Raw genomic sequence first — 63,158 nt, forward strand, 5'->3', positions numbered from 1 at the left:
TTATATGATAAATTTTGACTGATAAAGATATTGTTTTCATAATTTGAGAGGACATCATTGGTGATTACAGAAATATTGTAAAACTACATTATACTGCTCACTATTGTCATTCATTACTTTCAGTTTGTTGTATACCTGAAAGTAGAACAAATGTATGAAGAGCAATAGGGTGTCACATATCATACCTGTATTATCACCTTCACTAATTGCAATATTTTGATGCGTGCTTAATTGTGTATTTGCTATTTTGAGAAAGCCAGTTATTAAGGATATGAAGGTGTATATTGTTTCATAAAGAGCTCCAGTATAATCTAAAATTTGAAATATTTTTTTCTTTTTCCCAAATCTTTTTATTGGCCTGTTGATGTATATCATATCACCATATTAAATCTGTATAAGCATTCTATTTTCTGTTTTGTAAGGTTTTAAATCATTAGTAACATTTACTTGCATTCTCTTCTCATTCTCATGCTCCAGACAGTTTCATGTTCTTGCTAATGATTGTTTCAAATAAGGTGTCTGTGAAGGTGATACGGTATGTATCTGGTAAGATACCAATCATTTTATATAACAGCTTATAGGATATATTTTTAGCCTTGTGTTGACTCCTTTTCAGACATTTTTTACTTATTTTTGGAAAAGATTTGCAGCAGTAGAGATGTAACTATTGATTGTTGCAGGAAACTTTTTTTCACATTGTACCTTAGGCACCATTTAGTTTTAAATTCTGTATTATAGAATGAGGTACAGATACAGTTTTACGCAAATACAAGTTACTTACAGCTTATTCTTTCCTTTTTCCATATGTCTCGTCTCTTTCAAAATGGCTCCACTAAAACTGGACACACTGATTTGAAGTTGTGTGTAGAAGCCATGAAGTGTGTCCTTTGTAGAATCCTTGATGTCTTTTAAAGATATTGAATCAGTATCAGAACATACGAATATGTTTTTTAGAATGGAGATAATGATTTTCATTGGAAACATTTAGAGATTTATTCCATCAATATTTTCACCATCTCTACCGCTACAGTTTAGAGAGAACTATTGTGTATTTCATCTTGGATATTCCCGATATTAATACTAGGTGTAGGGCGGAGCAGTATGTGTCCCCTGTAGACTTATACTCACAGATTGGCACTTTAATGTCTTAGATACTTGTCATTAAAAAGTGGGAAAAAAAAATATCAAATTTATATCATCATCTTCATTCCTTTTCTCAATAGCTGTGTCAACTGCTTCTCAAATCTAGGTAAGAGAAGTGTAGAATGTGTGAGAAATATGGTAATGATAAAGAGTGAGCTGCATTTTGTGAAAATTGGCTTATAACTCAAATTAAAGAGACCTTTTGAAGTTATTTTGAGCAGAAGTAAGATAAATAACAGAGATAAGAATTTTGTAATATTAACATTTGGGTCTTAATTTTAATATTACTTATACATTTTTTAATTTGTAAGTTTAAGTGATTTTCTTCAAGAAAATTTTTATGGTATATTTTATATCTTCTATAAACTTACCTCCCATTCAACTTGCATATGTAGCAATTGTCTTGTGGACCAACACTCAAATTAAGAAATTAGATGTTGACTTACACATCAAAAAAATCTTGCATCAAAAACTTAATATAGATTCAGCAAAGTTATGAAAGCTATATTTGACCTGGAATTCACATATACATATGCCCATAAACACATGTACAATTTTGTGAATCTCTCTCCCTCTCTCTCGAGCAGTAGTCATTTTTTTACCCAGTATCATTCAGAAAGCTCTAGTATATTCATTGATGGATAAGTTCACTAAAAATTTTCTTGTTATGGCTACTTCAGAAAATGTGTGTCACATAAAACAAAATTAAAAGAAATTTGATTCAAGGCTTATGCTTTCATTGTTTACATAATATTAAGTAAACAAGTATTTTTATGTTTATTAATCACTTCATCATCCAGTTTCTCACAGATATTTTTTACATTATTAATGTAAATTGCAGGATTATAAGCACCATGCATTTCATATCATCATTCAGAGTTCATCCTAGTTGAAGACTGGTAGGTTCTTGCAAGTCTGTGTACTATGGTTTAGATGTACCACCTTCTGAGGAGATATGGATAAACATAGAATAGAAAAAAGTTCTTACAGCCCCATTGCTTTTCGTACCATAAACATTGAATGTCTGTCAAATCAGCATAACTGTATCTTAGATAAACCAGTTTTGTGGTGTAATGTACAGAACAAAGCTTATCCCATATCTAACATATAACATTTTTTCTTAGTAATGAAGTGAGACTTCCATGTAGTTTGCCTTGTTGGGAATTGGATATCATGTGCTTTGTATGTTTCTAAAATAATTGATATAAGTAATGAAGTAAAATGCATTAAGAGATATCTGGCAACAAGGAAGAGGCTGTACCCTGGAAATGTTCTCTTCACATATAAATGAACTTCATATTAAAACTTTTTTTATGGATGACATTATTGTTTTTAACCTTATACTTTCAGTTCCCCTTCTATTTGCTAATATTCCCAAATTATTAAATATGGATGTGGAGAGATCTGAAATAGTGACAATATTCTGGTTCGGAATCCATAACTTTAATGTAGTGTCAGTGATTTACGACATGATATGGTAATACAGTTTGCCACTCTCTTGTAAAGTCTTGGTTTTAGATTTTAATGCTGTATGTAGTTAAGATTACAAAATGCATAAGAGAGAATGAGAGTAAATGAAATGACTAGGCAAATAATTCACCCTGAAAAATATATTCATGGTATTCTTGTCAATAATTCAGTTTTCTATCCCTGGGGATAGGGGAGAAAGAATACTTCCCACATATTCCCTGCATGTCGTAGAAGGCGACTAAAAGGGGAGGGAGCGGGGGGCTGGAAATCCTCCCCTCATTATTTTTTTTTTTTTTTCAATTTTCCAAAAGAAGGAACGGAGAAGGGGGCCGGGTGAGGATATTCCCTCAAGGGCCCAGTTCTCTGTTCTTAACGCTACCTCGCTAACACGGGAAATGGCGAATAGTTTGAAAGAAAGAAAATTCAGTTTTCATTTCTTTCAAGCTTCTTGTAGAAGTAGTCAGTAGGAACATTAGGTAGGAGTCTCTGCATACACTGCGCTTGATTGCCCTATGCCTGTTTTAGGTAGGAGTCTCTGCATACACTGCGCTTGAATGCCCTATGCCAGTGGCATGTTAAGGATGAGGGATTAAATGCTTAGAAGTAACACTGGAGTTCACTAGTTATGGAAACTCTGTTGCTGTGGCCATCCTCCTAAGGAAGTTTCAAAATGGAATAGGCATCAGAAATATAGAGAGATCAAGCTTTGATGCAGCAGTTTATCATAAACTGGGATGTAATGACACACATACTTGCATAGCATAACATATTAACCTTTAAATCTAGGGACATGATTCTTAATTAAAGTAAATTGTCATTTTTATTCTTTTATTATACTTTGTCGCTGTCTCCCACGTTAGCGAGGTAGCGCAAGGAAACAGATGAAAGAATGGCCCAACCCACCCATACACGCCCACACATGCACATATACATACCTATACATTTTACCGTATACATAGATATACAGACACATGTACATATTCATACTTGCTGCCTTCATCCATTCCCGTCACTACTCCACCACACATGAAATGGCACCCCCCCTCCCCCTGCATGCGCACGAGGTAGCACTAGTAAAAGACAACAAAGGCCACATTCATTCATACTCAGTCTCTAGCTGTCATGTGTAATTCACCGAAACCACAGCTCCCTTCCACATCTAGGCCCTACAAAACTTTGCATGGTTTACCCCAGATGCTTCTCATGCCCTAGTTCAATCCATTGACAATACGTTGGCCCCGGTATACCACATCAGTCCAATTCACTCTATTCCTTGCATGCCTTTCACCCTCCTGCATGTTCAGGCCCCGATCGCTCAAAATCTTTCTCACTCCATCCTTCCACCTCCAATTTGGTCTTCCACTTCTCGTTCCCTCCACCTCTGACACATATATCTTTGTCAATCTTTCCTTACTCATTCTCCCCATGTGACCAAACCAGTTCAATACACCCTCTTCTGCTCTCTCAACCACACTCATTATACTACCACACATCTCTCTTACCCTTTAATTACTTAATTACCTAACATCACATATTTTCCTCAAACGTCTCATTTCCAACACATCCACCCTCCTCCGCACAACCTTATATAGCCCATGCCTCGCAATTATATAACCTTGTTGGAACCACTATTCCTTCAAACATACCCATTTTTGCTCTCTGAGATAACGTTCTGGCCTTCCACACATTCTTCAATGCTCCCAGAACCTTCACCCCCTCCCCCACCCTGTGACTCACTTCCGCTTCTATGGTTCCATCCGCTGCTAAATTCACTCCCAGATATCTAAAACACTTCACTTCCTCCAGTTTTTCTCCATTCAAACTTACCTCCCAGTTGACTTGTCCCTCCACCCTACTGAACCTAATAACCTTGCTCTTATTTACATTTACTCTCAGCTTTCTTCTTTCACATACTTTACCAAACTCAGTCACCAGCTTCTGCAGTTTCTCACCCGAATCAGCCACCAGCACTGTATCATCAGCGAATAACAAATGACTGACTTCCCAAGCCCTCTCATCCACAACAGACTGCATACTTGCCGCTCTCTCCAAAACTCTTCCATTCACCTCCCTAACAACCCCATCCATAAACAAATTAAACAACCATGGAGACACCACGCACCCCTGCCACAAACCAACATTCACTGGGAACCAATCACTTTTGTCTCTTCCTACTCATACACATGCCTTACATCCTCGATTAAAACTTTTCACTGCTTCTAGCAACTTACCTCCCACGCCATATATTCTTAATAATACCTTACAGAGAGCATCTCTATCAACTCTATCAAATGCCTTCTCCAGATCCATAAATGCTACATACAAATCCATTTGTTTTTCTAAGTATTTCTCACATACATTCTTCAAAGCAAATGCCTGATCCATACATCCTTCTGAAACTACACTGCTCTTCCCCAATCTGATGCTCTGTATATGCCTTCACCCTCTCAATCAATACCCTCCCATATAATTTCCCAGGAATACTTAGCAAACTTATACCTCTGTAATTTGAACACTCACCTTTATCCCCTATGCCTTTGTACAATGGCACTATGCAGGCATTCCGCCAATCCTTGGGCATTTCACCATGAGCCATACATACATTGAATATCCTCACCAACCAGTCAACAACACTGTCATCCCCTTTTTAATGAATTCCTTTGCAATACCATCCAAACTTGCCACCTTGCTGGCTTTCATCTTGTGCAAAGCTTTCACTACCTCTTCTCTCTTTATCAAACCATTCTCACTTCACACACCACCTCAACCAAAACACACTATATCTGCCACTCTATCATCAAACACATTCAACAAACCTTCAAAATACTCACTCCATCTCCCTCTCACATCACCACCACTGTTATTACCTCCCCATTAGCCCCCTTCACTGATGTTCCCATACATATCATAATTATTCAGTGAAAATATATTTTGACTCCATATTTAAGGAAATGAAGTCTTTTCTACATTTGTTCACACAACCTTTAATGCAGGAGACAACAAAAATGTATGAAAAAAACATCTTTTAGCTGAAGCAAAACTTTAGATTTAGAACAACCATTAAACCTAATTTACTGTTAACAGTGAGATTTCATAAATGTTAGAAAATCATTGCAGTGACTGAAATATGTGACTTATTCTTTTTTTCAAAAGTGAGCATTGATTTCATCAGTATTTTAGCCTAGAGAGACATGAATCCAGGTCTTACCTCCAGTCACCTTCGAATTGAATGGACAATCACTCCCACTGACCAAAACACCTAGCATTCTAGGCATCACATATGACACAAATGACATTCTATCCCCACACCAGTAACATCAACACACAGCTAAACTCCATCAGAACACTAACTGGCACCAGGTTTGGACAAGAAAAGGAACCCCCTAAATTCCTTTGCAAACAAATCATCTGCTCCATTTTAAACTAAACCTCATTCCCTAGTATTCCACCCTCTTGAAAGCTGCAAATTACTGGCTGCCTAGTCACCACAAACACTCAACACCTACACATATACAAATTCTCTCAATGCATTCCTACCTCAATATGCTTGGCATTCAATTCTATTGAACAGTTCAGAACCCCTCCCACCCAAACCATTCTATAATAACCACCAAAAAGCTTACCCCCTGCTTCACAGTTCAAGCGCTTTCCAACAAATCTAACATTGACAAATCATAGTAAAATAACCCCAAAAGTGCAAAACAAGCACCCTCCCAATTCAATGTTAAATCTTACCTCACCAGACATACACCCATAGAAGCCACACTCCCAAGACTAACATGAATCATACTTTTCCAACTATTCTCTGGACATCACGCTTCCCTACAACACTGCAAATGCCTTTTCAATATGTCCCAAGACCCTTCATGCCCACAAAGCAACTGCCTCAACAAAGACACTGCTACGTTGCCCCACACTTTCTGCTCATAGATGCACACACATTACTACACCTAATGACCTATACTATACCTCTGACCAGTGGTCGTGACCAGCATCCTGAGTGCTGCAGGAGCCTCACAAACATTAAAGGAACTTGTGGGGCTGGAGGTAAGTAAATGCATGAAAAAAGGTGATCAAGTATAAAAAAAATATAAATATATATATATATATATAGGAAGAATATGGATTGTTTTAGAGCAGTTGACCCTAGTCTGGTTTTACCTTCGAGGACATTGATAAACCTTGTCAGAGACATGCACTGAGCAATTAAAGAAATATTTAAAAGAAAACTTGTGGTTGGATTTGCCTCTCTGATGAACCAAGAATGAAAAATTACGTGATGAAGGTGGCAGCTGAGGATATTCTTTTTTATCAAAAAAGACTGAGTGAGCCCTGCCATAATGGCAAAATTTTGTCAATGGTTGTTAAAGCTTGATGTCTGGGTTGTGCCAGAGCGGACCCACCATTTTCACACAAGTGTCTTCCTCTAATGAATTTGATTGTGAAAGAGATACACATATTTGTTACCTCTCAGTAACTTAGTGAACTAGTAACTCGCTCGCTCAGTCTCTCTCAAGAGGCTTGCATTGGAACTGCTGTTTCCTCTATTAAGCAGGCCACGTCTCTCTGACTGGAGTTGTAACCCAGTTGACTATAGCAACGCAGTTTCCTTAAGGGTTAGAGGGGCGATCATGTGACTGATGTCTGTCAACACAATTCCCTTATACCAGCTATTGCTCAAACAAATACAAGAATTGTCCTATATCTACAACTGTGACTGTCATAAACAGTCCATGAACAAATTTACAGCAAAGCAAGCAAATAGTTTTCCCATAGTAATGTGAATATCAACTACCATATATTACTGTAACATAACCAGTGTGAAATTGGAGAAAAATGTAGCTTAGACATTGAAGCTTATTGATACAGTGGTTAAATTGATGAGAACTGCTACTGACGTTTGTGTAAATAAATTATACATTTCCTTTTTCCATAGCCAGAGGTTGAACCATTATGTGACTTTCATTTTTTCATTCATTTCAAGCTAGAAGTTTCAGTTTTCTAAATTGTTTCTTACATTTTTCATATGTATATATATGTATGTGTGTGTGTGTGTGTATATGTGCGTATGTATGTGTATGTGTGTGTATGTGTATATGTATATATATATGTATATTATCCCTGGGGATAGGGGTGAAAGAATACTTCCCACGTATTCCTCGCGTGTCGTAGAAAGCGACTAGAGGGGACGGGAGCGGGGGGCCAGAAATCCTCCCCTCCTTGTATTAACTTTCTAAAATGGGAAACAGAAGAAGGAGTCACGCGGGGAGTGCTCATCCTCCTCGAAGGCTCAGAGTGGGGTGCCTAAATGTGTGTGGATGTAACCAAGATGTGAAAAAAGGAGAGATAGGTAGTATGTTTGAGGAAAGGAACCTGGATGTTTTGGCTCTGAGTGAAACGAAGCTCAAGGGTAAAGGGGAAAAAGGGGAAGAGTGGTTTGGGAATGTCTGGGGAGTAAAGTCAGGGGTTAGTGAGAGGACAAGAGCAAGGGAAGGAGTAGCAATACTCCTGAAACAGGAGTTGTGGGAGTATGTGATAGAATGTAAGAAAGTAAATTCTCGATTAATATGGGTAAAACTGAAAGTTGATGGAGAGAGGTGGGTGATTATTGGTGCATATGCACCCGGGCATGAGAAGAAAGATCATGAGAGGCAAGTGTTTTGGGAGCAGCTGAATGAGTGTGTTAGTGGTTTTGATGCACGAGACCAGGTTATAGTGATGGGTGATTTGAATGCAAAGGTGAGTAATGTGGCAGTTGAGGGAATAATTGGTATACATGGGGTGTTCAGTGTTGTAAATGGAAATGGTGAAGAGCTTGTAGATTTATGTGCTGAAAAAGGACTGATGATTGGGAATACCTGGTTTAAAAAGCGAGATATACATAAGTATACTTATGTAAGTAGGAGAGATGGCCAGAGAGCGTTATTGGATTACGTGTTAATTGACAGGCGTGCGAAAGAGAGACTTTTGGATGTTAACGTGCTGAGAGGTGCAACTGGAGGGATGTCTGATCATTATCTTGTGGAGGCTAAGGTGAAGATTTGTATGGGTTTTCAGAAAAGAAGAGTGAATGTTGGGGTGAAGAGAGTGGTGAGAGTAAGTGAGCTTGGGAAGGAGACCTGTGTGAGGAAGTACCAGGAGAGACTGAGTACAGAATGGAAAAAGGTGAGAACAATGGAAGTAAGGGGAGTGGGGGAGGAATGGGATGTATTTAGGGAATCAGTGATGGATTGCACAAAAGATGCTTGTAGCATGAGAAGAGTGGGAGGTGGGTTGATTAGAAAGGGTAGTGAGTGGTGGGATGAAGAAGTAAGAGTATTAGTGAAAGAGAAGAGAGAGGCATTTGGACAATTTTTGCAGGGAAAAAATGCAATTGAGTGGGAGATGTATAAAAGAGACAGGAGGTCAAGATAAAGGTGCAAGAGGTGAAAAAAAGGGCAAATGAGAGTTGGGGTGAGAGAGTATCATTAAATTTTAGGGAGAATAAAAAGATGTTCTGGAAGGAGGTATATAAAGTGCGTAAGACAAGGGAGCAAATGGGAACTTCAGTGAAGGGCGCAAATGGGGAGGTGATAACAAGTAGTGGTGATGTGAGAAGGAGATGGAGTGAGTATTTTGAAGGTTTGTTGAATGTGTTTGATGATAGAGTGGCAGATATAGGGTGTTTTGGTCGAGGTGGTGTGCAAAGTGAGAGGGTTAGGGAAAATGATTTGGTAAACAGAGAAGAGGTAGTGAAAGCTTTGCAGAAGATGAAAGCCGGCAAGGCAGCAGGTTTGGATGGTATTGCAGTGGAATTTATTAAAAAAGGGGGTGACTGTATTGTTGACTGGTTGGTAAGGTTATTTAATGTATGTATGACTCATGGTGAGGTGCCTGAGGATTGGTGGAATGCGTGCATAGTGCCATTGTACAAAGGCAAAGGGGATAAGAGTGAGTGCTCAAATTACAGAGGTATAAGTTTGTTGAGTATTCCTGGTAAATTATATGGGAGGGTATTGATTGAGAGGGTGAAGGCATGTACAGAGCATCAGATTGGGGAAGAGCAGTGTGGTTTCAGAAGTGGTAGAGGATGTGTGGATCAGGTGTTTGCTTTGAAGAATGTATGTGAGAAATACTTAGAAAAGCAAATGGATTTGTATGTAGCATTTATGGATCTGGAGAAGGCATATGATAGAGTTGATAGAGATGCTCTGTGGAAGGTATTAAGAATATATGGTGTGGGAGGCAAGTTGTTAGAAGCAGTGAAAAGTTTTTATCGAGGATGTAAGGCATGTGTACGTGTAGGAAGAGAGGAAAGTGATTGGTTCTCAGTGAATGTAGGTTTGCAGCAGGGGTGTGTGATGTCTCCATGGTTGTTTAATTTGTTTATGGATGGGGTTGTTAGGGAGGTAAATGCAAGAGTTTTGGAAAGAGGGGCAAGTATGAAGTCTGTTGGGGATGAGAGAGCTTGGTAAGTGAGTCAGTTGTTGTTCGCTGATGATACAGTGATTGTGGCTTATTCATGTGAGAAACTGCAGAAGCTGGTGACTGAGTTTGGTAAAGTGTGTGGAAGAAGAAAGTTAAGAGTAAATGTGAATAAGAGCAAGGTTATTAGGTACAGTAGGGTTGAGGGTCAAGTCAATTGGGAGGTGAGTTTGAATGGAGAAAAACTGGAGGAAGTGAAGTGTTTTAGATATCTGGGAGTGGATCTGGCAGCGGATGGAACCATGGAAGCGGAAGTGGATCATAGGGTGGGGGAGGGGGCGAAAATTCTGGGGGCCTTGAAGAATGTGTGGAAGTCGAGAACATTATCTCGGAAAGCAAAAATGGGTATGTTTGAAGGAATAGTGGTTCCAACAATGTTGTATGGTTGCGAGGCGTGGGCTATGGATAGAGTTGTGCGCAGGAGGATAGATGTGCTGGAAATGAGATGTTTGAGGACAATGTGTGGTGTGAGGTGGTTTGATCGAGTGAGTAACGTAAGGGTAAGAGAGATGTGTGGAAATAAAAAGAGCGTGGTTGAGAGAGCAGAAGAGGGTGTTTTGAAGTGGTTTGGGCACATGGAGAGAATGAGTGAGGAAAGATTGACCAAGAGGATATATGTGTCGGAGGTGGAGGGAACGAGGAGAAGAGGGAGACCAAATTGGAGGTGGAAAGATGGAGTGAAAAAGATTTTGTGTGATCGGGGCCTGAACATGCAGGAGGGTGAAAGGAGGGCAAGGAATAGAGTGAATTGGAGCGATGTGGTATACCGGGGTTGACGTGCTGTCAGTGGATTGAATCAAGGCATGTGAAGCGTCTGGGGTAAACCATGGAAAGCTGTGTAGGTATGTATATTTGCGTGTGTGGACGTATGTATATACAAGTGTATGGGGGGGGGGGTTGGGCCATTTCTTTCGTCTGTTTCCTTGCGCTACCTCGCAAACGCGGGAGACAGCGACAAAGTATAATAAATATAAATAAATAAATATATTAATTGTATACTTGATCACTCACCCCAACTTTCTTTTGCCCCTTTATTATACCCATGCCCCTTCGGAACTCTTGACCTACTACCAATTTCTCTTAAATATCTCCCAATCATTTGCACTTCTTTCCTGTAAATACCACCCAAACACCTCTCTTTTCTTTTTCACTGGCAACTTCTTCATCCCACCACTCACTACCCTTTCTAAACTGCCTACCTCCCACCTTTAGCATGCCACATGCATCTTTTGTTTATGCCATCACTGCTTCCTTAAACGCCTCCCATTCCTTATCCACACCCATCACTTCATTTACTCTCACCTTTTGCCATTCTACACTCAATCTCACCTGGAATTTCTTCATACAAGTATCTTTTCCAAATTCACATATGCTCACCACTCTTTTCTGTCCAACATTGTTTCCTCTTCTTTGAAAACCTCTACAAATCTTCACCCTTGCCTCCACATCTCACCAGGTGCCCATCTCAGCACATTTACATCCAGAAGTTCTCTTTTACATGCCTATCAATTAATATGTATTCTTATATGCCCTTTGACCATCTCTCCTACTCTCATATGTATATATGTGTATATCCATCTTTTTACACCAGGTATTCCAAATAACCAGTCTGTTTTCAGTACACAACTACACAAGATGTTCATCATTTTCATTCATAACAATGAATAATCCATGCACCCCAATTATACCCTCAACTGCCACATTACTTACCTTCTCATTTAAATCATCCATCACTAATACCTGGTCTCTTCCATCAAAACTGCTGATACATTCACTCAACTACTCCCAAAACACTTGCCTCTCATCATGATCTCATGGCCTGAGCATAAGCACTAACAATTAACCATCTCTTACTATCCACTTTGTTCCCCTCACCAATCCCTGACTTTACTCCTAAGACATTTCCAAACCTTTCTTCCCCTTTACCCTTGCGCTCTGTTTCACTTAGATCCAGAACATCCAGGTTTCCTTCCTCAAAATTACCACTTCACCCTCCTCTCTTGGTTACATCCACGCACAGACACTCAAGCCTGAGTCTTTAAGGAGGATGATCTCTCCATGCCTTGCTCCTTCTTCTGTTCCCTCTTTTAGATATTGAAATACAAGAATGGGGGGGTTCCTCTTTTAGATACTGAAATACAAGAAGGGGGGGTCCCTCTTTTAGATACTGAAATACAAAAAAAAGGGGGGGGGGGGGTCAACACCCTGTTCTCACCTTTAATCGCCATCTACAACATGCAGGGAATGTGGAGGCAGAATTCTTTCTCACAACCCCAGGGATTAATGATAATACTAAAGTAATAGAAATGATTATACTAATCTTTTCAAAACTTACCCAGAGACTGGGTATTGCTGCTTGAATTTGTTTCACAGGGTAATTACTGGGAGGGAAAAATAGAGAGATGTAGATCATGGGTTGTCTGCCTATTCTTCTAAATCATCTTTTGTGCTGCTGGCACTTTCACCGGTGGAGGAGTTATTTTGATTATGGAGGTAATTCTCCCCCCCCCCACACACACACACACTAAAGAAAAATAAATGTGGTAGCTTTGAACTCTCCTTTTTCTTTTTATACATATCTTTGCATGAGTGGATCATATCACCTGTTCTTCAAGATATTTCTAGATTATGTTCACAGTTTGGAACATTACCAGTCAGAATTAGCAAATCTGCTTCAAAATGTGAAAAGCTTCAGGCATCTGATTTTATAGTCAATTGTATTGTTATAAAGAATACAATGAAGGAACAATCATGATGGTATAGGGTGCAGTAAAACATTCACTTTTAGAGATGGTAAATGGATTTCAATTATAGAGAGAGAGACTGGGAAATTCAGACTTATGGTAACAGGGAACCACAGAAAAAGTCCATATATACAAGGAAATTTGCTATATGAACATATTAATGAACACAATAAGATGAGGAGTATCATGAACAGGCTAGGTGAGAGGGATTGATACAGTATCATTGTTGGACCATATCTTTACACATAGTGGCATGGAGATTGCTTAGGATGATCCCATCATCACGTATGTATTTATGCTTAAGATAAACAAAGAAGAAAAGACTAGAAATATATAAAATAATACTGTAAACCACTCTTAAGTGTTGGAAATGTGCATCTGCACACCAAGCAACAAAAACAATCTCTCATTTTCTAAGGTGAAATTTACTGTATAAATTTTTATCGAATATCTTTTGCATCATGATACTCTAGTTGGAAAAAGTGTTCATCTAAAAATCAAGTTTGACTGTGTGATAAGTGAGGAAAATAAAAGAACAGAGGTGAGATATGACCTAAGACCACACAAACCTCAACAATTTCTATGGTAGCATAGACTGTGAAATAGAGGTCATTAGTCAGCAACCAGGGCACTGTTGATATAAGTTCTGTGAAATTTACAAAGTAAGAACTAGGGTACCTCTAGCCTCAAACGTTGAAACATTGTTAAGAAAGAAGGAATATTAGATTACCAGAAATGTTGAAAAGCAAAGGAGCTTCAAGATGATTATGTAGAAGCAAAGATGTAGGCAACACTCCAGGTAAGAGAGAATATAGTAGGATTAGGAGTAACAAAGAAACTCCGAGAATAATATTGTGGACAATATTCATCTGGAACAGATATTCAGTTAATGAGCAGTTAATATGAAGATTCAGATGGATGGACTGTCTGAGGATGATGCAAAAATATGGGAGGAACTAAATAACAAGTTCAAAAGCATTTTCACAGAGAAAGACACTGTAGCCCAATACCAGGGAGATGGAGTGAAAAGGGGTCTTCAGAAAACATTAAGATATCTAGAAAAGATACAGAATACTAAAAGGTTTTGGCCCTTACAAGAAGACTCATGGTCCAAATTATATTTAACCATATGGGCCAAAGATATGTGCAAATATGCTAAACAAACCTATTGAAATATTACTCAAGATACCACTGGAAGAGGCAAAGTACGAAGTGGAAAAGTGCAAATGTCATGCCTGTTAAAAAGGAGACAAGGAAAAGGCACTGAACTACAATACCTGTCTCTGACGAGTGCGATTTGTAAAGTTTGGGAAAAGATAATAATTAAGCAATTAAATGATTACAAAAAGAAATTACCTAAGTGAGAGACAATGCAGTGTTAGGGAAAGGTCATGTGTAAGAAACTTCTTGGTTATCTAAAAAAGAGTGAGCTATGCTTTTGATGTAAGGGAAGGCTGGGTGGATTGTTTGTATCTGGGATGCTAGAAAGCATTTGACACTGTACAGCATGAGAGGCTGATTAAGGAGCCGATCACCAGGCAGATATAAGAGGGAGACTACATTGGCGGATAGAAGATTGTTAAAGTGGAAGGGAGCAAAGGACGCATGTCAGACGAGAGCTTTTTTCAAATGGGTTGAAGCCATCAATGGAATGCCACAGGGTTCAGTTCTGGAAACATCACTCTTCTTGACCTATGTAAGGGACTTACCAGAAGGTATAGACTCCTACCTGAATGTATTTACAAAGGTCATCAGGGAAATGAAAAGCATGTCGGAATGCATCAACTCACAGGCTCTCTGACGCAACTTTTCTCTCTTACGGTGTAATGACGGCCAGTTGCGGTCTGATAACACCAACATATAGTTATACATATCTCATAATGCCCTCCAACAGTAACGTGGACCTTTAGTGTGGTGGCTAGGAACGCTAACTGCTAGGGTATGATTGCCCCTAAGAGGAACTTAACCATTCCATTACGAGTGACTGAATAGCATTCGTCTCATCCATGAGCAATGTGGTCTAGACCCGTCAAATCAGAACTGACTGTCAAACGTGGAGGTAAGTGTGTTTGTAAGGGTAAAGACGTATATGTTTCACGAAATGGTAGTTCCAGCGGTGTTGTGCTGGTGGTAGTCTTGTGTTCTAATACCACAAGAACGAATGGCGTTGGGTCTGTTGGACACGGAATGACAGAGGAGAACATGTGGTATAAGAAGGGTTGATCATGTAAGAAATGAGTGTAAGAGAGGTGGGGTAATAAATGGAGAATGTATGATAGCTGAACAGGTATTTGGTTTGGACATATGGAAAGGATGAGTGAAGAAAGATAGACTAAGAAGATATCTGTGTCGGTAATGGGCCGAGCAAGAATGGGAAATACTGAGAAGGTGAAAGGATGGAAAGTTCTAAAAAATATCGGTCTTGAACACGCACCTGAGTGCGAAGTTTGCATGGGATGAAGGGAATTGGAGCGATGTGGTATGCAGGAGGCAAATTGCTGTCAATGGGCTGAATCAGGATGTGTGAAGTGTTCAGGGGAAATCACTGAAAGGTTGATGAGTCTTGGCTGTGGATTGAAGTCTTTGGTGTTGATGTGTTATTCGTAACATTTACTGAGTAAATATATACAAATGAGGCGCTTATTCATCTGTTCATGGTACCACCTCGTTAACACGAGGAACGATGAACAAGTGTGAAAAGAACTGCACGGATACATATGGCAGTTAGAGAATGGATGTAAGCGGATGTGGCCTTTCTTTGTCTGTTCCTGGCTAATGCGGGAAACGGCGATCAAGTACAAAAAAAGATATATATATGAATATATATATATATATATATATATATATATATATATAGAGAGAGAGAGAGAGAGAGAGAGAGAGAGAGAGAGAGAGAGAGAGAGAGAGAGAGAGAGAGAGAGAGAGAGAGAGGTGGGGGGGGGGACTCGTTTGGCTAGGCTACTCCTAGAAGAATAAGGCTGGCCTCATACCTGTTTGGTTTCTGATTAATTTAACTGGTCCATTAGCCTCGCTCTTTTTTTTTTTATGCTGGCCACACACGTATTACGATATGAACAAAATCTAAGCCCAACTCATAGGTCGGACTTCGTCAGATGGGGAGAGATTCCAAATCGTATTGCATGAATGGTAAGAAGAGAGAACCGATTTTCCCAATCGGAGAACGAGAACCAGACATGTTGGAGAGCAGTCGAAGGAGCAGTGTGGGATAAATATAAACTTGATGGTTCCATGTTGTGTAAGTCTGCTTGAATTTCCATGAAAGAGTCCTGGTGTTACCCTAGACCTTTGCAAAGGTTTCTGCAGCCCAAGGTTGTGTCGCTTCCAATGGCATGGAAAAATGTAAAATCCTTTAAAGTGAGAAGTTCTCTGGTGAGACTTGTTGTCTGTACTCCCAGCGGTGCAACCTCACCAAAGTGGGTTTTCCCTTGCGTTGTAACCTCTGGCAGGCGGAGTTCAGTAACACCTATATGTATATCATATATATATATATATATATATATATATATATATATATATATATATATATATATATATATATATATATATATTATCCCTGGGGATAGGGGATTAAGAATACTTCCCACGTATTCCCTGCGTGTCGTAGAAGGCGACTAAAAGGGGAGGGAGCGGGGGGCTGGAAATCCTCCCCTCTCGTTTTTTTTTTTAATTTTCCAAAAGAAGGAACAGAGGGGGCCAGGTGAGGATATTCCGAAAAAGGCCCAGTCCTCTGTTCTTAACGCTACCTCGCTAATGCGGGAAATGGCGAATAGTTTGAAAAAAAAAAAAAAAAAAAAAAAAAAATATATATATATATATATATATATATATATATATATATATATATATATATATATATATATATATATATATATTCCTATGAGTTCACGGGGAAAATGGAACACGATAAGTTCCCAAGTGCACTTTCGTGTAATAATCACATTATCAGGGGGGACACAAGAGAGGAATATAATACTCAGTTGTTATATTTCTCTCTTGTATCTCCCCCTGATGATGTGATTATTACACGAAAGTGCACTTGGGAACTTATAGTGGCTCGTTTTCCCTGTGGACTTATAGGAATATACTTGATCACGCGCAAAATTATATATATATATATATATATATATATATATATATATATATATATATATATATATATATATATATATATAGGGTGAAAGGAGGGCAAGGAATAGAGTGAATTGGAGCGATGTGGTATACCGGGGTTGACGTGCTGTCAGTGGATTGAATCAGGGCATGTGAAGCGTCTGGGGTAAACCATGGAAAGCTGTGTAGGTATGTATATTTGCGTGTGTGGACGTATGTATATACATGTGTATGGGGGTGGGTTGGGCCATTTCTTTCGTCTGTTTCCTTGCGCTACCTCGCAAACGCGGGAGACAGCGACAAAGCAAAAAAAAAAAAAAAAAAATATATATATATATATATATATATAAAATATATATATATATATATATATATATATATATATATATATATATATATATATATATATATTATCCCTGGGGATAGGGGATTATGAATACTTCCCACGTATTCCCTGCGTGTCGTAGAAGGCGACTAAAAGGGGAGGGAGCGGGGGGCTGGAAATCCTCCCCTCTCTTTTTTTTTTTAATTTTCCAAAAGAAGGAACAGAGGGGGCCAGGTTAGGATATTCCAAAAGAGGCCCAGTCCTCTGTTCTTGGCGCTACCTCGCTAACGCGGGAAATGGCTAATAGTTTAAAAGAAAAAGAAAGAAATATATATATATATATATATATATATATATATATATATATATATATATATATATATATATATATGTATATATATATATATATATATATATATATATATATATATATATATATATATATATATATATATATATATATATGTATATATATATATATATATATATATATATATATATATATATATATATATATATATATGTATATATGTATGTGAGAAATACTTAGAAAAGCAAATGGATTTGTATGTAGCATTTATGGATCTGGAGAAGGCATATGATAGAGTTGATAGAGATGCTCTGTGGAAGGTATTAAGAATATATGGTGTGGGAGGAAAGTTGTTAGAAGCAGTGAAAAGTTTTTATCGAGGATGTAAGGCATGTGTACGTGTAGGGAGAGAGGAAAGTGATTGGTTCTCAGTGAATGTAGGTTTGCGGCAGGGGTGTGTGATGTCTCCATGGTTGTTTAATTTGTTTATGGATGGGATTGTTAGGGAGGTAAATGCAAGAGTTTTGGAAAGAGGGGCAAGTATGAAGTCTGTTGGGGATGAGAGAGCTTGGGAAGTGAGTCAGTTGTTGTCCGCTGATGATACAGCGCTGGTAGCTGATTCATGTGAGAAACTGCAGAAGCTGGTGACTGAGTTTGGTAAAGTGTGTGGAAGAAGAAAGTTAAGAGTAAATGTGAATAAGAGCAAGGTTATTAGGTACAGTAGGGTTGAGGGTCAAGTCAATTGGGAGGTAAGTTTGAATGGAGAAAAACTGGAGGAAGTGAAGTGTTTTAGATATCTGGGAGTGGATCTGGCAGCGGATGGAACCATGGAAGCAGAAGTGGATCATAGGGTGGGGGAGGGGGCGAAAATTCTGGGGGCCTTGAAGAATGTGTGGAAGTCGAGAGCATTATCTTGGAAAGCAAAAATGGGTATGTTTGAAGGAATAGTGGTTCCAACAATGTTGTATGGTTGCGAGGCGTGGGCTACGGATAGAGTTGTGCGCAGGAGGATGGATGTGCTGGAAATGAGATGTTTGAGGACAATGTGTGGTGTGAGGTGGTTTGATCGAGTGAGTAACGTAAGGGTAAGAGAGATGTGTGGAAATAAAAAGAGCGTGGTTGAGAGAGCAGAAGAGGGTGTTTTGAAGTGGTTTGGGCACATGGAGAGAATGAGTGAGGAAAGATTGACCAAGAGGATATATGTGTCGGAGGTGGAGGGAACGAGGAGAAGAGGGAGACCAAATTGGAGGTGGAAAGATGGAGTGAAAAAGATTTTGTGTGATCGGGGCCTGAACATGCAGGAGGGTGAAAGGAGGGCAAGGAATAGAGTGAATTGGAGCGATGTGGTATACCGGGGTTGACGTGCTGTCAGTGGATTGAATCAAGGCATGTGAAGCGTCTGGGGTAAACCATGGAAAGCTGTGTAGGTATGTATATTTGCGTGTGTGGACGTATGTATATACATGTGTATGGGGAGGGGGGTTGGGCCATTTCTTTCGTCTGTTTCCTTGCGCTACCTCGCAAACGCGGGAGACAGCGACAAAGTATAATAAAAAAAAAATATAATATATATATATATATATACCTGTTTCCCATTTTAGAAAGTTAAAAAAAATACAAGGAGGGGCCTGAACATGCAGGAGGGTGAAAGGAGGGCAAGGAATAGAGTGAATTGGAGCGATGTGGTATACCGGGGTTGACGTGCTGTCAGTGGATTGAATCAAGGCATGTGAAGCGTCTGGGGTAAACCATGGAAAGCTGTGTAGGTATGTATATTTGTGTGTGTGGACGTATGTATATACATGTGTATGGGGGGGGTTGGGCCATTTCTTTCTTCTGTTTCCTTGCGCTACCTCGCAAACGCGGGAGACAGCGACAAAGTATAATAAATAAATAAAATAATATATATATATATATATATATATATATATATATATATATATATATATATATATATATATATATTCTTTCTTTTTTTCTTTCATACTATTCGCCATTTCCCTCATTAGCGAGGTAGCGTTAAGAACAGAGGACTGGGCCTTTTAGGGAATATCCTCACCAGGCCCCCCTTCTCTGTTCCTTCTTTTGGAAAATAAAAAAGAAAAAAAAAATGAGAGGGGAGGATTTCCAGCCCCCCGCTCCCTTCCCTTTTAGTCGCCTTCTACGACATGCAGGGAATACGTGGGAAGTATTCTTTCTCCCCTATCCCCATATATATATATATCCCCATATATATATATATATATATATATATATATATATATATATATATATATATATATATATATATATATATATATATATATATATATGTGTGTGTGTGTGTGTGTGTGTGTGTGTGTGTGTGTGTTTTGGTAAGATGAGAGTAATTAGTCAAGTGACCCAGGAATGACAACGGTTCATACGAGTATCCCATTCGTCCCAAACATAAAACCTCAAGGTCTTTTCTTCGTAGGAAAGAATCTGATCCTTTGATGGGAAATTTGTGTTTCTAGAAACAAGCTACGACTGGGTTCAAGGTAAGGATGGTCGTTCTTAAAATGAGAGGCGGAAATATACGATTTGCATCCGTTGTGGTCGAGGGACAGAGGAGGGCGTGAGAAGTAGGTCATCACCCTGCATGATGGCGGACAGTCCCACCAGCCGGAGGCTTGGACGATGACACACACACACACACACATACACACACACACACACACGAATATAGTGCATATGAACGCGCATTTCCATAGAACATACAAACCTCCAACAGCCAGGCTCGAACCCGGGACGATATGGATCTCTTGTGCATTGTCTGATTTGGACAGTTAACGTGAGAATGGTATTTTCCCCCCTTAGTTCTGTCCTGATACATACACGCAGGGCACCACATTCACCAGCTGACCTTAACGAAAACTACTCGAGGTGTTCATGCAACCAATCATATTTATGTAACAGCATAATGAGTGGAATTTCAAACCTCCGCTTCACAGATGTTTCTACGTCTCTCTTACATTCTCACCAGCCACAGAGATCCGCTGTGTTCTGGACCACACACTCCCGTTAGGGAAAACCTCATTTTGTAACATACTCCCCCCCCCCCCCGGTGCTGAGGCCATTGGGGTAGTCTATTAAGCTATGTTGGTGTAATGGTCTGAAGGAACGTGTCAACTGTTATGGCAAGGTCAACGTGCACACCGGTGTGTGTGTGTGTGTGTGTGTGTGTGTGTGTGTGTGTGTGTGTGTCTGTGTGTGTGTGTGTGTGTGTGTGTTTTCTGGGTCATAAACTGTGGCATTGAGTCATACATACACCGATTCTGCTGCTCAGAGGGAACTTTTCATTGATTGAGCCATCTATAAACGCTTTCTTGTTTAGGCAATACAGATACGTCAATGAATAATGAAAATATGGGGGAAAGACAACAATATAATAATGCTGTAGTTCAAAGTGAAGCTTGTAAAAAGTTGGGTTTAGGTCAGACTGGAAAATTGAGTGCAAACTGTAAGCACTGCTTCCTCCATGCTTCCATTATGGATAGCCAGTCACCATACATGTTGAGGGGAGTGAGGGCCTTGTCCAGCCGATGGCACGTGAGACGCCCACGCTGGGGCTCCTCCTCGCCCCACCAGGAGCAAGGCAAGGCGTGTCTGCCGCGCCGTCTGTCCCCCGACCCACACCCTCCTGGTGCGCAGGAACCTCCCTGGGAAAAAGTGATCATAATCCACTTTCTTCGACGTACTGAAGGTTTTCCTTGACTTTCAGTGAGTCCAATAACATCACTTGAGTTGGAAGAGACTTTTATTTAGCCTCACACTTTGTATGGTTGCGCCACACAAGCAATCACCATCATAGATGGATTTATCGAGTATGCGCGAATGAGCCCCATTGGAAACATGGCTATACAGGGTGCATGACAGGGAAACATAAGCACATACGTCTCATGGGTTCAACCTGAATATTGAAGCTACATACACACACACACAGACACACACACACACACACACACACACACACACAGACACACACACACACACACACACACACACAGACACACACACACACACACACACACCCAGGTCTTATACTCTATACAAGACCTGATGATCACATAATGTGATACAGAATCAAGACAACGAGCGGGTCTTCATAAGACACAGACCTCAGTACTAGACAGACCCTCCCCCCCCCCCCCCCCGGGCGAATCTTACCCTCATCAGCTGATCATGATGGAGCCTAGCCAGCACCGCATGGGGGGGGGGGGGGGGGTCGCCTCCCACGCCCTCACCCGTAACTTTCCAAGTAAACCCTGGTTGGATCCATAGCTCCTCCTCTCCCTATGTACCACCTCTGACACCCTCCCAGACAACGTGTCTACTTTCACCCAGTGCTGTCCACCATTTCGCCTCACCACAACCTCCCTCACACACACACACAGAGTCATGGAGAGTTTTAAATCTCCTTTCCGGAGCGGAGTGGCGGAAGTTTTAAATATCCTGGCTGTGTGTGTGGAGCTGGTGACGACTCGGACAATCAATACTCAGCAGGTAGTAGGGATCCGCGGCAGCTGTTGCGCCATGCTGCACACCACTGTCTGGTCTAGCATGTCCCCTGTGACGTCACTAGTTAAGTCACCCATCTCAGGTTAGCAACAGAAAATGTAAAATTAAGTCAAAAAATAAATGAATAACTTGACTCACCAATTACTTTCTTTTTTTCTTCCCCCCCCCCCCCCGATGAAAATGACTGTAATTCCGATCAAAGATATCGTGTATGTTGAAGATGTATTTTGTCGTACGTTAAGCTATATAGAGCAGTTTTATCTTCTTTTTCTAGCCAGGAAACCCTGAGTTGCGCAATGTTATGATTGTATAATTTGCAACAATCACATATTTCTTTCATGAAATCTTTTACTGTGGGAGGAGATTGTCCTCGGCGTGTTCCAGGTTCCTTCCAGTGTTGTACCACAAGTAGGCTCTCTCTCTCTCTCTCTCTCTCTCTCTCTCTCTCTCTCTCTCTCTCTCTCTCTCTCTCTCTCTCTCTCTCTCTCTCTCTCTTTGTACCCAAGTCGCATGTCCTTTATGGAAAATCATTGTTGATGGTTTTGCATCAGAAGTGGAATAAACAATGGCACTGGTACACTCCTTATTTATAGTGAAGGACGTGGTCGTGGTCGTTGACGTAGCAGTGTTAACTGTAATAATGTAATACTGGTGGTTATGACAGCTATAAAAAAGAAGTGTATACTGGTAGTTGTGGTAGCTGCAATAAAGACGTAATACTTGTAGTTGTGGTAGCCGTAATAAAGACATGTAATACTGGTAGTTGTGGTAGCCGTAATAAAGACATGTAATACTGGTAGTTGTGGTAGCCGTAATAAAGACATGTAATACTGGTGGTTGTGGTAGCCGTAATAAAGACATGTAATACTGGTGGTTGTGGTAGTCGTAATAAAGACATGTAATACTGGTGGTTGTGGTAGCCGTAATAAAGGGGTTTACGAAGATAGGTGCAATAGTCATCTGCACAATTTAGAACATAGGAAAGACAAAAGGCCCCGTTGATCCATTATCAAGGTTATCTGTTTTAAAACTTATAGAACGATAAGAAAGCTTTCCCTATCCCCCTCTGACAACAAGAGCCAGCAGGAAAAAGGCTGGAAGAATATTCATGGATTTTTCAAGTTTAGCCTGCATGGAATTTAACACGATAGAATGAAAGGAAAATTCTTACTGTAAGATCGTATTTCCCTTTTGAGCCTAAACTTGTGATTTCTGAATCTAAATCTACATCAACCATATTATGCTGCCCTACACTGCATTGCGATATGATCTTAGAGTCTCAAAAAGAGAAAAGGAATTGACATGTATCAATATTTCTCACTTGTATTCATTTAGCAATAAAGAATATAGTAATGAAATTTCTGTCCAATGGGATTTTAAAGGTAATGTATTGAATCTTTGCAATGAAAAACTTTGACGTCAAATAATGATCAATGCCTGAGTTTGAAAATTAACGTTTTCTCCCTCATTTATCTAACCTTTAGCTCTTAAGATTCTTTTCATTTGTTGCAGTAAACATATTTTCATGGATTTCAAGAAGATCCTTGTGATCTACATTATCAAGACTATTCAGAATTTCAGAAACTTGTGTAAGGTTACCGTAAAGTCAACGTTTCTTAGGTAAATAATGATAATAATGATAATAATAATGATAATAATGATGATAATAATATTAATGATAATAATAATAATAATAATGATAATAATAATAATAATTATAACAATAATAATAATAATAATAGTAATAATAATAATAATGATAATAATAATAATAATAATAATAATAATGATAATAATAATAATAATAATAATAATAATTATACTAATGATAATGATAATAATAATAATGATAATAATGATAATGATAATGATAATAATAATAATGATAATAATAATAATAATAATAATAATAATAATAATAATAATAATAATGATTTATGATTTATATTTTTATCTATTTTGCTTTGTCGCTGTCTCCCGCGTTTGCGAGGTAGCGCAAGGAAACAGACGAAAGAAATGGCCCAACCCACCCCCATACACATGTATATACATACACGTCCACACACGCAAATATACATACCTATACATCTCAATGTACACATATATATACACACACAGACACATACATATATACCCATGCACACAATTCACACTGCCTTTATTCATTCCCATCGCCACCTCGCCACACATGGAATAATGATAATAATAATAATAATAATAATAATAATAATAATAATAATAATAATAATAATGATAATAATGATAATAATAATAGCCTGTCTTCGTAAGGCATATTTCACAGGGCTGGAATCAGTTTTATCGTCCTTCTTTGTCCTTGATCAAGTTTTCTCCATTTTCATAATGATCTTAATTAAGACCAGCATTGCACAATATATCCAAAATGGAGCTTTATTACATGGCTAAAAAGTGTTACAAGGTTTTGGTATCAGTATTTTTGCAGTCGATATTTCTAGTTATGAAACCTAGCTTATATTTCCATCTTTTTTTTTTTCTGCATCAAGCAGATTTGGAGCTCTTAAATATTAGAGTCCAGTTCCTCCAAGTCATTAATGTATGTTAGGAAAACAATATGGGGCCAAGGTTCGACTCCCGTGGCACACCATTTGCCACGTTTAGATGACTTTTTTTTATGTAATATCAAAAGATATTTTCTGTCAGTGAGCCAGAGGAAAAACCAGTGCTTTTATCGAGCTCTGTGTAATGGTAGGCCATAGTTACACACACACACACACACACACACACACACACACACACACACAGATAGATCGATAGACAAATAGATAGATTACGTTCAATTAACTATCATAATGGCATAAGACAGGTTCTAAAAAGGCCACCAACTATTCTCTTCCCTAGTTCCCTAGATTTCTAGTAATAACGTATCCTGATTATAACTTGATTGTGATATCTATAAATCTGATTGTAGTTATAATTATATGAAATCGATAAATGGAGACATCCTCGAAGTAAAATCAAAGTATGAAGAGTTCAATTACTTATGATTCAACTACACATCAGAGTTCAAACTCATCTCTTTGGTGCAGAGAACTTTCCTTATTTTCTATTTCTAGTATAGAATCCTCAGGGTTCGTCTACACAGAGAACCTTCCATGTCCTTGTGAGCCTCCTGGTGTTGCAGAGTGGGTTTACTCTTTGTGCACCAAGTTTACTCTGCTGCCTTTGTGCACTAAGTTTACTCTGCTGCCTCTGTGCACTAAGTTTACTCTGCTGCCTTTGTTGCACTAAGTTTACTCTGCTGCCTTTGTGCACCAAGTTTACTCTGCTGCATCTGTGCACTAAGTTTACTCTGCTGCCTTTGTGCACTAAGTTTACTCTGCTGCCTTTGTGCACTAAGTTTACTCTGCTGCCTTTGTGCACTAAGTTTACTCTGCTGCCTTTGTGCACTAAGTTTACTCTGCTGCATCTGTGCACTAAGTTTACTCTGCTGCATCTGTGCACTAAGTTTACTCTGCTGCCTTTGTGCACTAAGTTTACTCTGCTGCCTTTGTGCACTAAGTTTACTCTGCTGCCTTTGTGCACTAAGTTTACTCTGCTGCCTTTGTGCACTAAGTTTACTCTGCTGCCTTTGTGCACTAAGTTTACTCTGCTGCCTTTGTGCACTAAGTTTACTCTGCTGCCTTTGTGCACTAAGTTTACTCTGCTGTCTTTGTGCACTAAGTTAACTCTGCTGCCTTTGAGCACTAAGTTTACTCTGCTGCCTTTGTGCACTAAGTTTACTCTGCTGCCTTTGTGCACTCAGTTTATCTCGCGTACTATTGAAAAAAGTCATGTCTTTGGGTCGTCATACCTTCATCTCATTTCATTGGATTCCCTTCTTCCATTCTTCTTTTAAGTGTTTGCTAGTCTTGCATGGAGTTTCAGGCTGTTTCCTTTGTTCCTGCATCATATTGAAGGACTTAACCATGTTACATACAACTCTATCAGTGTAATTATAAATTAATTATCTTTATGGATCATTGTCATGTCTACGAAAAGTAATCTATATCTTAAATGATACATTTCTTTTCCTTAGTCTGTTAAAGTTCGTTATATATATATATATATATATATATATATATATATATATATATATATATATATATATATATATATATACATATATATATATATATATATATATATATATATATATATATTTCGGTGCAAAATTTCGGGTTGTATCAAAATTTCATTGGGATCTCGCCATTCATCTGAAGATATTTAACTTTCATCCTTTTATGAGGAATAGGATGATAACGTGTTGTAGCAATGTGCATTGACCAGACTGCGGCTTCCCGTCCTAGTTATTATGAAAAAAATAATTCCATGAGCATAAACCATGTCAATATCTAGAGCATGAAAGAATAAAAGCAAGTTATCTGATATCAGGATTTGGATAAATCACACGCATGAGCATAAACAAATGAGCCCTCAAACACGACATAGCTATTGGGTTTATGGGTTATATCTTATAAAGATTTCATCACGTACCGTAAAGCTTATCTTTTAAGAAAATTGCTAAAATGTAAGTAAAACAGGACATTTCTCACTTGCCCTGACGAAATGGAAATGGTGATGAGTTTCTGCAGCGTCTACGCAAAACAAGTCAGTCATGATGTGGGATTACATATTATTCAAATGTATAGGTGTATTTATGTGACTATTAATTGCACAACTTTGATTTAGATTTTGCCGCGACACCGATGTATGCAACTCATCTTCCAACATGGCGCAACTCGTTCAGATGAGATATCAATTAAGGTTTTTATCAAAATATTTTTCTTTATCAACCACAGACATTCTCCGAAAGCAGTCTCTCGAATTTAAGTAGATAAAAATAATACACGGGTTATGTCGTACGAAAATATGGGAAATGATTTTCGGCCGTGGAGATATTGAGCATAAAGAAATAAGTATTCTGGAAAAAGCGCGGGCGACGGGAGAGCCACCTAGCGGCAGACTATATAGTTCGACCCACATGACGTCAACCACCTTCCGCTAGCAGTCGGTCCTTTTTGGCGTTAGCAGCATACGCCTCCACTGTGTTGTTTACTGTGTGAACTTTACCAGCCAACATCCAAGATGGTAAGACTTTCCAGCTCTCTTCAATACCACCACACGATTCAGTATTTGTCTAGGAATGTATTGAGGGTAGAATTTGCGGGAGGGAAGGGCAGATAATCCTCCATAAAATGGTAAATGTGGACGTGTTAGTAGGCCACAGCAACTGTCAGACCAGCGCCCTTACGGGCCGGTGTTATGAAAGAATGGGAAAAAGATAGATTAATATTACTTTCTAGGGAAATTTAGGCATACGAGAACGGAGTATTTTATATTAGATATAATTAGTTACGGAAAATATGAGGTTTTATTGTATGTATAGAGTTTATGATTGCGGCAGACATGTTATTTTTGTATACAGGCCGAAATATGTCTCGCATGTGAGAATTTATTTTTCGTAGGCCATTTGGGGAATGTGCATGTTATAAAAGAGAAAAGAAATTACATAAAATAAGGACTTTTGTAGTTCATGGTTCATATAAGACTGTACATAGGTATAAATTGAGTGATCTCGCATGTTCATTATATTGTGGGTATGGAATCTTAAACCTCAGGTTCAGATGGGGTTAATATTCGTGAAAGTTTATGAAATGGCATGTTATAGTTGGTAATAAAGTCAAACATATGGACGGCCCCTAACTTCAGTCTTGTTGCGTAGGTAGAAGACATGAATGGTAATATTGTGGGAGACGTGATTAGTAAAGAGATATGCACTGAGACTATTGATTGGTGGTGAATGGGTGGTGGGGGAGAGGTTAGCAGACCCCACACTGTGTGGAGCCCTTAGTGGGAACAATGGTGAACTGGCCTCCTGAACTGCCCTGGCTATGGGGAAAGTAGGGTTGGGGGCTCTTGTCCTCCCATGAGTGCTGAGGTGATGGCTATAATCTGCCGGGGTCGAGGTATGGTATCCAGATGTTTTGAAAGACGCTCTATATTATAGGACTTTGTCTCGTAGGGTTTAGGGTAAAGGTTGATGTAGTAAGGACTCTACCTTCTGTACCAATTTATATAGTAATAGACCTATATTTGCATGATTATGTAATAGTCATCGAGGCTTTGAGAGTTATTTGAAAGGGAATTCAATTTGTCACCATATAGATTTTATTCATTGAATTACAGTAGAGGAGAATTGTTTTTTAGATATCCAAAAGACGAAATTTGGTTTGGGGAAAGATTTTTTTTTTTTTAAAGGTTGGTAGCTCCAATCATGGACAAAGCCCACACCATTGCAGGACGTTAGTCTAAGAATATAGAGAGGTTAATGAAAAGGAAAAAAAAATATAAGGGAAAGTATTTTAAGTAATTTTTTAGGTAGTGAAAGTACTACCTTTTAAAATGTCATAGGTATTTGGAAAATAATGGAAGGGTAGATAGTTGCAAAGCCTTGAGTAGTCTGGAAAGAAAGGTATTAAAATGTACCAATCTTGAGTTTCCAACAGCCACATTGGAATGTGATGCAGAAGCTTGTCGAGCATTGTGTGGTCTAGCTAGTACATGGGAACACAAGCAGCCAGCTCTCGGGAGCTTAAACCAAAATGATACCTACTGAAAAGTGAATGTCAAGGAAGGCTGTAGAGCTAGAACCCAAGTTGAGAGCATTTCTCTGTATAAGGATGGATCACTCCTTTGTATATACTGAGCAGCTTCGGAAGAAAAGAATTTTCTACATTTAAACAGACTGTTTCATGGAGGCAAACTTGTATTATGTGGTTTCTAAGATAAAGTGGATGTTTAAGTAAAAATGTGTTCATTGAGTCAATAGGTGAATTACAGGATCATTTAAGGAGAGGAAAGTTGAGGAATTTTTGATAGATGGGCCAAAGCTGGGTCTTGGGGTCAAAGCTTGATTTCGTCTACCCCACGTTAGATACAAAGTGTGATATTGAGGATGTTGTCGAGACGAGATGCAGATTGAGAAAAGGGTCAGTATTGAAGAATTTGGAGGAATGTAGTGTTGAGTCATCAGCATATGGGTTCATTTGGTTGTGGAAGAGAGGAAATTAAGCAGAATTGTATAGGTGATTGGATAGAACATTGAGGAACACTGCTGTTGAGAGAGAAAGGGAGGAGGCTGCTCCATCAACAGCGACAGAGACATATTGGCTAGAGGAAGGTACAGATATAGATTGACTTGGGAGGAAGTTAGATATAAGGCAGCAAAGTGTGGGAGGGGAGCTTAAGAGATGAGACCCCAATGGCTCACTGTCAAAAGCTTTGGATATATCAAGGTTATTACACAGGATTCCCCAAAACCTCTCAGGGATGACGACAACACCAGGAAAGACTATCACATGTGGTTCATCTACAGAAGCCATATGGGTGATTAAAGAGAAAGTTGAGATTCAAGATATCCAAGGACAAGGGAGTTGAGGGATTCAAAGACTGGAAATGGTAGATGTCAAAGCAACAGGATGATGGAGGGGGTTAGAGCGGTCACCCTTCCTAGGGATGGGATGTACCAACTCTTGCTTCCAAGAAGAAAAGAAAGTTCTGGTTTTTAGTTAGAAACAGAAGAGATGAGCAAGCACAGGTGCAAGTTCAAAGGAATGCTCTTTCAGTACTTAGGGATGTATTCCCTCAGGACCATAATCTTTGCTTGTTGAGGGAAAGAAGCACTTATGCATTTCAGAAAGATTATAGGAAGGATAATAGGATTAGTAACCTGCCTTTCAATATTTCAAATGTCCTGTGAGTTTCATTGTAATTTTTACAAAATTTTCCAATTTATTCCATTTTTTTATTTATGGGATGTAAATAGTAGGTTCGTATATCTATAGAGATATAGACATCTAAACTTGTGTTGAACAGATTTTATGACCATTAAACTAAGTCCTAAATCATAGACTTAGGAAGTCGACCAACATATTTATTAATCTTATTCATATGTTACATTGCATATAGGAGTTCATGGTAATGCATAAATGATAATGGAAAAAGGCATTTCCTCTCTCAACAGGGAAGTTTTCTTGTTTTATTACAGCTTCATTGGGTTTTGTATGCTGATGTACAAACTGAATAAGCATATACAGAATCTGAATTTGCCTTGTGAATGTCTGTTTCTGTCATCTGCTGGACTGTCTTTGAATCTAAGATGAAGTCTGTATGCCTTAAGCATCCCTTCACTATATTTACTATTTGCTGGATCTCAACGAGTGTTATCAATGCATTACTAACTGTCAGCTGTTGATTTTGGTTTATACCCTTCTTTAATTGCTCTGTCTACTTCACAAAGACTTGAGATTCATAGTGCTATATTGAAAATCCTACACTTTCAGTTGTACACTTATTAAGTAATCCATTGGAATCAATTTAGATGAATTCTGTCTGGAAATTGCATGCCCAATTAGAAATTGGGGAAAATTTGGTTGATTTCGAAGTAGGTGGAACTTGCAATTCAGTTGAACTTGCATAAATCCACACCAATGCAAAAAAAAAAAAAAACGAAACCTAAATTGTTTGATAATGGTTTTTGAATCGCACTTAATAGTGTATTCAGAACTATCATGGGCTGCCTAGCAACTACAAATACTTGATACGACAATAAAATAGAGATCCTCCCGATACTTCCCCACCTCAGCATGCTTGGCATTTGAATCAGTGCGAATGCACCCATTCTCTCTCAGAATTTTCAGTAGTCAACTACCAACCCTCAAGTAGAAATGAGAATCTTACACCTTCCTCATGCTTGTTACTACCTGTACTTTAAGATCCCTCCACCCCAAGCAAAATATGACACTGACAAAATGTAATGTGATGAGCACTAAATATCTGACATCCCATCTCGGTCATAATCTCTGGCACACCAGACATTTGTTCCCATCAGGAACCACACTCCTCAGATATCTACAAGTTACACGTTCCTTACGCTGGACAACACTTGTCACTCCTACCACCTGGCCAGAGACCCATGATGCAACTCATAATGATGCTGAGTGTTTACTAAAAAAATTGCCCTGCACTTTCTGCACACTCAGTACTATTGGTACAGTTGAAAATTGCACAAGACAAGTTTGTCTCTTTTCCCTCTTAAGTGATTATTTTCTAGTAGCAGACAATTTTCTGTACTGATTGACTTATGATTTTTATGGTTTATGAAAGTTATGTAACTGCAAAAAAAAAGTTTGGAGGTAAGGGTTTAAGGTAGCAAGAGACTGAACTGTTGATAAGATGACTAGCAAACATGGGCATCCAAAAACATGCGCATATGTTTTTGCTAATTTATATATATTTTTTTGCTATGGACAATATACTTTCTGCAAGTACTTCAGCAGTATCCTGTTGTGAACATACATCATTTTAAAGGGCTTATTTCCCTTTTTATCTAGATGTAAAAGTAAATTACTTCATTCTTTGCAGATAAAATTGGTTATGCTCTGTGTAAGGTAAATTTTTAGTTGCTGTTAGCATGGAATGGAAATAAAACAATGGATCCCTTATGTAATTCAGAACACTAGGAATAATATTGGCTTATACTAGAAAATTGCTGAGCAAGCTGCGCATCATGAAAGGGTGATAGGGTAAGGGTGAAGGGTAAGATTTTACTACAAATACAAACAAAATGGCATGAAATACCTTGGTTGAATTCTTATTAAATTTCCATGTTTCCCGTAGTTGTAATGCTGTATGATTTTTAATTGGTAATCAGTTTTACTGTGAGTACTTCTTCCGGCTATGGATTTGAAGTGCCTGAGGTACGTGCTTGAATAACCCAAGTACAGGGATGAATTCCTCCTTCAGTGTGGTCTGAAAAGGAACATAGATTTCAAAGAATTACATATTATTTGTTGGTAGGGGTTACGTTCAGGATTTTTTTTAATTACATACAGAATATAGCAGTGTTGCAGCATCTTTTTTAATGTTTCAAGTATTCTAGTTTTTACAGATACAAGAGGTGGTTTTACTCATTTTCAGATCACATTCAGCATATGACTGACTTGTGAAAAAGAGCCTTAAACATATAAGCCACAGGATTTGAATTTTTGTGTCCATACTTGAACTGTTGGATCCTTTTCTAACATATGCATATGGTATGTGAACTGCAACTCTTAACTAGTGCATAAATATCTACAGGGCTAGCTGACACAGAAAACAGTAGTAGAAAAACATAGTGCACACCTGTACTGAGCCTCGTGCTGCTGCACACTGTAATAACACAAGGCTGTTGGGTTCAGATGGAAGAAAATGGCCATTTATCATATTTGGACATGTTAGGAAACCATGTTAGGAAACCTTGGAGTGAATTTAGAGGAAGATTATCTTAGGCAGAGCGGAAGAAGGTGAAACTGGAAGTTGCCTTGGATCGAGTACATGGTTAATTTAGGTGGCCATGATCTATCAAGTGTCATGCCAGGGTTTAATCTACCTATATCTCTGATGCCTGTACCCTTTGAGAACTTACATTAAGGGATGGCCACAGCAAGTCTCCATTTATCCCTGTCCTTACATGCCTCTTTCATAAATACATTTCACATTTTTCCACCATTTCTCTATCAAGTAGGCTTCCACTATTTACAACTTCTCATAAGTGGTTATGTTCTTAAACCAATGCCTTTAATTGTATTATGCACATTCCTTGTAAATTGCTCATATAGTAGTTTTCACAAGCCCAGACCACGTTTCATCCACTCTACCACTCCACAATTTGTTTCCTTTGCATTCCCTGCCATACCACATATTTCGTACATTTTTAATTCTTCATTCCTTCAAGTTATTTCCACAGCCTGGGTTCTTAATCTCTGTGACTCACTTTTCTGTTAAGGAATCCTATGACTCTTCTACTTTTCATTACCTCCCATTTCTCATTCCATATCACCAGACTTGCCCAATATATCTCATTAAATCATAAATTGTCATTTTTTCCAGTCTTGCCCCTGTATTTTTCACAGTTTAGGACACATTCTTATTTCATTAGCAGTTTTCTAGATGTGTTGCTTTGTTTTCTTTCAGACACCATTACTTTACTTTCACATTTACCTTCACAATCCTATGCTTACACACATCAGTCAACACTTTTAACCTGCAATTCCTTTTCACTTGGAATATGGTATGCACAAACAGCCTTGTAACTAGCCATCATACCTCACCGCCACATTCCTCTGCACCCATCTTTCCCAAGTTTTTCTTTCCCCTCTCTTTATCACTCCGTCCATGTAAATGTTTAAAAGCTAGACATCACACAGCCCTTCCTCACACCCACAGGTATACCCAACCTTATGGTCAACTCCCTAAGATCCCCCTTACACACTCACTTGCTACTCTGTAGATAGCTTGTCCATATTAAAAATCTGCTTAGGAGATTGGCCACCTTCCTTTATAATGGTCTTGAGGTTTCTTGGGAAATTTTCAGCTGCTGACATCATTTGGAGCAGTCTTGCCATTCATCTTGACATAGTAATTGTAGCATTTCCTAAGGTTCGCAGACCAACCAGAATTTGTGTGATGTGCCTCCTTTTATGCTGCGCTATGCCTGCTAAGTCATTGTATATACTCCTGGCCTTTTGATCTGTTTGACTTGGCAGTTCAACATTTGCTCTATTCTCTCCACAATTGAAGTTTGGGAATATGAGGTCTTAGATGACCTGATGAATGTTTCTCTTGGCACTCTCCACGATCTCTGCACTATCACGAAGACCATAATGTATATTCACCAAGTCCAAGGGCAAGCTCAATATCAGCTATTCATTCACTTTCGTTAGTTAAGCACATCTATCATAACCTCGGTAATGATCGCCTTTTGCTACTTAGCATCGCTGGTAGAAGAAGAACTTAGAAGGCAGGCACTTTGGTGGCATGATGCAAGGGCCAAAACATGAGTTATTTACAGTGCTGCAACAAAATTCTGTTGCTCTGTAACTACAAAGTGAATCCACGACTGAGGACTGCAAGGAAGTTGCATACCCATGCCATGCATAGTCATGGTTTTTGTTTGCCACTGGCGACACCACACCACTGTGCTGCAAGCTGAGTGATTACATTATTCCAAGCAGCAGCTCACTTGAATTTTGAAAAAAGCGTAATTGTATCTTGCTTGTTCTAAAAATTTGCTTGTCGAGAATTCCCCTGTATAGAGAGATTTGGGTTGATAGTGAAAATAGTTAAGGATTTTCTAATGTATATGGCTGAAGGGAGATTTGATTGAGATTGTAAATGGGTAACTAATAATGAATGTATATATAACAAATTTTAAGTTGGTGTATTGTACCTGTTAGTTATATATGCAAGTTAATATGGTGAACCATAAGAAAAAGTAGCTTATAGATGCATTTTTCATGAAAGTATTGTCAGAGTGGCATTTTTTTTTTTCTAATGTATTTTTCTCCTCCAATAGGTGAACTTCACAGTGGAAGAGATCCGTGAGTTGATGGACAAAAATAAGAACATCCGGAATATGTCCGTGATTGCCCATGTAGACCATGGAAAATCAACACTCACCGACTCGCTTGTATCAAAAGCAGGAATTATTGCTTCGTCTCGTGCAGGAGAGACGCGCTTTACTGATACCCGTAAAGATGAACAGGAACGTTGCATTACCATTAAATCAACGTAAGTAATTTTTTGAAATACTGGTTCACTAAGTTATGAGGTAAATTCTACACTTATAATACAAAAATAGATGATTTATTGTTGCATTTACCTTTGTATGCCAAAACCATTGTACCGTGATCACCCAAATTTCTGTATATGTAGTTAAAAGTATGAGCCATATTTTATGTAACAGCTTGTTGGCCTTGAAGGCCATATTGAATTCAGCAAAAGTATTTTCAGAATCTTTTATGCCCTCTTTGTTAATAATGTGGAGGTTTGAAATTGGCTAAGAATGATGATCAACTCGTTCGCATGAGTGATTAGGGAATCACATGGATTCAAGTATATTTAACTGAACATTAAAGCATTCATCTTGGAAATCATGTTCTGATGTGTATTAACTCTTGGACTCTCCTGCAGTGCCATTTCCATGTACTTCAAGTTGTCTGAAGAGAACCTGGGTTTGATTACCAACCCTGACCAGAGAGAGAAAGGAGAGGATGGATTCCTAATCAACCTTATTGATTCTCCTGGTCACGTAGATTTTTCATCAGAGGTTACAGCAGCCCTTCGTGTCACCGATGGTGCCCTTGTGGTGGTGGACTGCGTTTCAGGTAAGCTGTATGCCCATGCTTGGATATCCCATTTTGCCCTTGTCTTTATTTGATATTGCTAATTGGCAGACATGTTGAAAGTGTGAAGGATGTGAACATGCTAAGGTGGGTATTCCCCGCATGTCGTAGAAGGCGACTAAAAGGGGAAGGAGCGGGGGGCTGGAAATCCTCCCCTCTCTTTTTTTTTCTTTTTTTTCCCCAAAAGAGGGAATAGAGAAGGGGGCCAGGTGAGGATATTCCCTCAAAGGCCCAGTCCTGTTCCAAACGCTACCTCGCTAATGCGGGAAATGGCGAATGGTATGAAAGAAGAAAGAAGTAAAAATGAAATTGAGAGAAAAGTGGCTTGCATGCAGAGACAAGGAGAATGAGAGAAGATTTTCTTAAAACCTGTGGTAGTTTTGTCGCATTTACAAAGTTCCCCTCCGAAATGTTTTACTTTACACTTGAATGATAATGGGAAATATTTAGTGTAAATAATTTTTTTCGTGCTTGTTTGCAGCTTTCTGCATTAGCAAGATAGTCCTGGGAACAGATGACAGTCCCTCATTTGCTCACTAATATTTTGTCATGCTTATTGCACCAAAATCACATTCTCTTATCCACAATCAGGCACTACAGATCTTTCGTGGTTAGGTGGCATTGGCAAATAGGGTGGAGTACTGGAGAGAGAGAAATGGTAGAAGAATGTGTGGAATAGTGTATGTTAGGGAGGCATGTAAGGACAGGAATAAGTGGAGGCTTCTACTCGACCATGGCCACCCCTTGATGCGAGTTCCCGGAGAGAATGGGCATTGGAGATAGATAAGATACTCCTGTTTTTTTTTTTTTTTTTTTTTTTTTTTTTTTTTTTCCTTTATAGTTCATTGCTCATGATGTGTAAGAAGCAGAACAGTTTTACCTAAAGTTTATGCCATCTTGCAGGCTTTGGCAATAGATATTTTGCACATACGTGCAAATGATAGATGTTTTCAAGAAAAATTGGAGCCAGGTATGGGAACTGTTTTTGCTCTGAAAGAAAAGTAATTGACAAAAAGTTAACATATATTTTGCTGGAGGAATTACATTTTGATAATGCAGCTGGAACTTTGTGATGTGGTTAAAGGATTAATTTAAAGTTTACCTTACAAATGGTCTTAAAATTGGTTTCCCTTGCTCATGGCAGGTGTCTGTGTGCAAACGGAGACTGTCCTACGTCAGGCTATTGCTGAACGTATCAAGCCAGTGTTGTTCATGAACAAGATGGACCGTGCTTTGCTTGAGTTACAACTGGATCAAGAAGAACTTTACCAAACCTTCCAGGTGAGTTTAGTACTAAGTCTTACATTGGTCAGTTAAGCAATTTGCATTCGGCATTCATCATTCCCTATCCCAAGGGATATTATGTTATTGTTTATATATGAATAATACATCATAGTTCTTGGTATTGTGGGAAGAATACCACCTCTTTATATGCATTTTGTATAAAGAAAATGAGGGTGAATGGAAATAATTCATTTGGTAACATTCAGAAAGAACAAGTGGGAGACTTCATTAGTTTTCCTTCATACATGTTTGTTATTTCTAATGTTAATGAGTTAATTCCTGGAGCATATGAAGAAGAAATAGCTTCATTTACTGGCATCCACTGGTATTATGTAGAATGCATGGCAACCAGAACCCCTTTATCAACAATCAGGCTCTAAAGACCTTTCAACAGTTTCTCATGAAAGCTTCATATGCCCAGGCTCAGCCCAATTACAACATATTGCTGGAACTACTGTTCCTTCAAACATGCCCATTTTTGCTCTGAGATAACATTCTCTTCCACACATTCTTCATCGCTCCCAGAACCTTTGCACCCTCTCCCACCTTGTAACTCATCCATTTCCATGGTTCCATCTGCTGCTAAGTCCACTCCTAGATATCTAAAACACTTCGCTTCCTCCAATTTTCCCAGCCATTCAAAGTTACATCCCAATTAACTTATCCCTCAACTCTACTGAATCTATTAGCCTTGCTTTTATTCACATTCACTTGCAACTTTCTCCTTTCACACATTTTTTCCAAAGTTGCCAACCTCTGCAGTTTCTCGCACGAATCAGCCACTAGAGCTGTATCATAGGCAAACAACTGACACTTCCCAGGCCATCTCATCCACAACAGACTGCATACTTGCCCCTCTCTCCAAAACTTGAATTGCCTCCCTAACCACCCCATCTATAAACAAATTAAACATCCATGAGGACATCACACATACCTTCCACAGACCGACATTCACTGGGAACCAGACAATCTTCCTTCTGGTACACATCCTGGGGATAGGGGAGAAAAGGTACCTCCCAGGTATTCCCTGTGTGTTGTAAAAGGGGAGGGAGAGGGAGGCTGGAAATACTTCCCTCCAGTTTTTGCTTTTCCAAAAGAAGGGACAGAGAAGGGGGGTTAAGTGAGGATTTGCTCTTGGGCTCAGTCCTGTGCTCTTAATGCTACCTCGCTAATGCGGGAAGTGGCAAGTATGTATGATAAAAAATATATTTTATTATACTTAATTGCTTATTTCTGCTTCAGCAAGGTAGTGCCAGGAAACAAAGAAAGGTTCATCCCATATCATTCATTTTTTTTTTATTATTATTTTGCTTTGTTGCTCTCTCCCGCATTTGCGAGGTAGCGCAAGGAAACAGACGAAAGAAATGGCCCAACCCACCCCCATACACATGTATATACATACACGTCCACACACGCAAATATACATACCTATACATCTCAATGTACACATATATATACACACACACAGACATATACATATATACACATGTACATAATTTATACTTTTTTTTTTTTTTTTTTTTTTTTTTTTCAAACTATTCGCCATTTCCCGCGTTAGCGAGGTAGCATTAAGAACAGAGAACTGGGCCACTGTCTGCCTTTATTCCCATCGCCACCCCGCCACACATGGAATAACATCCCCCTCCCCCTCATGTATGTGAGGTAGCGCTAGGAAAAGACAACAAAGGCCCCATTCGTTCACACTCAGTCTCTAGCTGTCATGTTATTTTATTTATTATTATTAATCACCATCCCCCATGTTAGCGAGGTAGTGCGAGGAAACAGATGAGGAATGGCCCAACCCACCCACAGACATATGTATGTACATAAATGTCCACACTCGCACATATACATACATGTACATTTCATTGTATACATATATACATACACAGACATAGACATAAATACACATGTACCTATTCATACTTGCTGCCTTCATCCATTCCCGTCACCACACATGAAGCATCCTCCCCAGCAAGGAAGCACCACGAAAAGACAAGAGGCCACATTCGTTCACACTGTCTCAAGCTGTCTTGTGTAATGCACCAAAACCACAGCTCCCTATCCACATCCAGGACCCACAGACCATCCATGGTTCACCCCAGATGCTTCACATACCCTGGTTTAGTTCATTGATAGCACATTGACCCAGGTATACCACAAAGTTCCAGTTCACTTTATACTAATGAGGAAATGGTAGGCAGGCAGGAAGAATATCATGCATATATTTATATATATGCATGTAGAGGCTTTAGTATGCCTGTTATACTAATTTAATATGACACTGAGGTGTACTTTGAATTTTTGCAGCGTATTGTGGAGAATGTGAATGTTATCATCGCTACATACAATGATGACGCAGGCCCTATGGGTGAGATGCGAGTTGATCCTAGTAAAGGCTCAGTTGGCTTTGGCTCTGGTCTCCATGGTTGGGCTTTCTCCGTGAAAGAGTTTGCTGACATCTATGCCAGTATGTTCAAGGTTCCTGCTGGCAAGCTCATGAACAAGTAGGTTTTTGTGTATATATTTGGGAATTTTGATGGTTTTCACATATTGAAAGTGGTTTTTATACTATAATCAAATAGTTTGAATTGGTTGATGCTTCATAGTGTGCAGATGCTTACAGAAATGCTTATGCTGAGTTTTTTTTTTTTTTTTTTTTCTTTTTTACTTGATATATACACACATCTAGTTGGCAAACGTCTCTATTACTGTTGAACCCCAGTGCTTTTTTTTCTTATTCTTTGCTGCCTCCTTAACAGGCCTCTGGCAAAGGGAGACTCTAATGCAGTGTTTTCAGTGGCTACTACCTAATATTATGACCTAATACTCTTGGCAGATGCTACTACCAATGTGTAATATTTCTGCCAAATGTTCCTGTTTAATGTTTCTACCCACGACTTATACATAATCTGTCTACCTATCTATATCTCTGATGCATGATCCCTTCTGGAACTCCCTCAAGGGGGTGGCCATGGCAATAGTCTCCATAACTAGGGCACCTCATTTTTTTCATTCCACCATTTGCCTGCGTCCTGCCTTTAACTTGCACACCTTGGCCCCAGAAGTGAGCACTGCTACCTTAAGTACCTTCCATTTCTTCCCCTCTTCCATAATTTTGTTTACTCTCACCTTATGCCATTCTTCACCCAGTCTCTGGTTTATCTGCACACAAGCTAACCTTCCAAGCTTTCACTGTATTGTTCCCATCTGTCATTTTCTCCCTCTTTTCTCCCCTCAACATGCATATGTTTGTATATGATCAAATAATGCCCATGCACCCATATATTCTTGGGTACACAATTTAAAAAGGTATCTCAAGGTGTTTTTCTTCATAATCTCAAGCTTTTGACTTTTCTCAGTTACACAAGTTACTCCATGCACCTCACTTATACCCTGTCATATCATCCAGTCAGGTATTTAAATGTCCCACCAATATCATTTGGTCCCTTGCATCATATTTGTTGACCTTTTTAATTATTCCCACTTTTATTAATCCACTTTCACTATTGCCTTCAGCAATCTAGAACTCTTCTTCCTACCACTCTTAAACCTGTTCCCATATTTCCTTCAGCAGAATTGACACACTTGTGCTGTCACCTTCACATCAACTGTAGACTTCACATTTACAGTAATCTAGAAAGTTGATCCTGGATTGTTCCCAAACCATTCTTCCCATTTCCCCTTGAGCATAGTTTCACACTGGCAGAACATTCAGGATCATCTCTTTAATTGTTGTAAATTTATTTTTAACTTATTTTGCTTTATCGCTGTCTCCTGCGTTAGCGAGGTAGTGCAAGGAAACAGACGAAAGAAATGGCCCAACCCACCCAAATACACATGTATATACATGCACGTCCCCACCCGCAAATATACATACCTATACATCTCTACGTATACATATATATACACAGACATATACATATATGCGTGTGAGGTATTGCTAGAAAAGACAACAAAGGCCCCATTCGCTCACACTCAGTCTCTAGCTGTCACGTAATAATGCACCGAAACCACAGCTCCCTTTCCACATCCAGGCCCCACAGAACTTCCCATGGTTTACCCCAGATGCTTCACATGCCCTTGTTCAGTCCATTGACAGCACTTCGACCCCGGTATACCACATCGTTCCAATGCACTCTATTCCTAGCATGCCCTTCACCCTCCTGCATGTTCAGGCCCTGATCACTCAAAATCTTTTTAACCTTCTTTCCACCTCCAATTTGGTCTCCCACTTCTTGTTCCCTCCACCTCTGACATATATCCTCTTGGTCAATCTTTCCTCACTCGTTCTCTCCATGTGACCAAACCATTTCAAAACACACTCTTCTGCTCTCTCAACCACACTTTTTATTACCACACATCTCTCTTATCCTATTATTACTTACTCGATCAAACCACCTCGCACCACATGTTGTCCTCAAACATCTCATTTCCAGCACATCCACCCTCCTGCACACAACTCTATCCATAGCCCATGCCTCGCAACCATACAACATTGTTGGAACCGCTATTCCTTATGCCTTCTCCAGATCCATAAATGCTACATACAAATCCATTTGCTTTTCAAAGTATTTGTCGCATACATTCTTCAAAGCAAACACCTGATCCACACATCCTCTACCACTTCTGAAACCACACTGCTCTTCCCCAGTCTGATGCTCTGTACATGCCTTCACCCTCTCAATCAATACCCTCCCATATAATTTCCCAGGAATACTCAACAAACTTGTACCTCTGTAATTTGAGCACTCACCTTTGTCCCTTTTGCCTTTGTACAATGGCACTGTGCAAGCATTCCGCCAATCCTCAGGCACCACACCAGCCTTTGTACAATGGCACTATGCAAGCATTCTGCCAATCCTCAGGCACCTCACCATGAATCATACATACATTAAATAACCTTACCAACCAGTCAACAATACGGTCACCCCCTTTTTTAATAAATTCCATGGCAATACCATCCAAACCTGCTGCCTTGCCGGCTTTCATCTTCCGCAACGCTTTTACTACCTCTTCTCTGTTTACCAAATCATTCTCCCTAACCCTCTCACTTTGCACACCACCTCTACCAAAACACCCTATATCTGCCACTCTTATCATCAAACACATTCTACAAACCTTCGAAATACTCACTCCATCTCCCTCTCACATCACCACTACTTATCACCTCCCCATTAACGCCCTTCACTGAAGTTCCCATTTGTTCCCTTGTCTTACGCACTTTAATTACCTCCTTCCAAAACATCTTTTTATCCTCCCTAAAATTTAATGTTGTAAATGAAGTGAAGTATTGCATTTCAGTATCAAATCCTCAGTGATAAGACTTAAAAAAAAGATTTGATTTCCACTTGTGAAGGCATTAAGAAGGAATATATAGTTTGAGGTACAGTGTAATAGGTTTTGGAAGCACTGTAAGAATTTGAAATTAGATTTTTATGCAGCTTGCATTTTTGCATTCATGGCAAGGCTTGACAAGAAATTGCATATATTATGGGATTCATTAAGGTGAATATAATATTGCAAGTGATTGTATATGTTGTTTGCAGGTTGTGGGGAGAGAACTTCTTCAACAAAAAGACCAAGAAATGGGCTACAGCCAAGAGTCCTGACAACGAACGTGCCTTCAACACTTACATCCTTGATCCTATTTTCAAGCTATTTGATGCCATCATGAACTTCAAGGTATTTTTGAACCCTATTGTGTTTTTTAGGTAAAGGAAAACATGATGAGCTCTGTACGGAGAATTTAGTATGCTTGTGTTGTACTTCTCTGTTGGGGGTAAGGGGGAAGAGAAGTAACTATTACTGCATGTTATTGATGGCTGTTGACACCAGCAAACCGTAAGGGCACCCAAGGTGAACCAAATGGTTGAAATTGTTGCTTAACCAATTGTAGATTTTATTAACTATTGTAAGATAATTTTTTTAGTGTTTGATTTTTTTTTTTTATGCCGCTGTCTCCCGCGTTTGCAAGGTAGCGCAAGGAAACAGACGAAAGAAATGGCCCAACCACCCCCATACACATGTATATACATACACGTCCACACACGCAAATATACATACCCATATATCTCAATGTACACATATATATACACAGACATACATAGTCAATAATACAGTCACCCCTTTTTTAATAAATTCCACTGCAATACCATCCAAACCTGCTGCCTTGCCGGCTTTCATCTTCCGCAAAGCTTTTACTACCTCTTCTCTGTTTACCAAATCATTTTCCCTAACCCTCTCACTTTCCACACCACCTCGACCAAAACACCCTATATCTGCCACTCGCTATCATCAAACACATTCAACAAACCTTCAAAATACTCACTCCATCTCCTTCTCACATCACCACTACTTGTTATCACCTCCCCATTAACGCCCTTCACTGAAGTTCCCATTTGCTCCCTTGTCTTACACGCTTTATTTACCTCCCTCCAGAACATCATCTTATTCTCCCTAAAATTTAATGATACTCTCTCACCCCAACTCTCATTTGCCCTCTTTTTCACCTCTTGCACCTTTCTCTTGACCTCCTGTCTCAGTTGCATTTTTTCCCTGCAAAAATCATCCAAATGCCTCTCTCTTCTCTTTCACTAATAATCTTACTTCTTCATCCCACCACTCACTACCCTTTCTAATCAATTATTATTGACTGGTTGGTAAGGTTATTTAATGTATGTATGACTCATGGTGAGGTGCCTGAGGATTGGCGGAATGCGTGCATAGTGCCATTGTACAAAGGCAAAGGGGATAAGAGTGAGTGCTCAAATTACAGAGGTATAGGTTTGTTGAGTATTCCTGGTAAATTATATGGGAGGGTATTGATTGAGAGGGTGAAGGCATGTACAGAGCATCAGATTGGGGAAGAGCAGTGTGGTTTCAGAAGTGGTAGAGGATGTGTGGATCAGGTGTTTGCTGTGAAGAATGTATGTGAGAAATACTTAGAAAAGCAAATAGATTTGTATGTAGCATTTATGGATCTGGAGAAGGCATATGATAGAGTTGATAGAGATGCTCTGTGGAAGGTATTAAGAATATATGGTGTGGGAGGCAAGTTGTTAGAAGCAGTGAAAAGTTTTTATCGAGGATGTAAGGCATGTGTACGTGTAGGAAGAGAGGAAAGTGATTGGTCCTCAGTGAATGTAGGTTTGCGGCAGGGGTGTGTGATGTCTTGTCTCCATGGTTGTTTAATTTGTTTATGGATGGGGTTGTTACGGAGGTAAATGCAAGAGTTTTGGAAAGAGGGGCAAGTATGAAGTCTGTTGGGGATGAGAGAGCTTGGGAAGTGAGTCAGTTGTTGTTCGCTGATGATACAGCGCTGGTGGCTGATTCATGTGAGAAACTGCAGGCTGGTGACTGAGTTTGGTAAAGTGTGTGAAAGAAGAAAGTTAAGAGTAAATGTGAATAAGAGCAAGGTTATTAGGTACAGTAGGGTAGAGGGTCAAGTCAATTGGGAGGTAAGTTTGAATGGAGAAAAACTGGAGGAAGTAAAGTGTTTTAGATATCTGGGAGTGGATCTGGCAGCGGATGGAAGCGGAAGTGGATCATAGGGTGGGGGAGGGGGCGAAAATCCTGGGAGCCTTGAAGAATGTGTGGAAGTCGAGAACATCATCTCGGAAAGCAAAAATGGGTATGTTTGAAGGAATAGTGGTTCCAACAATGTTGTATGGTTGCGAGGCATGGGCTATGGATAGAGTTGTGCACAGGAGGGTGGATGTGCTGGAAATGAGATGTTTGAGGACAATGTGTGGTGTGAGGTGGTTTGATCGAGTAAGTAACGTAAGGGTAAGAGAGATGTGTGGAAATAAAAAGAGCGTGGTTGAGAGAGCAGAAGAGGATGTTTTGAAATGGTTTGGGCACATGGAGAGAATGAGTGAGGAAAGATTGACCAAGAGGATATATGTGTTGGAGGTGGAGGGAATGAGAAGTGGGAGACCAAATTGGAGGTGGAAAGATGGAGTGAAAAAGATTTTGTGTGATCGGGGCCTGAACATGCAGGAGGGTGAAAGGAGGGCAAGGAATAGAGTGAATTGGATCGATGTGGTATACCGGGGTTGACGTGCTGTCAGTGGATTGAATCAGGGCATGTGAAGCGTCTGGGGTAAACCATGGAAAGCTGTGTAGGTATGTATATTTGCATGTGTGGACGTATGTATATACATGTGTATGGGGGTGGGTTGGGCCATTTTTTTCGTGTTTCCTTGCGCTACCTCGCAAACGTGGGAGACAGCAAAAAAAAAAAAAAAAAACACATATATATACACATGTACATAATTCATACTGTCTGCCTTTATTTATTCCCATCACCACCTCGCCACACATGGAATAACATCCCCCTCCCCCCCTCGTGTGCGAGGTAGCGCTATGAAAAGACAACAAAGGCCCCATTTGTTCACACTCAGTCTCTATCTGTCGTGTAATAATGCCCGAAACCACAGCTCCCTTTCCACATCCAGGCCCCACAGAACTTTCCATGGTTTACCCCAGACGCTTCACATGCCCTGATTCAATCCATTGGCAGCATGTCAACCCCGGTATACCACTTATAAACCTTATTTATGATTTTTGTAATGTAGCAACAATGAATTAGAGTGAGAGCACCAATATTCGAATAATTTTTGCTTTATACATTTCCTTTTTTCTGTACTCTTCTCCGTTTCAAGAATGGTGAGAATTAAAACTTTAGATGTTTGAAAATAAATAACTTTCTGGAAACATTGTGAATGGTGCAAATTTACTTCAGTGGAGAGTACTGGATACTGCATGTTGTCTTGGCCAGCCCCCAAGCTACCACATGCAATGTACACATGACTCAAAGAGGATGGGAACCATCTTGCTCATCTGCAATTGCAGAAAGTAATTGACAAACACATTTTTGACTTTTTGGAGGCGATGCTGCCTTCATGTTAATTTTTTTTGGATGACCCAATGTTTGTTTGAAGAGGGGCGAAGAAAATGTGATACTTGCAGAAAAACGTGCATTTACCCTTAGGGTAGGGGAGAAAGGATATTGTTTTTCTCTTTCATGTATAAAAAGGGATGGGTGTGGGACAGCTGTAAAATCTCTCTTCCTGGATCATTGCTCTGAATGAATGACAAGATTACAACCCAAGCATCGATTCTGCATCAAATTCTCAGTGTCCCTTTCTTTATGCAACCTTGTTAAGGCAGGCAGGTCAATAAACTCTACATCAGGGATGGCCAAGCACTCCAAAAGGGGAATACAAATATAAGGATTTAAGTGCTGCAACAGGAACCAAACATTTTATATTTCTTTTAAAGTTTTATATTTCCATGATGTACAGTTGATGATAATTTTCTACACCCCCTTCCCCCAATTTTTTTCCTAATTGCATTTGATTAGTATAAATAAATTTTTTTTTTTTTTTTTTTTTTTTTTTTTTTTTTTTTTTAGAAAGAAGAAACTCAGAAGCTTTTGGAAACACTGAAAATCAAGTTGACAAGTGAAGACAAGGATAAGGAAGGAAAACCTCTTCTCAAGGTTGTGATGCGGACCTGGCTTCCAGCTGGTGACACCCTCTTCCATATGATTACCATTCATCTGCCTTCTCCTGTAACTGCCCAAAAATACCGTGCGGAGATGTTGTATGAGGGACCAAGTGATGATATTTGCTGCACAGGTATTCGAAACTGTGATGCTGATGCACCTCTTATGATGTATGTATCAAAGATGGTACCCACCTCTGACAAGGGTCGCTTCTATGCCTTTGGCCGTGTTTTCTCTGGCAAGGTAAGCAGTGGTCAGAAAGTCCGTATCATGGGACCTAACTATGTCCCAGGCAAGAAGGAAGACCTGTATGAAAAATCTATCCAGAGAACAATCCTGATGATGGGCCGTTTCGTGGAGGCTATTGAAGATGTCCCTGCTGGAAACATTTGTGGTTTGGTTGGTGTCGACCAATACCTGGTGAAGACGGGTACCATTACAACTAGTAAGGATGCTCACAACATGAAGGTTATGAAGTTTAGCGTCTCACCTGTCGTACGTGTAGCTGTAGAACCTAAGAATCCTTCTGACTTGCCCAAGCTCGTTGAAGGTTTGAAACGGTTAGTAGAATTATCACATTGGTCTCTGAAATGGTGTTTTAGTAGAATTATCACATTGTTCTCTGAAATGGTGTTTGAGTAGTTTTAGATAGTGTTTTTTTTTTTATTATATTTACAACTCGGTGCACATGAGACGTGATTTTTTAAGACATATTAAAGTTAAAACTTTTTCTTTATAGTCTGTTTCAGTTCATTTCATATCTGTTAGACATTAAGAAGACAGTTTCTTTTTCAGGTAAGAAAGAATTGGGTAAATGTGTGCTTGTTGTATGGTAGATGGGTTTGGATTAGTACAGTTCATTTCATATGTTAGACATTGAGAAGAGTTTCTTTATCAGGTAAGAAAGAATTGGATAAATGTGTGCTTGATGTATGGTAGATGGGTTTGGATTAGTACTGCTAGTGAAAGAAATGAGAATTATAAAAGTAGAGGAGGTAAGGAAAATAATTGAAAAACTTGCAAAATGAAGAAAAGAGAGAATACACAGAGCAAGGTAAAGTAATGGTTACTAGTTTATTAGTAGTGGCTGCTATGGAGGTGAAGAGATGGATTTTAGTGGTGAGGTATGGTGGCTTAGTGACAAGCTAATGTGGGAAATGGTGATAATGTATGAAAAAAATACATCGTGGAGATGACTTTGATTAGGCCTTAGTTGCCTGTGCTATCTCGATAAACATTGTTTAATATATGTATGGACCATGGTAAAGTGCCTGAGAAATGGCGGAATGCATGCATAGTGCCATTGTACAAAGTTTAAGTATTCATGGGAAATTATATGAGAGGGTGAAGGCTCAGAGCATCAGATTGGGGAAGAGCAGTGTGGTTTCAGAAATAGTAGATGCTGTGTGGGTCAGGTGTTTGCTTTGAAGAATGTATGAGAAATACTTAGAAAAACAGATGGATTTGTATGTAGCATTTATGGATCTAGAGAAGGCATATGGTAGGTTTGAAAGAGATGCTTTGTAGAAGGTTTTAAGAGTATATGGTGTGGTAGGTAAGTTGCTAGAAGCAGTGAAAAGGTTTTACCAAGGATGTAAGACATGTACGAGTAGGAAGAGAGGAAAGTGATTGGTTCCCAGTGAATGTAGGTTTGTGGCAGGGGTGTGTGATGTCCCCATGGTTGTTTAGTTTGTTTATTAATGATGTGATTAGGGATATGAATGCAAGAGTTTTGGATAGAGGGGCAAGTATGCAGTCTGTTGGGGATTTGAGGGGAAGCGAGTCAGTTGTTTGCCGATGAGACAGCTCTAGTGGCTGATTCTTGAGAAACTGCAGAAGTTGGTGACTGAGTTTTGAAAAGTGTGTGAAAGGAGAAAGTTGAGGGAATGTGGATAAGAGCAAGGTTATTAGGTTTAGTAGGGTTGAGGGACAGGTTAATTGGGATGTGAGTTTGAATGGAGAAAAATTGGAGGAAGTAAAGTGTTTTAGATGTCTGGGAGTGGACTTATCACAGGATGGAACCATGGAATCTGAAGCGAGTCTTTGTGAAGGAGAGGTGAGTGTTCTTGGATCGATGAAGAATGTGTGGAAGGAGAGAATGTTATCTCTGAGAGCAAAATTGGGTATGTTTGAAGTCCCAACAATATTATATGGTTGAGGCATGGGCTATAGATAGGGTTGTAATGGAGATATCTTGGTTGTTTGGTAACGTAGGAGAGAGCAGTGCAGGGTAGAAGACACTGGGTCCCTTAACAATGAAGGTTAACAGTGTAAGTATGGAAGTGAAGAAAAGTTAAGATACACTCCTCTTGACATGGACTTGGTTTGAGACACAGAAGTCAAGAATTTAGGCTCGAAGTTATTGGAGAGGACCATGTAGTATGACTAAATGGAATGAAGAGTCATAATGGGTTTAAGAGAGATTTGGTATGTCAGGGAATGCAAAGGGGTGATTTGTAGAGTGTATTAGATGATAAGATAACCACATATCTTAACCATATTCATATTAACAAGATTATGGTTGTTATTTACACAAAGAATTATAACGCTGACTGTCTATATCTCAAATGCCCATTCCCTATGGGAAATCCCTCAAGATGATTAATTTGTATGAGTTGAATACTTGCATGGTAATTGATTTATGTTTGTGAGTAGTGAAAGTAATATCCATTCCCAAAGGGTTTACATTTTTACATAGCAAATATTTTTGTTTTAAAATGAAACTTCCTTCCACATTGCCATCTTTAGTTTATATGTGTATTATTTGATATTTTCATGTTAATGATAATTAATCGGAAATTGTTTTCCTCAGTCTGTCAGAATCTGATCCAAAATTGTATTCCTCAGTTTGTCAAAATCTGACCCTATGGTGCAGTGTATCATTGAGGAGTCAGGAGAACACATAGTTGCAGGTGCTGGTGAACTTCATCTTGAGATTTGCCTTAAGGTATGATTTAAATTTTTATTGTGCATGGATTTGAAATGTTTGAGAAAATATTTGTATGAATCATGAAGAAAAGTGAGAGTACAAAAGTTTGTTCATATAATTAAAAGTAAAGCTAAAGAGGATAATGAAGAAAAGCTGTGGCGGATATTATGCCGGAATTGGTCGTAGGATTATGCATATGCCCACTCGCACACAATGCATTGTCGAGGTGTATGTGTGTGTGATTTGGAGAGAATGAGTAAAGATTGACAAAGAGGATATATGGATATATATATATATTTATTTATTTTTGCTTTGTCGCTGTCTCCCTCGTTATCGAGGTAGCACAAGGAAACAGACGAAAGAATGGCTCAACCCACCCTCATACACATGTATATACATACCTGTACACAAACGCAAATATACATACCTATACATCTCAACTTTTTTTTTTTTTCGCTGTCTCCTGCGTTTACGAGGTTGCGCAAAGAAACAGACGAAAGAAATGGCCCAACCCACCCCCATACACAATGTATATACATACACGTCTACACACGCAAATATACATACCTTTACATCTCAATGTTCTTTTAAACTATTCGCCATTTCCCGCGTTAGCGAGGTAGCGTTAAGAACAGAGGACTGGGCCTTTTTTGGAATATCCTCACCTGGCCCCACTCTGTTCCTTCTTTTGGAAAATTAAAAAAAAACGAGAGGGGAGGATTTCCAGCCCCCCGCTCCCTCCCCTTTTAGTCGCCTTCTACGACACGCAGGGAATACGTGGGAATTATTCTTAATCCCCTTTCCCCAGGGATATGTACACATATATATACACACACAGACACATACATATATACCCATGCACACAATCGACACTGTCTGCTTTTATTCATTCCCATCGCCACCTCGCCACACATGGAATACCATCCCCTTCCCCCCTCATGTGTGCGAGGTAGCACTAGGAAAAGACAACAAAGGCCCCATTCGTTCACACTCAGTCTCTAGCTGTCATGCAATAATGCCCGAAACCACAGCTCCCTTTCCACATCCAGGCCCCACACAACATTCCAAGGGTTACCCCAGACGCTTCACATGCCCTGATTCAATCCACTGACAGCACATCAACCCTGGTATACCACATCGATCCAATTCACTCTATTCCTTGCCCTCCTTTCACCCTCCTGCATGTTCAGACCCCGATCACTAAAAATCTTTTTCACTCCATCTTTCCACCTCCAATTTGGTATCCCACTTCTCCTCGTCCCCTCCACCTCCGACACATATATCCTCTTGGTCAATCTTTCCTCACTCATTCTCTCCATGTGACCAAACCATATCAAAACTCCCTCTTCTGCTCTCTCAACCACGCTCTTTTTATTTCCACACACCTCTCTTACCCTTACATTACTTACTCGATCAAACCACCTCACACCACTCATTGTCCTCAAACTTCTCATTTCCAGCACATCCACCCTCCTCTGCACAACTCTATCCATAGCCCATGCCTCGCAACCATACAACATACATATATATACACACACACATATACATATATACACATGTACATAACTCATACTGTCTGCCCTTATTAATTCCCATCGCCACCCTGCCACACATGAAATAACAACCCTCTTCCCCTTCATGTGTGCGAGGTAGCGCTAGGAAAAGAATAAAGGCCACATTCGTTCACACTGTCTCTGTCATGTAATAATGCACCGAGACCACAGCTCCCTTTCCACATCCAGGCCCCACAGAACTTTCCATGGGTTACCCCAGACACTTCACATGCTCTTGTTCAATCCATTGACTGCACGTCGACCCCAGTATACCACATCGATCCAATTCACTTTATTCCTTGCACTCCTTTCACCCTCCTGCATGTTAGGCCCTGATCACTCAAAATCTTTTTCACTCCATCTTTCCACCTCCAATTTGGTCTCCCACTTCTCGTTCCCTCCACCTCTGACACATATATCCTCTTTGTCAATCTCTCCTCACTCATTCTCTCCATGTGACCAAACCATTTCAAAGCACCCTCTTCTGCTCTCTCAACCACACTTTTTATTACTGCACATCTCTCTTGACAACATTGTTGGAACCACTATTCCTTCAAACATACCCATTTTTGCTTTCCGAGATAAGATTTTCGACTTCCGCACATTCTTCAATGCTCCTATGACTCGCTTCGGCTTCCATGGTTCCATCCGCTGCCAAATGCACTCCCAGATATCTAAAACACTTCACTTCCTCCAGTTTTTCTCCATTCAAACTTACCTCCCAGTTGACTTGACCCTCAACCCTACTGTACCTAATAACCCTGCTCTTATTCACATTTACTCTTAACTTTCTTCTTTCACACACTTTACCAAACTCAGTCACCAGCTTCTGCAGTTTCCCACATGAATCAGCCACCAGCGTTGTATCATCAGCGAACAACAACTGACTCACTTCCCAAGCTCTCTCATCCACAACAGACTGCATACTTCCCCCCCTTTCCAAAACTCTTGCATTCACCTCCCTAACAACCCCATCCATATACAAATTAAACAACCATGGAGACATCACACACCCCTGCCGCAAACCTACATTCACTGAGAACCAGTCACTTTCCTCTCTTCCTATACGTACACATGCCTTACATCCTCGATAAAAACTTCTCTGCTTCTAACAACTTACCTCCCACACCATATATTCTTAATACCTTCCACAGAGCATCTCTGTCAACTCTATCATATGCCTTCTCCAGATCCATGAATGCTACATACAAATCCATTTGCTTTTCTAAGTATTTCTCACAAACATTCAAAGCAAACACCAGATCCACACATCCTCTACCACTTCTGAAACCACACTGCTCTTCCCCAATCTGATGCTCTGTACATGCCTGTACATGTTGCTGTTCGCTGATGATACAGCGCTGGTGGCTGATTCATGTGAGAAACTGCAGAAGCTGGTGACTGAGTTCGGTAAAGTGTGTGGAAGAAGAAAGTTAAGAGTAAATGTGAATAAGAGCAAGGTTATTAGGTACAGTAGGGTTGAGGGTCAAGTCAATTGGGAGGTGAGTTTGAATGGAGAAAAACTGGAGGAAGTGAAGTGTTTTAGATATCTGGGAGTGGATCTGGCAGCGGATGGAACCATGGAAGCGGAAGTGGATCATAGGGTGGGGGAGGGGGCGAAAATTTTGGGAGCCTTGAAAAATGTGTGGAAGTCGAGAACATTATCTCGGAAAGCAAAAATGGGTATGTTTCAAGGAATAGTGGTTCCAACAATGCTGTATGGTTGCGAGGCGTGGGCTATGGATAGAGTTGTGCGCAGGAGGATGGATGTGCTGGAAATGAGATGTTTGAGGACAATGTATGGTGTGAGGTGGTTTGATCGAGTAAGTAACGTAAGGGTAAGAGAGATGTGTGGAAATAAAAAGAGCGTGGTTGAGAGAGCAGAAGAGGGTGTTTTGAAATGGTTTGGGCACATGGAGAGAATGAGTGAGGAAAGATTGACCAAGAGGATATATGTGTCGGAGGTGGAGGGAACGAGGAGAAGAGGGAGACCAAATTGGAGGTGGAAAGATGGAGTGAAAAAGATTTTGTGTGATCGGGGCCTGAACATGCAGGAGGGTGAAAGGAGGGCAAGGAATAGAGTGAATTGGAGCGATGTGGTATACAGGGGTTGACGTGCTGTCAGTGGATTGAATCAAGGCATGTGAAGCGTCTGGGGTAAACCATGGAAAGCTGTGTAGGTATGTATATTTGCGTGTGTGGATGTGTGTATGTACATGTGTATGGGGGGGGGGGTTGGGCCATTTCTTTCGTCTGTTTCCTTGCGCTACCTCACAAACGCGGGAGACAGCGACAAAGTATTAAAAAAAAAAAAAAAAAAAAAAAATGTACAAAGGCAAAGGGGATAAGAGTGAGTGCTCAAATTACAGAGGTATAAGTTTGTTGAGTATTCCTGGTAAATTATATGGGAGGGTATTGATTGAGAGGGTGAAGGCATGTACAGAGCATCAGATTGGGGAAGAGCAGTGTGGTTTCAGAAGTGGTAGAGGATGTGTGGATCAGGTGTTTGCTTTGAAGAATGTATGTGAGAAATACTTAGAAAAGCAAATGGATTTGTACGTAGCATTTATGGATCTGGAGAAGGCATATGATAGAGTTGATAGAGATGCTCTGTGGAAGGTATTAAGAATATATGGTGTGGGAGGAAAGTTGTTAGAAGCAGTGAAAAGTTTTTATCGAGGATGTAAGGCATGTGTACGTGTAGGAAGAGAGGAAAGTGATTGGTTCTCAGTGAATGTAGGTTTGCGGCAGGGGTGTGTGATGTCTCCATGGTTGATTAATTTGTTTATGGATGGGGTTGTTAGGGAGGTAAATGCAAGAGTTTTGGAAAGAGGGGCAAGTATGAAGTCTGTTGGGGATGAGAGAGCTTGGGAAGTGAGTCAGTTGTTCGCTGATGATACAGCGCTGGTGGCTGATTCATGTGAGAAACTGCAGAAGCTGGTGACTGAGTTTGGTAAAGTGTGTGGAAGAAGAAAGTTAAGAGTAAATGTGAATAAGAGCAAGGTTATTAGGTACAGTAGGGTTGAGGGTCAAGTCAATTGGGAGGTGAGTTTGAATGGAGAAAAACTGGAGGAAGTGAAGTGTTTTAGATATCTGGGAGTGGATCTGGCAGCGGATGGAACCATGGAAGCGGAAGTGGATCATAGGGTGGGGGAAGGGGCGAAAATCCTGGGAGCCTTGAAGAATGTGTGGAAGTCGAGAACATTATCTCGGAAAGCAAAAATGGGTATGTTTGAAGGAATGGTGGTTCCAACAATGTTGTATGGTTGCGAGGCATGAGCTATGGATAGAGTTGTGCGCATGAGGATGGATGTGCTGGAAATGAGATGTTTGAGGACAGTGTGTGCTGTGAGGTGGTTTGATCGAGTAAGTAACGTAAGGGTAAGAGAGATGTGTGGAAATAAAAAGAGCATTGTTGAGAGCAGAAGAGGGTGTTTTGAAATGGTTTGGGCACATGGAGAGAATGAGTGAGGAAAGATTGACCAAGAGGATATATGTGTCGGAGGTGGAGGGAACGAGGAGAAGTGGGAGACCAAATTGGAGGTGGAAAAATGGAGTGAAAAAGATTTTGTGTGATCGGGGCCTGAACATGCAGGAGGGTGAAAGGAGGGCAAGGAATAGAGTGAATTGGATCGATGTGGTATACCAGGGTTGATGTGCTGTCAGTGGATTGAATCAGGGCATGTGAAGCGTCTGGGGTAAACCATGGAAAGCTGTGTAGGTATGTATATTTGCGTGTGTGGACGTATGTATATACATGTGTATGGGGGTGGGTTGGGCCATTTCTTTCGTCTGTTTCCTTGCGCTACCTCGCAAACGCGGGAGACCGACAAAGCAAAAAAAAAAAATGTACGTATATATTAGAGACTATGTTAAGACAAATCAAGTTGCTTCAGTTGAAAGATAAAGAAATGTTTATGCAAGTGTGGTTGCTCCTGTTTCACATTAGTGAGCTTGAAGATTAGTTTAGTGGGAGTAGTATGATCTTGTTGCACCATGTAAAGGTAAATTTGGAGTTGCTTAACTAGATTTGCATTGAAGTTGTTTAATTTTGAAAGCCAGCTGTGACATTTTGTACAGTTGTTACACCAGTTGAATGGTAGTAGAGGCAAAGATCATGGTAGATATGTAGGAATATATCCCAATAAACTTATTAGTGAATCACCAGCGACTTGTGTAGGTAATAATTTGTTGGAATCTCCACAGGACCTGGAAGAAGACCATGCCTGTGTTCCCATCAAGAAAACTGATCCAGTTGTGTCATACAGAGAGACAGTTGGAGCAGAATCATCAGAGTTGTGCTTGTCAAAGTCTCCAAACAAGCACAACCGTTTGTACATGAAAGCTGTTCCTATGCCTGATGGGTTAGCCGATGATATTGAGAATGGTAAGGTTTCACCACGTGATGACCCTAAAACCAGGAAATCATTCCTTTGTGAGAATTATTCATTTGATGCCACCGATGCTATGAAGATATGGACATTTGGACCAGAGTCAACTGGTGCAAATATTCTCGTAGACACCACCAAGGGAGTGCAGTACCTCAATGAGATTAAAGATTCCTGTGTTGCTGGCTTCCAGTGGGCCACCAAAGAAGGTGTTCTTTGTGAAGAGAACATGCGTGCTGTCCGCTTCAATTTACATGATGTAACTCTGCATGCTGATGCTATCCACCGTGGTGGTGGCCAGATCATTCCCACCACACGACGTGTACTATATGCCGCTGCACTCACTGCTCAACCTCGTATTCAAGAACCAGTGTACCTTTGTGAGATCCAGTGCCCTGAGGCTGCTGTTGGTGGCATCTATGGTGTACTAAACAGGAGGCGTGGTATTGTGTTTGAGGAGCAGCAGGTGGTGGGTACTCCTATGTTTGTCGTCAAGGCTCATCTTCCTGTTAACGAGTCTTTCGGATTCACTGCTGACTTGCGTTCAAACACTGGTGGTCAGGCCTTCCCACAGTGTGTATTTGATCATTGGCAAGAGATGCCTGGTAATCCAATGGAGTCCCAACAGAACAGCAAGCCATATAATATTGTTATGGAAACCAGGAAGAGGAAGGGCTTGAAGGAAGGATTGCCGGACATTGCCAACTATCTTGATAAATTGTAATCACCTCTCATATACCATAGATATATTAACCATAAGGTTTTATTTACCGTTCTATATAATATGTTATAAAGATTGATTACAATAAAGCGGGAGAAAGTCTGCTTTTGATTAATAATGACTACATCCTGTTCAGTTTTATTTTCCTTGTAAACCTGCCATTCAGAATTGTTTATTCATGTAAAATGTGTTTGTTAAAAGATGGTGTAGCTGAAAAAATTTTCTGTGAATTTGTGGGAAATGGTAGAGCATGATGACTTTATAAACTATAGGAAAAGTATTTTTAAAGGATGTGAACTGAATAGTTTGATAAAGTTAGATGGGGGTGACTGCGAGGAGGAAGGGTTAAATTAAAACATGGATGCAAAAGAATATCAAATTATGTATCTTGGGCCACATGGAGACTGTTGATTACTGGGAACTATGGAACGTGTTGAACAATTGTTATTGTGATTGGTGAAGTAGAATCCCGTTTTTTTTTTTTTTTTTTTTTTTTTTTTTTTTTTTTTTTTTTTACAAGGTGTGGAGATCGTCGTCAAATACATGTGCCTTCAAGTATGAAGTGATGAAAAAAAGGTATTAAATGCAAGTGTTCAATATCGGTTATTTCATTAACAGGCTTACAGGGAGACATAAAGTTTGAAACCCATGACTAAAGGTCTGTACTGGAGATGAACAAAGTGTATGCCAGACCATGGGTCTATATCATACTGGAAGACTGTACAATATGCTTTACATGATGGTATGACCAGTGTTTACATTATATGAACATTTTTGAAATATTTTGATTATATCTGACGAACAGAAAAAGCTAATCCTACCCATCATGACCCTCTCTAATATCCTACCTAACGTAAAATGTGCAATTGACAACACTGAGTTGAGACATCCTCTTAACTGGTAAAGTATAGGTATGAATAACATTGGACGAGGAGACGTCCTCTAGCTGGGAAACACTGGTACACATCTTTACAGGTGGGAGAGGGAAACACAATCATGCACTGAAAAGTATAAGTATGGTCATTTTGCACATTGCATGCAACATATTGATCACTACCACTCGGTCAGGTAAAGATAGTTAATAAGGAGTTTGGTTAAAGTTTTTATATTGTGAAATGAGAAATACAGGAAAGTTGCAGAGCCGGAAGCTGTAATTGTGTTGCTAACTTGAGTCGATTTAATTATGCTGTTACTAGTCTAGTGATTGGCTTTGCTTAAGCTTTGCATGGTGCTTGTCTAGAAGCCCCTTATCCATGTGTAAAGAGTTTTTGGTTATCCTTTGAGTAGTGTAGGAACGTAATTAGGTTTCTGGGGAATGCGAGAACGGTAAGGATGCAATGTCAGTGTGACCGTGTCTAGGGATTATGTTGAGATTAAATTTTGTGGGACAAGGAGCTGGTATTACTGGAAAGGAGTTATGAAGGAGACTGATTTTAGTAAGAGATTATGTAGGTGACTGATTTTAGTAAGAGGTTATGTAGGGACTGATTTTAGTAAGTGCTGATTGAGTAATTTGGTTTGGCAGGGAAGTAGTACTACGTAATTTAACACTTGGCAGAGTCTGGAGGCTAGCTAGTTGCTGAGGTCACAGCGCTTGGGTAAAGGTAAGACAGTTCAAGGTAAACAAATTTAAGAAGGCATGTGTTCGACTATGAAGCAGTATTAATGGGAAATGTAGCGTGCTGAAATGGGTCTGAATTAGAGGGAAACGAGATCCAAAGGCTGGAGACCGTATCTTGTGGACATTGGTCAAAGAAATTGTTAATCATGGAATCTATTGGTTGTTAATGACTTGCAGTTTTCGGTACACAGAATTTTTTTTTTCTCAAGATAGGTAACTAGTAAACGTTATTAAATTGTTAGCCCATTATAACCTACTTCGATGCAGTATGAGGCCCTTGGGTTGCTTAACGTATTCTAGAAAGAGCTTTTGCAGATTTAAGACAGCGTTACAGACGAAGGAAAATAGACAATGATGGAGTTGTAAAGTTCCCAGCGGAAAACTCTCCATTAACGATTAAAGCTTGAGTAAGGTAAGTTTTTGCTCAATTTTGCAGATATTTGGTAATATCAGGTTTATTGCCAAACTGCGTCTGCCTTGGCTTTTGGAGAATAGTCGGCTTTAGCAAGGTTTTCTCTTTCCCTGTGGAAGAGAGTTTGCATACGACTCTCAACTGCAAATTTGAAGTTTTAGAAGCCCATGGGAAATGGACCGTGTGGTGATTATATAATCGAGATGAATATAACCCCAGGACCTAAGGGGAGCTTTTAATCGCAACACATGGAAGCAGGAAAATTATGTACGTCTGAGGCAAGTTACTCAACGAGATTGTTAGAATTCCTTTACTACAATCCTATCTAATACAGAAGAAACTTTATCCTAAGACCCAGTAGAATTCTAGTTGGATTTATAAAGCCTAACTTGGATTCCTTACATGATTCCCATGACTTATTTGTTGACTGCAAATAATTCTAAATATTAATCCCACTGTTGAGAGATGTTCATTATTCGTGCCATTTTAAGCCAGGTAAAGAAAGATGCTGCCTGGGATACATGCTATAGACATATTACTCTGGATAGTTGTTTTTTGCAGACTAATGGTAAAATGGGTGTAGTATCTGAAATCAATTAATTTCCACAATTATGACGGGGTTTTACAGATTTACGGTTAGCCACAATCGTGGTAACGAATATTGTAGTACTAAAAAGGATTAGCTATTCATACAAGTGTTGTTTTAGAGAAAGCCTACAGCGTGGATGTTACTTGTGAGTTTCTACAAAATGGGTCATTCGAGGCAGGCTATAGAGGTATGTGTGAGTTTTTGAATGATAAAAAGAGAGTTTGAAGTGAATATTCATGAGAATTTCCTGCAAGGCTGCGTTTTTGTTTCATTGTTGTCATGACTGTGTTGTAGACAGTATTTCAGGGAATGTTAAAGTATACCATGTTGTTCATATTGGATATCCTTTGTACGTCAGCGTCTAAGTTGCTGTTGATTAGAACATATTTGACCAAACAAGTGAGAAAGTTGCTGAAAATTTTGGGTATCGGAAAGAAAAAACATGTAAAAGGTTATATGATAATGTAAATCGATACTTGACCAAGGTACATTCGTTGGCCGCTGATGACTACCTTAAAAAGGGTGATGTTATATATAATTTTGTTAGAATAAACCACAGAAGCACTTGGGTCCTCATTAAGTTAAAACTTCTAGTGGCATCTCAAAATGTGATGGCTTTCCCGTACCTACAGAAGAAAATTTTCATGTAAAATACTGTGAAAATCTTCCATATCCATTGCAGAACAGTATTGTATTTAGGTTGCACTTGGGCTCAATGAGCAGTCACCTAAAAAGATATAAATCACCGATTCCCAGGGTACACTCCATGCCACACTATCCTATACCCCGGTGCATCCCATAGTTGAGAAAGTCCACAATTCAGCTGTAGGAATCCACTCGAAGCAAGAGTGGAGGCTTCTAATGGTGTCCCGGAAACGTTGGTCTGAGCATTCAAGGAACACTTATTAAGGAAATGTAATTGCCCCAGGAATAGATGAATAAAGGCCATATCTGCTCACATTCATTCTCTGGCTCCCTATCCACAACCAGGCCCCAGACCTTTCCATGGTTTACCCTGGACGCTTCCCATGTCCTTGTTCAGTCCACTGACAACAAGACTTCAGTATACAACATCGTTCCAATTCACTCTTCCGAGCACGCCTTTCACCCTTTTGCATGCTCGGGTCCAGATCGCCCCAAATCCCTCACTCCTTATCACCTACAATTTGGTCTCCCGTTTCTTGTTCCCACCAACTCTGACTCGTATATCATTTTTGTCAACCTTTCCTCACTTATTATCTCCATTATGTCCGAACCATTTTCATACACCCTCTTCAGCGCTCTCAACCACACTCTCTTGATTACTACACATCTCTTTTACTCTTTAATTACTTACTCGATCAGACCACCTCACACCACTTACTGTTCTCAAACATTTAATTTCCAACATACCCACCCTCCGCACAGTCTTATCATAGTATAGCCCATGCATCGCATCCATAAAATGATATTGGAAATAGTATCCTTCAGACATATCTATTGTTGCCCTACCGAATAATGATCTCTCTCCACAATTTCTTCAGTCCGCCCAGAACCTTTCCCTCCCTCACCCACCCTATGACACTTCCACTTTCATGGTTCCATTCACTGCCATTTCCACTCACAGGTATCTAAAACACTCAACTTCCTCCAATTTTTCTCCATTCAAACTCGCATCCTAACTAACCTGTTCCTCGACTCTGCTAAACCTAATAACCTTGCTTTTATTCACTATTACTCCCAACTTCCTCCTTTCACACACCGTGCCAAAATGTCACCAACTTCTGTAGTTTCACACTCAAATGTGCCTCCAGTGCTGTATCATCAGCAAAACAACTAACTCATTTCCCAGGCCATTTTAACCCTAACAGACAGCATACTCGCCCCTCTGTCCAAGACTCGCATTTGCCTCCATCCATAAACAAATTAGTTAACCATAGTGACTTCACACTTGCCGCAGCCCACCCTTCTTTTGGAACGATTCACTCTACCCTCTTCCTACACTGACACATGCTTTACACCCTTGATAAAAACTTCTCTGCTTTTAGCAGTTTTCCTCCCACGCCGGATATTCTGAAGACCTTCCACAATGCATCCTTAGCAACCTTATCATTTGCTTTCTCTACATACATAAATGCCGTATACAAATGCATCCGTTTCTCTAAGTATTTCTCATACACATTCTTCAGTTCAAACACCTGATTCGAACATTCTCTACCGCTTCTGAAGACCACACGTTCCTCCCCAGTCTATGCTCTGTACATGCTTTCACCCTCTCGATCCACACCTTCCCATACAACTTACCAGGTACGCTTAATGAATTTATACCTCTGGGGTTTGAACACTAACCTTCTTCCCTCTTACCTTTATACATTGGCACTGTACATGCAATCCTCAGGCACCTCACCATTATCCACACATACAATGAAAATCCTAACCAGCCAATCAACAACAGTCACCCCCTTACTTAATATTTTCAACAACAATACCATCCGTTATTTCATATTTCATCCTACATAAGGCTTTCACCACCTCTTCTCCCATCACTAAACCGTTCTCCCTGACTCACTTTGCATACCACCCCGACACAAACACCCTCCATCTGCCATCCAGTCCTCTAACACATTCAACAGTCATTCAAAATACTCTCTCGATCTCCTCCTCACTTCATCACTACCTGTTACTACTTCTCCTTTGTCCAATTTACCGATGTTCTTATTTGTTCTCTTTTTCTCTAGCGCCAGGAAACACGAAGGATGGCCATCCACGCCTATATATATATATATATATATATATATATATATATATATATATATATATATATATATATATTTTTTTTTTTTTTTTTTTTTATACTATTTGCCATTTCCCGCGTTAGCGAGGTAGCGTTAAGAACAGAGAACTGGGCCTTAGAGGGAATATCCTCACCTGACCCCCTTCTCTGTTCCTTCTTTTAGAAAATTAAAAAAAAAAAAAAAAAAAAAAAAAAAAAAAAAAAAAAAACAAGAAAGGGGAGGATTTCCAGCCACCCGCTCCCTCCCCTTTTAGTCGCCTTCTACGACACGCAGGGAATACGTGGGAAGTATTCTTTCTCCCCTATCCCCAGGGATAATATATATATATATATATATATATATATATATATATATATATATATATAAATGAGAGTTGGGGTGAGAGAGTATCATTAAATTTTAGGGAGAATAAAATATATATATATATATATATATATATATATATATATATATATATATATATATATATATATATAAATGAGAGTTGGGGTGAGAGAGTATCATTAAATTTTAGGGAGAATAAAAAGATGTTCTGGAAGGAGGTAAATAAAGTGCGTAAGACAAGGGAGCAAATGGGAACTTCAGTGAAGGGCGCAAATGGGGAGGTGATAACAAGTAGTGGTGATGTGAGAAGGAGATGGAGTGAGTATTTTGAAGGTTTGTTGAATGTGTTTGATGATAGAGTGGCAGATATAGGGTGTTTTGGTCGAGGTGGTGTGCAAAGTGAGAGGGTTAGGGAAAATGATTTGGTAAACAGAGAAGAGGTAGGAAAAGCTTTGCGGAAGATGAAAGCCGGCAAGGCAGCAGGTTTGGATGGTATTGCAGTGGAATTTATTAAAAAAGGGGGTGACTGTATTATTGACTGGTTGGTAAGTTTATTTAATGTATGTATGACTCATGGAGAGGTGCCTGAGGATTGGCGGAATGCGTGCATAGTGCCATTGTACAAAGGCAAAGGGGATAAGAGTGAGTGCTCAAATTACAGAGGAATAAGTTTGTTGAGTATTCCTGGTAAATTATATGGAAGGGTATTGATTGAGAGGGTGAAGGCATGTACAGAGCATCAGACTGGGGAAGAGCAGTGTGGTTTCAGAAGTGGTAGATGATATGTGGATCAGGTGTTTGCTTTGAAGAATGTATGTGAGAAATACTTAGAAAAGCAAATGGATTTGTATGTAGCATTTATGAATCTGGAGAAGGCATATGATAGAGTTGACAGAGATGCTCTGTGAAAGGTATTAAGAATATATGGTGCGGGAGGCAAGTTGTTAGAAGCAGTGAAAAGTTTTTATCGAGGATGTAAGGCATGTGTACGTGTAGGAAGAGAGGAAAGTGATTGGTTCTCAGTGAATGTAGGTTTGCGGCAGGGGTGTGTGATGTCTCCATGGTTGTTTAATTTGTTTATGGATGGGGTTGTTAGGGAGGTAAATGCAAGAGTTTTGGAAAGAGGGGCAAGTATGAAGTCTGTTGGGGATGAGAGAGCTTGGGAAGTGAGTCAGTTGTTGTTCGCTGATGATACAGCGCTGGTGGCTGATTCATGTGAGAAACTGCAGAAGCTGGTGACTGAGTTTGGTAAAGTGTGTGAAAGAAGAAAGTTAAGAGTAAATGTGAATAAGAGCAAGGTTATTAGGTACAGTAGGGTTGAGGGTCAAGTCAATTGGGAGGTAAGTTTGAATGGAGAAAAACTGGAGGAAGTAAAGTGTTTTAGATATCTGGGAGTGGATCTGGCAGCGGATGGAACCATGGAAGCGGAAGTGGATCACAGGGTGGGGGAGGGGGCGAAAATCCTGGGAGCCTTGAAGAGTGTGTGGAAGTCGAGAACATTATCTCGGAAAGCAAAAATGGTTATGTTTGAAGGAATAGTGGTTCCAACAATGTTGTATGGTTGCGAGGCGTGGGCTATGGATAAAGTTGTGCGCAGGAGGATGGAGGTGCTGGAAATGAGATGTTTGAGGACAATGTGTGGTTTGATCGAGTAAGTAACGTAAGGGTAAGAGAGATGTGTGGAAATA

The 63,158-nt window shown here is 39.7% G+C and overlaps 1 protein-coding gene across 1 annotated transcript; it reads left to right on the forward strand.

Moving 5' to 3' along the window:
• The first annotated feature begins 27,097 nt into the window (after positions 1 to 27,097).
• eEF2 (eukaryotic translation elongation factor 2) lies at positions 27,098 to 55,876 on the forward strand. The gene is made up of 9 exons (XM_071661741.1): positions 27,098 to 27,229; positions 34,536 to 34,750; positions 35,153 to 35,346; positions 36,509 to 36,645; positions 38,959 to 39,155; positions 42,198 to 42,333; positions 46,067 to 46,719; positions 49,007 to 49,106; positions 54,848 to 55,876. The coding sequence occupies exons 1-9, from the start codon at positions 27,227 to 27,229 to the stop codon at positions 55,751 to 55,753; spliced, it is 2,541 nt and encodes an 846-aa protein (XP_071517842.1). The 5' UTR covers positions 27,098 to 27,226; the 3' UTR covers positions 55,754 to 55,876.
• Positions 55,877 to 63,158: the final 7,282 nt, after the last annotated feature.

This window comes from Panulirus ornatus, chromosome 5 (genome assembly GCF_036320965.1).
Source record: "Panulirus ornatus isolate Po-2019 chromosome 5, ASM3632096v1, whole genome shotgun sequence".
In the NCBI taxonomy this organism is placed as follows: Eukaryota; Metazoa; Arthropoda; class Malacostraca; order Decapoda; family Palinuridae; genus Panulirus; species Panulirus ornatus.

Coding starts and splice junctions, on each gene's coding strand:
- eEF2 (XM_071661741.1), top strand. Junction 42,334..46,066: donor ATGCCATCATGAACTTCAAG/GTATTTTTGAAC, acceptor TTTTTTTTTTAG/AAAGAAGAAACTCAGAAGCT. Junction 49,107..54,847: donor ATCTTGAGATTTGCCTTAAG/GTATGATTTAAA, acceptor GAATCTCCACAG/GACCTGGAAGAAGACCATGC.